At 55.2% G+C, this 70,468-nt stretch overlaps 2 protein-coding genes across 2 annotated transcripts; both read right to left on the reverse strand.

Moving 5' to 3' along the window:
- Positions 1-1,670: 1,670 nt before the first annotated feature.
- FGF4 (fibroblast growth factor 4) lies at positions 1,671-3,576 on the reverse strand (the record flags this gene model as incomplete). Its single annotated transcript, XM_081240782.1, has 3 exons — positions 1,671-1,992; positions 2,536-2,639; positions 3,237-3,576. 3 exons carry the CDS (start codon positions 3,574-3,576, stop codon positions 1,816-1,818), a joined length of 621 nt encoding a protein of 206 aa, XP_081096908.1. The 3' UTR covers positions 1,671-1,815.
- Positions 3,577-33,793: 30,217 nt separating this feature from the next.
- FGF3 (fibroblast growth factor 3) lies at positions 33,794-41,129 on the reverse strand (the record flags this gene model as incomplete). The annotated part of the gene is made up of 3 exons (XM_081239370.1): positions 33,794-34,114; positions 38,525-38,628; positions 40,910-41,129. The coding sequence occupies 3 exons, from the start codon at positions 41,127-41,129 to the stop codon at positions 33,794-33,796; spliced, it is 645 nt and encodes a 214-aa protein (XP_081095496.1).
- Positions 41,130-70,468: the final 29,339 nt, after the last annotated feature.

The following is a 70,468-nucleotide window of genomic DNA, read 5'->3' on the forward strand; positions in this document are numbered from 1 at the left end:
CGAGATCTCTGAGCATGGCTCAGTACTCCTGGAGTCTAGGGCGCGGTTTAAAATTTTTAAAAAACATTTTTACGGCCTGGCCTGAACAACAGTTTGAGAAGTGAGGTCCTGTCTTAAGTGGCTTCTTTCTTCTAGGCCTCAGTTTAAGAATAGTATTTTAAGTAGATGATTTGCATTCGAACAAAGAGTTTTAAAAAGGAATGTGAAAGACAAAAACTCCAATCAGATTTTTCCAGTCTTGCTGTCTGTAGACTCCCATAAAGTTAATTCGGGAGACAGTTCAGAAACATCTTAGGAGAGTATTAAAAGTCTTGAGGAAACATTCGGAGCATTTCTGGTAGCAAGCTAAGGTCATTTTGTATAAACTCGAAAAAGTCATTCATTAAAATTAAATGTTTGCCATCACCTCGGAACTTTTTTTAAACCTCACCGACCCTGCCTCTTCCATCTTTGCTTCCACGACAGGGGTTACATTTGTAAAATATATAAAGAAAAATATAAGGTTACTTGGTGACCATATAGTGTACTCTAACAGCTGTCTGCAAATATTTTCACCATGATTATGCTTACTAAAAGTAAATCACGGGGTAAAGATAGCTCAAACGTGACAAGGTTCGAATGGGGCACACCAACACTATCTGCAATCCTTTTTGGCTACATATGGAAAAAAAAGCCACTTGGGATGGCAAACTCCTACACCCGGTCTGAGCTGTCTTCAGATTTTGCCAGATGAGTGGTTTAAGGGCTTTTGAGGTAGATGTTAAATCCACTTAATCAGGAATGCAACGGAGAGAAGCAGTGACTTCCTCCACGCAAACTGCCTTAAGTGTTTTTGTACAATGACAAGGACATTTCACCTAAAATGAACAGCTAGTTCTAGCCCGAAGCTTCCCAAACACAGGGAAGTGTGTGTGGTTTTTGGTTTTTGAGTTTTTAAAAAATATATACACGCATACGCTATTACTTATCAGAAGTCTCCACTACCGCAAACTGTCTTTCACCCCTCGGGTTTTGGCAGTGGTTGTAAATCCACCCAATCTCGTCCCTTTCCAGCCTTCCAGTGCAGCATCGATTCCTCTCCGACGGATTTTACAAAATTGCTTTGTTTTTGCCTTTGCCCCAGTGGCCACAGAGAAACACGGGCTGTGGTTGATCCAAAAAAAGGAAAACAGGAGTTTATAAAGTTGCCCACGGGTCTCCCCCATCTGGTAGGTCGAGGAAGATTGACTGCAGCAAAGTTCAAAGGTCATTCCTGGCAGATCTAAAAACAGAGTGGCAGTGGTGGCCTCGACAGTGCGCTTTCTGCACCCGAAGTAAACCGATATGTCCTGAGGAATATCTTCAGGACACAAAGGGAGTGGGGCGCTGCAGGATGCTAGGAATGAAGCCAAGACTGGGAGCTTCCTTAACTGGCTTCTAAAGCCCCAGGAAACCTTTCCAGACACAGAGATGCTCACCACCAAACCACAGGGGACAGTGCAAAGCAGGGTTGATGTCACAGACTGATGTCACCGGTTTTTAATACACGGAATAGCAGCAGTCACTTGTGACAACTTTTTGACAAGTTAAATGAACCCAGTGGAAGGGTCTCTACTGTTTTACCAGAAAAGTCAGGGTTTGGTGGGTCTTTTTGTTTGTTTGCTTTTTCCAGAAAAAATACAAAACATCCACAGAGCCATAAATAATCTGGTGGCAATATATACACATTTAAATAATTAATTTAAATATCTTACACCTACTCTTGAGTTAAACTGTCCATCCGAAGAAAGTGCACCAAGGTGGCCCTTGGCACTCCCCTCCTGGGGGCTCTGAGGGTCACAGCCTGGGGAGGAAATGGGTGACCTTCATGGTGGGTGACACCCGGTTCCCCTTCTTGGTCTTCCCGTTCTTACTCAGGGCGATGAACATGCCGGGGTACCTGTAGCACTCGTAGGCGTTGTAGTTGTTGGGTAGGAGTATCTCCTTGAACTTGCACTCATCGGTGAAGAAAGGCTGGCGGGGAAGGAGAAGCGGTGTCAGGTGGAGCCATCTCTGGGCCAAGGGACCCCTGTGGGCGGTGGTCAGGGAGTCCTTTCTCTCCCCGCCTCACCCTGGCTGCGAGGCCTCTCCTGGGAAGTCAGGGTGCCAAGACCTTCACAGGGTGATTAGAGGGACCTGGCCAGCCCGCAGCAGCTGCTGCTCCAGGCACCTGCCTGGCACTTGGCAGCCAGAAAATTTCATCACCACTGTGTCCACCCTGAAGACTGCAGTCCTGCCCACCGGGACCACCCCCCTCAAGGGGCTACAGTGAGGGGCTCCCAATGACACCCTTTGACCGACTGGCAAGGGCCCACTCAAGGATGGCAGGAACGCTGTCCCTGTCTTGGGACTGTGCCTCTCGTTTGGGCTGGCCCCGGGTCAGCCACACCGCCTCAGGGCCTTGGAGGGGGTTGTCTCCAATCCTGTGACCCCACCGCAACTCCACATCCCGGCGTCGGGTGGCCTGGAAGCGTCGCGATCCTGCCCGGCTGCTCGGCCGGGCCCCGCGGTACTCACCGAGCCGTAGAGCTTGCCTCTGCTGCTCATGGCCACGAAGAAGCGGCCGGCCACGCCGAAGATGCTCACCACTCCCCGCTCCACGGGCGAGAGCTCCAGCAGGCCTGGGGGCGGGGCGCGGGTCATTCCCGGGCACGGGACCCTCGGCCCTCGCCGCCCGACCTGGCCCCCTCCTCTGCCTGCGCGCCTCCGGGACGTCCACTTCTGGGGTGGAGGTGAGTGTAAAGGACCCAGGTCCCCGGCGCAGGTCGCCCCCGAAGGGCCCCCGGAGCCCAGCGGGCTCGCCCCCAGGGGCCGACCCAGCGGCGGCCGCGCCCAGTCCGGGACGGCAGGAGAGCGGCGGCCCCGGCGGCCCCCGAGTCCGGCCCCAACACGGGCGCGCGTCCCGGGCCCCCGCAGGTGCCGGCGGCTGCGCCGCGCTCCCAGTGCCCACGGGCGAAGGCGTTGGAATGCGTCACCCGGAGCCCGGACTTCTGAAGGCGGGGAGGCGGGGCTCGGCCGCCCGGTTGCGCAAAGCCGGTCGCTGCTGCGACTCCAGGAGCCGAGCGCGTTTGCGTCCCCGGCGTCCCCACGCCAGAGGGACCGGAACCCGGTTCCCAGAGCCCGCGGGCAGGTGTCAGCCGAGACCTTCGGGTGCGAGTTGGAAGGGGCGGCCGCTGCCCCGGGGCCCCGACCCTTCCCGCCCGCCCCGTCCCACTCACTGTCACTCGTGTCCGCGTGCACGCCGCCGATGCGGCCGTCTGGGAGCACCTGGAGGTGGAAGCCGATGCCCACGTTGCAGTAGAGCCTCCGCAGCCTCTTGATGCCCAGCAGGTAGTCCCCGGCGCCGCTCTGGACGGCAGCCTCCTTGGGCTGCGCGGCCACCGGCAGGCGCGCCAGCGAGCGTGCCACCAGGCTCTCCCAGCGACGCTCCAGCTCGGCCTCCAGCGTGCCGTTGGGTGCGGTGGGCGCGGCGGCGCCCCCTCGGCCGGCCCAGGGCGCCAGCACGGCCAGCAGCACCGCCGCGAGCAGCGCTGCCGCGGCCGCCCCGGGCCCCGCCATCCCCGCCCTCGGGCCGTGCGTCCGTGGGTGGGTCGGTGCGCCCGGGAAGCCGGGGGCCGAGCTGCGCCGGTGGGGGCTTGCGGGAGTGCACGGCCTGGGCCGGGGCAGGGAGTGCACGGCCGGGGAAGAAGCCGGAGGCGAGCGACGGAGCCCCCAGGCGCCGGGAGCTACCCGGGCTGCATGGAGAGGCTGGCAGTGGCGGAAGGACGCACGGCCGGGGCTGGGACCCTGCGGAGCGGTGCGCGCCTCCCTGCGCGCTGGGCCGGCCCGGGCCGAGCCGCTATATATAGCAGATCGCCCCCCCCCCAACTCCCGCAGGGGGCCGTTTGCGTTCGCCTGGGCGCCCGGGGCGCTGTGGCGCTCGCGGCTGGTCGCAGGCCGCCTGCCAATCAGGGCTGGGGGAGGGGAGGAGGCCGGGGACCAGCGCCGCGAGTGCCACCTGGAGGGTCCCCGGCCCCCACCCCTGGCTTCGCTGGGCCCGTGGACCTGTTGGTCCCGACCCTCGCGTCTCCTCCACTCTCGTCTTGCAGCCAAAGTTTTGCTTCTTGCCCTTTGTCCCTGCCTGTCCCGTCTCTGTGGGGCCCCTTCTCCGCCTCTGTTCCAGCGGCCTGGGTGCCGCCCTCACCTGGTACCCTCAGCTCAGAGAAGTCACTCCTTGCGCTTTGCCTTTCAGGGACTCCCCGGAACCTGTTCCTTCGCTGGGACCCTGTGGACACACCTGAGAATGAGGGGCGGGTAAGGGCAGTAAAGCACCAGGAGCGCCTGAGCCTGGAAGGAAGAACCCAGCGCTACAGGGTGGAGGGAGGCAAGCGCCTGGGTTTGGCCACCTGCGGTCTGGCTGATTCAGGGATCGAGCTGTGTATACCAGGTGGAGGCATCACCTGAGCAGGGGGCCTGAGTGGACGGTGCTAAGAGAAGACAGGGGGTGAGCCGGTGCACCCCGGGAGGCCACAGCACTGCACCCCCTACGCACACACCCAGCGAGGACAGGGGCCAGGGCCATGGGGACACCCTTTGTCCCCCTCCCCTTTAATTCTGCAGCAAGAATATTCAAGTGCCATAGTCAGAAGCCAACCTAGCAGGGACCCAGGCCAGGCTTCTGGAAGGCTCCCTTCCCCCACCTGCTGTCCCCACCCCTCTCTGTGCCCATTATGGCCTGATGGGGGCGGGGTCCAGCTAGATGCTGGCTCACCTAGGTGTGAAAATCCCTGTTCTCAGTGGTACCTGAGGAGCCCTTGGACCGACCTCTGAACCCTGCTGGGTCTCATTCAGACCACAGAGGGGACCTAGGAGGTTGGAGGTCTCTGGCTTGAGGCCAGAAAGGGGGCCCCCAGGGCTCAGTGAGTGGCCTTGGCCGGATGAGCACCCGGTCTCCAGACTTCTCGGTGAGAGCCTTTGCTCCCTCTGGGCCTGCAGCCTGACCAAGCAGTGGCCGTCCAGGCCGAGCCTTCCTGGGAGGCCAGGTACCGGCTCAGGGCTGCCAGTCACGGCTATAAGGTCAGCTCTGCAGCTGCTTGGACCCCGGGCCCCCTCACCCCCATGGGGCACAGGAGACCAGAGCCTGCCCCAGCCCTGTGCCTCACTCTCCGTGTGGCCTGGGCAAGTCCTGCCACCTCTGGGCCCCTAAACCCCCATTTGCAAAACTGCTTGGAAGGCGGGCTCCCCTCCTTCAGTCCACGTCCACGTGGGCACCTCCTCTGGGGCGGTGGGACCCAGTCCCTCTGAGGTCTCCCCCCAGCTGCTGGCAGGGTGTGGCCCCTCTCTTCCCAGCAACCCCACAGGGAGCTCCCTTTCCATGTCTCCTGTTTGCTGGCAAGTTCAGTGAAGGACCCTGTGCTGGTTCATCTCCCAGAACTGCCGTCCCACCCTCAGGGCAGGTGTTCTCAGTGACTGTCCTTTGAAGGGCTGGCAGCCAGCAGGGGTGTTAGGAGCTGAGCCCTGGTTCCCCCTTCACCCCGCCTCACGGTGGGTCCCTGAGCCCATCAGGCCTTGGCTTCCTCAACTGTCCAAAGCAGCCAGCAGAAGCCATGAGGGTTAATCCGCCAGGATTGCAGGTGGAGGATGTAACAAGATGGTTATTTTCACCCGACTCCTGCCCTGGCCCCCTCCTCGCCTCCCCCGCATCTCCCAGATGCTCCCCATCGGCCACTGTCCTCAGGGTCTTGTTTCCGTCTCTCCAACCTCCGCACTGGAAGAGATGACTGCTCCCCACTCAGGGTTCCCCTCAAATATCAGCCACTCGGGAGACCAGCCGTGACCCCCACCCCCAAGGCGGTCTCCTCTGCCCAGTCCATCTGGTTGTTGCTTCTTCTCAGCCCTTAAGGAATCTTCCTTTACTTGCTGACCCTCCCTTCCACTAGAAATAGTCCCTGCTGCACCTGAAGAGCCTAGTTTACCAAGAACCTGGGGTGCAGGGGAGCCTGCGGAGCGGAGGTTCTGGGCCCTGTGGTCCCTGCTTCAGCATCACACTGTGGGTCCCTCTCTGTTGGTCATATGATTTTAGCCTTTAGCTTCTGATCATGCTCAGTTTCTCCATCTGTAAAATGGGCACGACAGTTACCCCTTTCAGGGGGCGCCAACCTCAACAACAGGACGTGGGCCGTAGGAAAAGGCTGAATATGGTCAGCCCTTCAGACCCCAGTCTCCTTGCCCCCGGCTAACAGTCCATACCCAGAGTGTGTGAAATAAGCAACCCACATTTTTATCCTACGGGAGGCCCTACATCACAACACCAGCCGTGACTGGAGGGGTAAAGTGTCAGACGGGAACAAAGGCTCAGAACTGAAACCGGCCAGTCCCCGCCTACAACCTTCTTGTGACCTTTTTTAACCTACAGAAAAATTGCAATGTCGTTATCTTCTTGGTTTCTTCTCCTTTGAAGCAGTGACAGAGCTTCTCAAAACAACCAGCCCAGCTGTTAAGAACTTACTTGGCTTCATAGGAATAATAATAATAATAAAAAGTGCGGCATAAAGATTCAGTTCTAGTTCTTAGGGTGGAGCGACAGGGCTCAGCCTGGGGCAGGGCTCCCAGGCTGCAAACTTTGCAAATGGCTCAACTGTTTTCTTGTTGAACTTCCTTTTCTTGGCCTTGGTGAGAAGACCCTCACAGTGGCCTCAAGGAGAAGGGTAAGGCCGGTGGTAGAGACATGTCTACACGGGCTGCAGCAACCCAAGAAACACAATTTCTTTTAGAACCTCCAAAAGAAAGGAGAGATTAAGACAATTTTTTAAAGCTTTTAAAAATTGTGGTTAGGACTTCCCTGGTGGCACAGTGATTAAGAATCCACCTGCCAATGCAGGGGACACGGGTTCGAGCCCTGGTCCGGGAAGATCCCACATGCTGCGGAGCAACTAAGCTTGGGCGCCACAACTACTGAGCCTGCGCTCTAGAGCCCATGCCACAACTCCTGAAGCCCGCGAGCCACAACTACTGAGCCCATGTTCCACAACTACTGAAGCCCTCACTCTTAGAGCCCGTGCTCCGCAACAAGAGAAGCCACTGCAATGAAAAGCCCACGCACCACAACAAAGAGTAGCCCCCGCTCGCCGCCACTAGAGAAAAGCCCGCGCGCAGCAACGAAGACCCAACGCAGTCAAAAATAAATTAATTAATTAAAAAAAAAAGAAGAAGAACCACACGCGTGTGACCACCACCACCATCCATCTCCAGAACTTTTTCTTCTTCCCAAACTGAAACTCTGCTCATCAAACAGTAATTCACCATTCTCCTGTCTCCATGAATTTGCTTCCTCTAGGGCCCTCCCATAAGTAGAGTTGCACAGTATTTGTCCTTTTGTGTCTGGCTTATTTCACTGAGCATAATGTCCTCAGGTTTTATCCACGTTGTCACCTGTGTCAGGATTGCCTTCCTTTTGAAAGCCGAACACTATTCCATTGTATGAATGTAGCACATTTAGTTGATCCATTCTTCTGTTGATGGACACGTGGGTTGTTTCAACCTTCTGGCTACCGTCAGTCATGCAGCTCAGAACACAGGTATGCAAATACCTGCTCAAGATCTTGTTTTCACTTCTTTTGGGTGTAGACCCAGAAGTGGAATTGCTGGATCACATGGTGACTCTAAGTCTAATTGTTTGAAGGTCCTCCATACTGTTTTCCACAGCTTTTCGTTTTGTTGTGTTTGTTTGTTTCTGGCCATGCCGCACAGCTTGAGGGGATCTTAGTTCCCCGACCAGGGATCAAACCTGGGCAATGGCAGTGAAAGCACCGAGTCCTAACCACTGGACTGCCAAGGAATTCCCTGTTATGTTTTTTTTTTTTTTTGGATAGGGTTTATAAAACTTTTATTTTATTGAAGTCTAGTTGACTTACAGTGTTGTGTTAATTTCTGCGGTAGAGCAAAGTGATTCAGTTATACACATATACATTCTCATAGCTTTTTTTTTTTTTTTTGGTCACCTTGATCACGGGGCATCAAGGGAATGGGCTTCGGAGGTGGCTCTGTGCCCACTTGATCCCCCCTCTTTGTTTCTCTTCTGTCTCCTCTTCAACCCTGGGCTAGCCCAGCCAGGTCTGAGTGACAGGCACAGGGCCAGTTTTTACGGCTGGAACTCAACAGAGCAATTCACCAGGCAGACACGTGCGTGTGCAGGTCTCTGCACATATTAGATACTTGAGCCTGGGGAAGTGGGCTTCTGGGGGGATTAAATGAGGTGAAAGGTGTCGAGCACGTAGAACGGGCTGACGCACGCCAACCGAGCATCACACCAAGTCTGAGTGGGTTGATAGGAGCGCGGGGCAGGGTGCCAGGTGCCTGGAGCACAGCCCAGCCCTGCCCTCACCCGAGTCCCCTGGGCAGTTTGCTTAGCTCCTTAGCATCCAGTGTCCACCTTCACATGGTCGTGGAGAGAACCGGAGGAATCAGACTTGTGAAGTGCTGGGCGTGCTGTCCCCAGTGTGAGCCACTGGGGACTGGCAGCATCTCTCCAGATAATGTCATGGTTGGGATGTGTCCCCGGCACTGGGCGCTCCAGGAATCCGGCATGGCTCTGGCGGGCTTTGCACACCCGATGACCTTTTCTCTTCACCCAGACCTGGAAGGTGGGGGCTGGGCTTACGGTCACCATTTCACAGAAGAATCATCCGAAGCTCAGAGCCTTTGAGCGACGCACTTAAGGTCACCAAGGTGGCAAATAGCAGAGGCAGAACGCACACTTGGGCGCTGGACACCGAACCAGGCTCAGTTTCCTCATCTGTAAAACAGAGCTCGTGTCCCCAGCCTTGTCAGCCTCATGGGGTGTTAGAGGTCCAAACCATGCAGGTGAAAACCTTTTGTCAACTCCAGGGTGGAGATCCAGCTCCGCATGCTGGTACCATGACCCCAATAGATTTGTTCACTCAGAAAATCACAGAGGGAATTCCCAAGCAGTCCAGTGGTTAGGACTCGGTGCTTTCACTGCCGGGGGCCCAGGTTCAGTTCCCGGTGGGGGAACTAAGATACTGTGAACTGCTCAGTGCTGCCAAAAAAAGAAAAAGAAAATCATAGAACACATAGTCAAGTGCCCAGCTCCCCACCTGTTCCTTTTAATATTTCAGATCAAAAACAGCTACAGAGACCCACCCAGGGGCATTGAATCCGACCCTCTGGTTTCACGGCAGTCAGCAGAAGACCAAAGAAGGAAAGGGCCACCCAGGGTTATCCCGACGCCCAGCCCCCTGGCTCAGGTCCATCCACTTGGCATTCTAGGTCCCAAGGCTGCGTCCCTGCCTGAGTCACACAGATGCTGATCTCCCAGAATTTACATCTTGGGGAGGGAGAGATCCCAAACCAGCAAACCAGCAAGAGGCTGCAGCGTGGAGACCATGGGAAACGCTCCAAAGACACACACAAAGGGTCATTGGAGAGGATGGTACAGCTGAGACCTACAGGATGAGAAGGAGCCTCCATGGAAAGGTGGGGTGCCCCCAGTAGAGGGGTCAAGGGGGCAGGAGCCACAGGTGAAGATATCTGGCTGTTCAAGAAGAAAGAGGGAGCCTGTGCTGGGAGAGGTGGACAGGACTGTGGACCTGGGGGGGCTTTGGATCCCCTTTCAGGCCAAGCCTGAGTTCACCCTGCAGGGCGTGGCCGGTGGGCCTGGCGGGCTGAGCACCGGAAAGGCTGGGATGCGGGCATCAGTGGTGTGGTGAGGGCGTGGCTCCCCCACCCCCAGGCTCAGGGTCCCCCAGCAGCCCTGACAGTGGGGTGCACCCTCTTCCCCACAGCCCCCGGGGTCAGTTGCAGCAGTACGCACGGGACTGAGCCAGTCTCAGTGTGAGAAGGTGGACAAAGCCCCTCCTCCTCCCTGCTCCCCAACCCACGAGGGGCCCTCAGCGGCCCTCAGAAGAATCACCATGGGGGCGCTGGGGGTGGAAGAAAGGCCCTTTGAAAGGCCAGCTCAGGCCACTCCACTCCTCCCTTCCACTCTCCCGCCTCCTATGCCTCTCACTCCAGCACCCTGGACGGACTCTCTGGGCCCAGGGAAGGCTCTGGACCTCATGCTCAGGCTGTGTGTGGCATCTGTGCCCCAAACGGGTCTCTTTTCTTTCCCTTTCTGCCCCTCCAGGACAGCAAAGCCAGGAAAATCCTCAAAATATCACCTGCCCCTACTCGCCTATCCTGCAGGGCAATAATCAATCACAGGCCCCAAATCAAGGAGCAGTGACTTCCCAAAGGCTGCTCAGGTGATGGGACGTGTGGGCCAAGCTGGTTCCAGCAGCTGGCCCCTCCTCTGAGGGGCTGTGTGGCCTCCGGCAAGTCACTTACCCTCTCTGAGCCTCTGCTGATTTTTCTGTCAAGTTGAGCCTATAATGGTGCTCACCTGGGAGGGTTTCTGGGTAGATTGAATGAAATGAATGGAGGTGGTGTGGGGAGATGGGGGAGTGAAGCAGGGGGATTGCGTTCTCCGAGAAGGTGGGTTTCCACCGCCAGACCTCTACTTCTCAGGGCCAAAATGGAACAAGCCGTGACCTGGCGTTTTAAGAACCCCTGGTGTCACTTTCCACGGCCCACCTGGTCTTCGGAGGCCGTGGGACATGAGGCTGATGGTGAGGCTGGCGGTACTCTCCCTTCTACTTCCATCCTGCTCCCTGGGAGAGGGGCATCCAGGGACCAGATTGGGGGGAAATCTAGGAAAGCTGTCTACAGTGATACCTGGTCAGAGCATCCTGCTTAGTGTAGACACTTTTGCCCTGGGGGTGGGGGACAGGCTCATGTGGTCTTAGGGCAGAAACGAGACTTCAGCTTTGGGGCCAATACCTCCCTGGATCCCTCCCTCAGGTCTCCTCTGCCCCCGGGCACTTCTGAACTTGGTGTGTCACCTGCCTAAGATGCTTCCGGCTGTTTAAGGCCTGCGGAGTGTACCCTGAAGGCCTGGATAAGTCTGCCCTCCCGCAAAACGGATTTCGATTGACCTCAGTCTGGAAATGATTATTTTTTCTTGGGAGACATGTGTGTTTCTTTGTCCCCAGGGATAGGCAATCAGGGGTGAGGACCTCAGTGGGGAAGAGGGCCAGCGTGTCTGGGCCTCACCCCTCAAGCCGGGCAGCCTGCCCAGAGCAGCTTCGCTCAGCCCAGGTTTCTTTCCTTCAGGGAGGCAGGTGTTCACTGGGAACCCCGGCTCCTTTTCTTTTCTGGCCCACTGTCCTCAGTGTCAGTTTCACCCTCATGTGCGGGAATGAGCCGGCTCCCTTGTACTTTTCCAAGTTGAAATCCAAAATCTGTTGTAATTACTTGCAAAGAATGTACTCTCTAGTATGTTTTAAATATTGACGTTTTAAAATAAAATTCTTCTGTTACTCTTTTTAGTGTGTCCAACGGAGCCTAAAAAACCAAACGATTTATCTTCCATTTTTTCCATCCTTTATTTAAAAAAAATATTAATGAGCTTTACACTAGCAGCCAAAAATCATCATTCCTGGCCTTTTTTCTTTGCATCTATATTTCCCCCACCAGTGTTATCCAAATTTAAGGTAATTTTAACCTTGAAAATCTTTTTTAATCGTCCTGTCATGATTCTCTGGAACCAAAATATTTCTGTGAATTGAAATATTTTAAAAATGAGTTTCTTGTGACTTTTATTCTTTATTTTTATTTATTTGTTTGTTTGTTTGTTTATTTGGTTATTTATGGCTGTGTTGGGTCCTCGTTGCTGCCTGCGGGCTTTCGCTAGTTTTGGTGAGCAGGGGCTACCCTTCGTTGCAGTGCACGGGCTTCTCATTGCAGAGGCTTCTCATTGCAGGGGCTTCTCTTGTTTCCGAGCGCGGGCTCTAGGTGTGCAGGCTTCAGTAGTTGTGGCGCACGGGCTTAGTCGCTCCGCGGCATGTGGGAATCTTCCTGGACCAGGGCTCGAACCTGTGTCCCCTGCATTGGCAGGCAGGTTCTTAACCACTGTGCCACCGGGGAAGTCCCTCTTGTGACTTTTAGCATTAAACATTCTTGTTTAGGATTTTGTTTTCATCACAGTTATTATCATACATGATCGATCAAAATACCATGTGTATGATATCAAATAATGGACAAGTAAAAAGCACAAATAAAATTCGTTGGAAATGAATCTTTTAATTTGATAGAAGACAGACTTTGGGTTTTTTTTTTCAATTATTTCATATGATCGTTATTACGTATTGCTGGAATAACATGGAATTTGACCTCAATTTCATTCTCATTTTCCATTTCTGTTGATGTAAAAGCCAAGAAGCCTTATTTACAGAAATGACTAGATGGAATGGAAGATCTGTTACGGTGATGTCACCCGGGGATTTGAACACCTGCCAAACAAAGTATATGTTCAAAATCACATGCTATTTTATCATCAAAAACGTTTTTTCTTGCCCTGTCTGCTGACACGTCCAGTAGATCCTAGTCAAATTTGTTGACAGCAAAGACTCAGAAGCTGCCTGAATCAGCAAAGGGTGTATCATCAGTCGTTGGAGTCACACTTCTTCAGCTTCTGGGAAGTGTATCCAGAGGTCTTTTCACCAAGACCTGTGAAAGGGCGATTAATTCTGCCAGTTATTCTTTTACTCAGAAGTACACTGTTAAACCCATTATCACGGAAGGAAAGAAAAAAAGAGCGGAAGTGGGACCATTGCTGATTTCAATATGGCTTGGCCAACACTGGTGATAAAAAGCTTCCAACGTATCATATGTTTACATATATTTCTTTCCACACCCAGAAGCTACGGGCTTCATTCATCCAACATATAGGAAATTTCCACCATATAACAACATAACCAGTAAGGTCAGTCCCTTACTGACCTTACTGATGATCAGAGGAGAGATCAGATTATCATCAGAAGACATCTAACTGCATTTTTTCAGTTCAAACAAGTGAGTTAATATGCGTCTCTATAGCAAACCTCCTACTTGGGACTTTTAACTCTGAGAAAGGCCATAGGTGGACACATCTGTAAATAGAGAGAAAGGGCCAGATCTCTGCCTTGAGCTGGGAGCCTGCTGGTCTCAGGGACCTCTCTGTCAGAAGAAGTGCACCTTTGTCAACGTGGGATTAGGGAGACAGGGTCATCGAATGGAATCGTCCTGCCTCTGGCCCTCTGCCCCCCAGGGCAGGCCAAACTGCCTTTCTCCAGCCATCCTTGACCCTAGCAGGAGGCTGCTTCCAGGTCAGGGAGAGCAGGAAGGAGTATCAGCTGGTACTTCACCATGTGCCTTTGTTTGCTGCCCTGAGGCTTCTGCGCCAGAAGAGAGCTCCCAGAGCTATAGCTACCTGGAGAGGTTTGGCGCAGAAAGCTGAGCCTTTCTTTTGCAAAGTGGGAGGAAGACCCAGTGAACAGAGATGGGAGGGGTCCATCCTAGGAGAGCACACGCTTCGCAATGGGTCTTCTGGTCCTATTCACCAGGCCAGAGGTGATGGGGGCTTGGGCTGCAGGGGTGGCCCGGGATGGAGCGGAGGAGAAGTTCTGGAAAGGCATTCCTTCCCTTTCTGGCCTGGTTATCCCCTACTCACCTTTCAGACCTCAGTTCGACCTTGACCTTTCAGGGAAGCCTTGCCTGACCTCTCAAGTCCAGCCCCCATCACAGGGTGGCCATAAGAAAGTCCATCCTGGGGCTTTTAGAAAAACGAGGTGGTCTTGACTCTGGCACTGGGACGAAAGGGGCACACCTGGGCCGTTCTGGGCAGACGGGGACTCACACGGACACCTTGCCTGTGTCCCATCTTCCACCCACTGAGTCCCCGAGAGTGGCCCATGTCACTGGCTTGTGCTCACGCTGCCTCCAGGCGGGGACCCTGGTGCTCCTGGGGAGGGCGCAGTGCACTCGGCCCCCCTGGTGGCTGGCTCCGCCTTGGCCGGTTGGGATGCTGGCTACAAGACACCAGTATAAAGGGCTGTACTTGGCCCTGTGAAGGGGACGCAGGGGACGGAGGCCAAATCTGGGCAGGATCCAGCAACAAGCCTGGGAGCAAGGATGCTTGAGAAAGGCGGCCTGGCCACGGTTGGGCTGGTCCGGACCCTGACCTCTGTCTCACTTGAGGCTACAGTTGGTGCGGCCAGAGCACAGCCTCACTGAGTCAAAAGTGTCCAGAAGTCAGCGCTTGTACAACCCCTAGAGGCAGCTTTTCCTCCAGCTTCGGCCTCACTGGCTGTGTCCTTGGTACCCACACTGGGCTGCTCACCAGTCCCTACTCGGGGCACACGGGGACACGGAGCCCAGCCCCCAGGTGCAGGGACGAGGGAATCCCTCCCCCATCCCCTGCCTCTTCCAGGCTCAGTAAACAGCAGAAAGCATCGCCCGCCTGCAGTAGGTAAACTAACGTTTCCCCATCACCGTTGTTACATTACTGCTGCCACTGATGGGGGAGGCCACACAGCCTCCTGTGGTCCATTCCTGGGGGCTGTAAGGACCGTCTGACTCTATCCATTACTCTGGCTGTGAGACCTTGGGAACATTCTTACCCTCAGCCTTCCCATCTGCAAAATGGGTAACAATGGGGAGGAAGGTTTAAGTTAATGCCTAAAGGAACAGGCACTCTGTTTGCCTGTGCTCTCCTGAGCCAGTCCTGCTACTGAGTCACCCCACGGGGCCTTCCCGCAGCTCCAGGCCTGGGATGCTAACCCTCCAGGGCAGCCCAAAGGCCTTCCCGGGCCCCCGGTCTCGATGACAAGAGGCCTTTTTCTGCCTCTGCCGCCTGCTCCTTGACATCCCACGCGCCTGCCTCTAAGCCTGAGATGCGCTTCTAAGCCGGGGCAGACCCAGCCTGCTATTCTGGGGTCTTCTTTCAACTATTTTGGCAAAGACCAAATGGCAGCCTTCTTTAAAATAGATGCTCCCAGCCCGGAGGTCATTCCCTGAGAACCAGGTCAGATCAGGCCCGGACTTCTTCCCAGCAGCTCATTCAAGTTAAACCCAGACCCTGGCATGTCGTAGCTAGGACGAGGGCCCGACTGAAATACCGGCAGCAAACGTGGAGCAGAAGCCAAAATAAAATCTGGCAGACCCCCCAAGATGCCTCTGGCTTCTCAGTTTCACAGACGCTCTGCTTTTCTTTGTGAAATCGCAGGGGCCAGGCAAGGAGGCGGCCAGGAGGCCGGAGCGAATTTGAATCCAACAGCCATGGCAGCCCAGCCCACTCCAGTTCGGGGTCACCCCATGAGCACGCATCTGGAGAGAAAAGTCTCCTGCGCCTTGAGTCCCAGGAAGCCCACATGGCAGCTGAGTTTCTGAACAGAGAAGCTCTGATCAGTGAGCCCCACTTCCCCTCCATGTCCTTTGCCAGAGGAACGAGTTTGCTCACCTAAATATACCTAAATATTTTTGGTCCCCTAAGATCATACACATGTAATAGCGGAGGAGATGTAAAAAAATATGGAAAGGAATTCCAACTATAAAGTGATGCTACGTCTAATTTTCCTAAAGTTCTCATGCGGCCGCATCCCAAAGACATCAAACTGCAAAACAGCTCCGGTGCGCATCCTGTCACCTGGTACCTGAAATGCTGGCCATTGACTAAACAGGTTCCACCCCTTCGGCTCGAGTGGTTTTCCTAAGGATTTCCCCAGTCTCGGCCGTGCCCTCCTTCCCATTCTGACCTTGGTAAGATGGTCTTGTGATGGCGTCAGGCCAGCAGGGCAGGGAGTATTTTGCCCAAGGTTGAAGCTCACTAAGTCATTCAACAAACGTTGACTGTGCTCCTGCAGGTGCAGGCTCTGTTCCAGGCACGGGGGCGTGGCAGAGATGCCGTCACCACCCCTGCCTCTCGGAGCTGCCTTTCCACGGGGAGGAGACGCTGAGCAAGGAGTCCCCCACGGGGCGGGAATTTAGAAACAGGATCCAAGTTCCTCCAGGTGGGTAGGATGGGGGCAAGGGGCCCTGACCTGGTCTGGGGGTCAGGGAGGCATCCCTAAAGAAGTGGCAGCTGGTTGTCCGGAAGCTCTGCTCGGGGTGGGGCAGGCGACCTAGGCCAAGTGCAAGGCTTGGAGGTGAGACACGGGGGCCTCTGGCCTGCTGGGGGGGCTGACGTCAAGGGGCTGTAGGGACTAGCAGGGCTTTGAAAAGGCCCCAGGGCAGAGACCTCTGGCCTCTGTGAGCCCTCGTGGGGGGGTGGCGGGACTTTTGGAGGGGGCTCAAAGGAGTCTGGCTTAGGGGCAGCAGAAAAGGCTTTACCTTTCATCCACGTTAAACCAAATCCCCAGCAGCTTCTGACACTCTGAGGGCTGTCAGCCCATCTCCTCCCTGCAGTGTCTGGGCGGCCCCAAGGGTCCAAGCTGGGCCTTGGAATCTGTGTTTGACCTGCTCACCCGTGGCCAGCCTGGACTGCCCTTTACCCCATGGCTGAAGGAGCGCATGTAGGAAACAGGGGCTCAGGGCACACAGTGGGATGGAGACATGGGAGGTGGGTCGCGGGGGTGTCCTGAGCCCCGGAGAGGCATTTTTATCTTGACCACAGAGTGAAGCGGTTGGAGCACTGAAGCTGGAGTATGGCTCCATCCCGTCTGTCTTTCTGAGAGCTTGCTGCCACGGTGCAGGGCAGGGCAGGCACACAGCTTCAGAAGGAGCCAGGCAGGAAGTATTAGGAGCCTTATGGATACACGGCCTCTATCCTTGCTGCTCAGCTCTGCCACATGTAAGTTAGCCACAGGAGCTTAGGGCAAACCCAGACATCTGATGCTGGGATTTTCCGTCATCGTTTCCCAAGGCCCCGCCCACGCCTGATCTGACCGCGTTACTTTGTAGTAAGTCATCTCCACTGAGTCTTTCCAAAGCCAAGCCTTCGTGGGCCATCAGCTCTCTTCTTGCCTTTGTGTTCCATCCATGTGTTTTACACTCCTTTAATTTCCCAGTTGCCCGGACAAGGACAGTGGGCCCAGGCGACTCGGGAACAAACCCAGCAACTGTTACTGGAGAGGATGGGAACATACTGATGGGAGACCTGTATGGGGTTCCACTCTGCTAACCACTTGCTGTGTGACCCCGGGCAAGTCACTCACCATCTCTGAGCCTCAGTCCCCTCCTACCCTCCTGGTAGGGATTCAGCAAGAATGAGGAAGGTAAGAGCCCTGATCTTTCTTCATGGGCGCCTTTGAGAGCAGCGAGGGCCTTTGTGGGCAGAAGGATCCTGCACTGCAGTGCAGCGGAGGGGCCCGGAGCTTCCTCTTTAACACAGATGCTCCGGGCCAGGGTGAAACGGGCTTCTTGCCGACCTCGGTCACAGCCCAGGCCCCCGTGTGACTCTGCTTCCCAGGACCCAAGCTTCGGTGAGACTGGGCATCAAGTCAGCCCGGGATGTTTGGTTTCTCATGAGCCATTGTGGTCCCAGGGGGCAGGGGATGTGGACATGCCAGAAGCAGTGACCGTGCACTCAGAAGGGGCCCGGCCTCCGTCCATCCTGATCACCCAGGCCGGGAATGCAGCAGCAGAAAGGCCCCATGAGATGGAGGCTCTGATAGGTTCTGAGGGGAAGGGCCGTTTCCTCTGACCGAGGACGCAGGTCACGGTGGATGGGCTGCCACAATGCGAGAGGGGCGGCCAGGGGCCAGAGCCCAGGCGGTGGCTCCGGAAGCAATTTGATCTGGTCACTGCCTCTTTTAGTTTTTTTAATTCAAAAAAAAATTTTTTTTGAACTATAGTTGATTTACAATGTTTCAGGTGTACAGCAAAGGGATTCAGTTATATATATAGAGAGAGAGAGTCTTTTTCAGATTCTTTCCCGTGACATGTTATTACAAGATATTGAATATAGTTCCCTGTGCTATGTAGTAGGTCCTTGTTGTTTATTTATTTTATATAAAAGAGTGTGTGTCTGTTAATCCCAAGTTCCAAATTTCTCTCTCCCCCCATTTCCCCTTTGGTAATCATAAGTTTGCTTTCTATGTCTGTGAGTCTGTTTCTGTTTTGTAAATAATTTCATTTGTATCATTTTTTAAGATTCCACATATAAGTGATATCGATGGTAGTTGTCTTTGTCTGACTTACTTCACTTAGTATGACAATCTCTAAGTCCATTCATGTTGCTGCAAATGGCATTATTTCATTCTTCTTTATGGCTGAGTAGTATTCCATTGTGTATATGCACCACATCTTCTTTATCATTTGTCTGTCGATGGAGTGGTCACTGCACCTTTACCCTCCGTGTCTCCCCTTGCCAGACGGAAAAGATCCGAAGGCCTTGCCTGTGCCTTTAGGTCTTGTCTTCCTGCACAGTCCCCACCAGATGGGACTCCATCCGCTCCACATTCTCCCTGGAAAGCCCATCCCCACCTTCTCAGGAGGCAATTGACTCAACATCGGAAAGTCCCTCCCCCACCCCAGGGTCCAGCATGGTCACATCCATTGACACCCTTACCCCAGGGGCCGATAACCGCTGGATCCCTGGTCCCCTCCTCCTAAGCGTAGGGGCAGCCTGGCACACCTAAGGCCTCAATAAATATTTATTTGCTGAATAAACAGATGAATGTGCGAACCACCCTGCAAATACAATTTTTGTTTTCACTTAATAAATATACCCTGTCATTGTCCCACATCATTGCGTGGCCTTTGTAAACTTCCTGACTTCTGTAGAGAGGATGGATGTACCATGGTTTACTTAACCACTCTGCTCTGTTAGGTAGTTTCTGAGGTGGTTTTTTTTTTTGATTTTTGCTTTTCTATTATCAACAATGCTGTGATGACCATCGTGGATAAACTTTTTTTTCCTGCATTTGGGGTGTGATCTTCAGAAGCGGAATCTCTGGATCCAGGCCAAGAATTTTGGGCTTGAAGTTTACGGTCCTCGAAAGCACCCATGTACGCTGACGGCACCACGTCGGAGGCTGTCCCACATCTCAGCAGCTCTGGGTTAAGTCGGTTTTGTCCTTGTTTTTTTCCTGATAGTCTTTACTAATTTGACAGGCAAGCAATGATACTGGATTTTTAATTTTATTTGTTAATAACTTTTTAATTTATAGTAGTTTTAGATTTATAGGAAAGTTACAGAGATAGGACAGAGAGTTCCTTTATATCCCGCACCCAGGCTTCCCATTACAGAATTAACATCTTGCATGAGTGTGTTATACTTTTTACAATTAATGAACCAATACTGACACATCGTTATTAACTAATGTCCAAGCTTTAAGCAGATTTCAGTAGTTTCTCCCTAATGTCCTTTTCTGCCCCAGGAGCCCACATCACATCTGGTGGACCCCTCTCCTTAGGCTCCTCTTGGCTGTGACAATTTTTCAGACCTGCCTTGTTTTGATGACCTTGACGGTTTTGAGATGGCTTTTGATTTTCATTACTGTCTTTGACAGTGGCCAGGGCTGACGCTGATTCCATGAGTTGCTTTGCTGTGGGTGTCCCCTCCTCGAGGCCCCTTTATCTCTTGGGGTCTCGATGTTTCCCCCAGAAGTCTGAGTGACCCTGAGATGGTGGACACGAACCCTCGCCAAGCATGCTGAGTCCCCCACTCTATAGGCACCTGTTTTCCTCTTTCTTTTTTTTTTTTTTTTTGCGGTACGTGGGCCTCTCACTGTTGTGGCCTCTCCCATTGCGGAGCACAGGCTCCGGACGCGCAGGCTCAGCGGCCATGGCTCACGGGCCCAGCTGCTTCGCGGCACGTGGGATCTTCCCGGACCGGGGCACGAACCCGTGTCCCCTGCATCGGCAGGCGGACTCTCAACCACTGCGTCACCAGGGAAGTCCTGTTTTCCTCTTTTAAAAAATTTTATTTATTTATTTATTTATTTTTGGCTGTGTTTGCGTCTTCGTTGCTGCACGTGGGCTTTCTCTAGTTGCAGTGAGCAGGGTCTACTCTTCGTTGTGGTGCGCGGGCTTCTCACTGCGGTGGCTTCTCTTGTCGTGGAGCACGGGCTCTACGAGTGCGGGCTTCAGTAGTTGTGGCACGCGGGCTCAGTAGTTGTGGCTCGTGGCCTCAGTAGTTGTGGCTCGTGGGCTCTAGAGCACAGGCTCAGTAGTTGTGGCGCACGGGCTTAGTTGCTCCAGGCATGTGGGATCTTCCTGGCCCAGGGCTCGAAGCCGTGTCCCCTGCATTGGCAGGCGGATTCTTAACCGCTGCGCCACCAGGGAAGTCCCAACACCTGTTTTCTTCTTCAAGTGGGTCTGTTACTTGGCAGAACTTGGGGATGGGCTTTCAGGTAGATGGTGCTTGGGGAGTCGAGGAGCAGAGCCAATACTGACATTGATTCCCTCAGCTCTGGAGGAGAGCAAAGGAAGACCTGATCAGGGGGCTGGTGGGAGGTTAGCAGCTACAGGAGTGGCACCAGTTGCCTTTAAGGAGCAGTGGGGGTCTCTTTCCCAGGGCAGGCCAAGGCGAGGTCCCCCAACCTCTGCCTCTGCCCTCAGAGCCACAGCCCCAGACCCGGTTCCTGACCACACACAGGACAAAATGCAGAGTCCCCAGCATGGCCCTGCACGGGCTGTCCTCCCTGTCTCCCCTCGTGCCCCTCTGCCCATGCTCTGGGTAGCCCCTCAGCTGGCCTGGCTGCCTGGGGCCTGGGCCAGGACTCTGCCGACCACAGGGCCTTTGCACTTGCTGCCCCCCCACCATCATCACTCAGGTCTCAGCTTGGATGTCTCTTCCCCAGACAGATCTTCTTGGTCAAAGTATTACCTATCCCCCTATCACAGCACTCTCCGAGCTATACTTTATGACATGGCAGACCTGAAAGTAGCTATTTGTCCCTTGTATACCTTATGGGGGCCTCCATAGCATTGGCTGCACAGGTTGGGGAGCTGGCCTGGCCCGCTGTCCTCTCTCTGCTGGGAAGGCGCCAGGCTGGTATGAACAGGAGGTTAGTGAATAGCTGTGAAGGGAGCGAGAGTGGGCAGCGGGCAGGGAGTGTAGATGGCACCAAGCAGGCCTTCCCCACTGTCAGGGATACAGCACCACCTGCTGCTGGGGGAGGCCTCAGCGATGGCCGCCGCAGAGCGCCAGCCCTCGGGACAGAACTCCATCCTTGTGATGGGGACACTGGGGTGGGTTCGGGGGTGGGCACAGTGAGGGGGGCCCAGCACTGGACAGGGGTGAGTTTTTCCCAGTGACGAGGGGTTGCCTCCTCTTTGACCAGGACTGCAGTTCCAGCCTCATCCTCCTCAACAGCATCTCCTACAGGACCCCAGACTCTTAGGGTGGGCCAGCTCTCCAGAAACCCACCTGGGCCCCTTGTGGACATCACACAGGGACTGGAACCAGTGACCTCTGGGTCCGCCTGCCTTGGGGACACAATGACCTTCTCACCCGAGTGTCTCACACTGCCTGGTTTACAAGATTGTCTAAGGGGGTTGGGGCATTTTTTTTTTTTTTTTTTTTTTCCTGTACGCGGGCCTCTCACTGCTGTGGCCTCTCCCGTTGCGGAGCACAGGCTCCGGACGCACAGGCTCAGCGGCCATGGCTCACGGGTCCAGCTGCTCCACGGCATGTGGGATCTTCCAGGACCAGGGCACAAACCCGTGTCCCCTGCATCGGCAGGCGGACTCTCAACCACTGCGCCACCAGGGAGGCCCGGGGGTGGGGCATTTTACAGGGAGAAACAGGCTCAGGGGCAAAGCAACTGTCCCATCCACACAGCAGTGAGTAAGAGGTGGAAAGATCGGAATTCACGCCCGTGCTCTGACCATTAAGAGCCAGTGCTGTGTGACCTTGGGTAGATGGCTTTACCTCTCTGAACTGTTCCTCACTGGAAAAACAAGGATGATAATAACAGCACATACTTCTTAGGATAATCCTGAGGCCCAAACGAGAGACCATGTGCCCAGGGCTCAGTGAGGCCAGCATCTCATGTGGCTGGTAGCCAAGCTGGCAGGACAAGAAGCCCCGCTCCTGGGCCAGTGCCCTCCTCCCCCTAGCCCTCCGCCCTCCAGCCCTCTTGAATCGTGGTGCATTCTGTTCACGGGGAATGGAGCTGCCTGGTTCTCTCTGCCAGGGAGACACTACTGAGCTGGAGCCAAAGTCCAGCTGTGTGCCCACTGCAGGCCCCAGCTGAGCCCCCATGACCACTGCCCCACGGAGGGCTGTCCAGAGATCACACACCGCCATTACTCTGCACCCGCCTTGCCAGCATCACCTGGGGGTGCTGAGAGCCAGGCCCAGGAGGAGCCAGACCAGGGGCTGAGACCTAACACCTGTCCCCCGCAGGAGGTGGCCGGAGGTAAGAACTTCCAGCACCCACGGGGGGTGGGGGTCAGCTCCTGGGCCCTGCACGTGGCCTCCCTCAAGGGCTGGCAGCCCCTCCCTGCCCTTCCCCTGCTCTGCCCCCTGCCACTTCCTTGGGTTGTGATTCTAAGGAAGGTGTTGGTCTGGCTGGTGGCCCTCTAAATGGTCCCACCGGGCGGGGGAGGGTGGGAATGACAGGTGAGGGCACCAGCCCCTGCCCCTGTCCAGGGAGGGGCCTCTGATGACAGCCGCTCAGTGTCCTGTTGGAAAAGCCTCTATGCATCCCTTGGGCCCTGGGTAGGGAAGCTCCATGGCCAGGCTCGGGGTGGGACCGGCAGGGGCTCTGACCTCCAGCAGGTGGCCTCGGGCTGGGCTGGCAATAAATCTTAACTCCACTCTTGCAGCAGGGAGGACACCCAATGGGCCACGCATTCTTCTCCCGTGCTCCTGACATTTGAAGAAGCCGCCAGGGAGGAAGGACTTGACGGCTCCAGGAGGCAAACAGGTGGAGGAGGTATCATGGTGTCCACCCTAAGGAAGCAGAGACCCCCGATATCCTTTCTCTCTTTTCTCCTTGGTAATAGAAACTCAGAGTTTTGCCTGCTGTAATACTGTCTGGAGTAAAGACTACATTTCCCAGTCTCCCCTGCAGCTTGGAGCAGCCATGTGACTAAAGCCTCACCAATGGAAAGTAAGCAACACTAGTGGGTATTCTGGCCAATGGGAGGTAAGCAACACTAGTGGGTGTGGCTTCTGGGAGATGTCCTCTGAGGTTGGGAACATGCCTGTCTTCTTTGTTGCTGTTTCAGGGAATGTGGTTGGGATGGCTGGAGCCTGAGCAGCCATTTTGTACCATGAAGTCAAACCCAGATGATTACTATTAAGGAAAAAGATGGGAGGAAGCTGAGTCCCTGATGAATGTGACATAGCCTTGTCACCCTGGACCTCCTTTACATGAGAGATAAATGGTTTTATCTTCTTTAAAGTACATTTATCTTGAATTTTCTGGCCTTTGTAGCTGAGCTAAATTCTAACTCCAGAGGGAAAACAGGTACTCTGGGAAGTTTAACTGGGGCCAAGATGAGCTATGAATCCGAATCCATTTGGTTCCAAAAGCAGCCTCAAGGTGGGGACACAAAGTGAGCATTGGAAGGACCCAATCTGATGCTGCTGGAGCTGGGGATGCCCCAGACTAGGTGTTGGTGAGCTATAGGGGAACTGTTATCCCCACTCCCACTCCAGCCTGTCTCCTTCCAGCAGAAGGCCCGAGGTAGCCCCGGACAATGAGGCCCATATTTCAGTGGCAATGACTTTCTCAAGACCCACGTACCTGGGTGAAGGTAGCACTTTTTTCCCAGCTCTCCACCTGCCCTCTAGCCCACAGAGAGAGAGAGAGTATGCATAATGGGGGGGGGCAGCCACGTACCCCAGGGCCATCGTGTGTCCAAAGGGCAGCAGGCACAGCAACCTCTCAGACCCAGCTTTGTCTAAACTCTCAGACCCATGCCTCACCACTAGGGACTTGGGGCTTTACCCCTGAGCCTCAGTTTCTCCACCTGTAAAATGGGGATCATAACCACCAGCCTTGCAGAGTGACTGGGACAATTCAGTGTGGTGATGGGTGGAAAGCACCCAGCTCATAGCAGTATTTTATATGCTAAGTTAATACATGTGAGCAACCCATGGAGATGTCCCTCTAACTCAAGTGTTCCCAAACGCTAGCACACCACCTGGAGGGCTGGTTAACACAGACTGCTGGGTGCTTCCCCTGGGAATGCATTTCCAGCCAAATCCCAGGTCAGGATACCACATTTTGAGAACCACTGGTTTAATCAAGGACCCTAAGACAAAAATCTGAAATCGAGGCCCTTTTAAAGACCACCTGAGCCCAAGCGAGGTTCTGGAACCAGGTGGCTGGGTTTGAATGCAGGCGCCAACCCTTGGAAGCTGTGAAGCTGTGTGACCTTAGGCAAGTAGCCTTCCTTCACTGAGTCTTGGCTCCTCACCTATCACATGGAGAGAATTAGAACCCAACTCAGAGCCAAAATTCAGATCAAAGTGATGTGGGAGGTGCCCGATATGCGCTTCTCTTCTTCCTCTTCCTCCTCCCACCCCTCATGTTTGTCATCACCATCACCATCAGCATTTTGTACAGGTAAACACCTTCTCGGCAGGGGGAGCAGCTCTCTGTCTCCCGTCCAGTCAGCAATAGTAGGCGCCTGCTGCATACCTTACCCAGGACCCACGTCCACTGCCTGCTCCTTGCTTTGTGGCTGGGGAAGGGGCCCTTTGCCCTCCAAGCATCATCCTAGGCGGGCAGGTTGGGATGGCCTGGCATAGTCCAGTTCTCCCAGGTCCTGTCAGTCCTGAACTGATGACCGACTCCTTCCCGACTGCCTGACCCAGGGTGTGACCCAGCAGGTGCTGCGGGCACGTCACCAAGCAGAGGCATCACCTTCGCCCACCAGGCTTGGGCAGACCCTGTGGTCCTCAGTCAGCTGGGCCCACCTAGGGCTTGTCTCTGAGGTCACTGCCACCTGCTGGTGGGCAGTGGTACTACAGACAGGGGTGCCCTCCAAGACCACTTGGGACAACCCAGTCCCCACTTGCTGCCAAAGCATAGGAGGGCGCGATCAGCCCCACTCTCCTAGAAAGACTTGCAGCCCCTGGCTGTGACGATCAAACTTACTTACTTACTTACTTACTTACTTACTTATTTATTTGTTTGTTTGCGGTACGCGGGCCTCTCACTGTTGGGGCCTCTCCCATTGCGGAGCACAGGCTCCGGACGCGCAGGCTCAGCGGCCATGGCTGTGGGATCTTCCTGGACCGGGGCACGAACCCGTGTCCCCTGCATCGGCAGGCGGACTCTCAACCACTGCGCCACCAGGGAAGCCCCTGACTTATTGATTCACCCATTTGAGGTGTCAGTGGGCTTGTATTGTGTTGTGCGGCCATCACCACGTCAGTGTTAAAACATTCTCATCACTCCCCAAAAGAAACCCCCATACCCATCATCAGTGTCCCTCCAGCCCCTGGCAACCAACAATCTACTTTCTGTCTCTATGGATTTGCCAATTCTGGACTTTTCATATAAACGGAATCATAAGTATGGGGCCTTTTGTGTCTCGCTTCCTTTGCTTAGCATAATGTCTTCAGGCTTCATTCATGCTGTAGTATGTACCAGAACATCATTCCTTTTTATGGCCAAATACTATTTCATTGTATGACTACAGTATTTTGTTTCTCCACTCCTCAGCTGGACATTTGGGTTATTTCCATTCTTTGACTCCTGTGTGTGCAGGCTTTCAAGTGGGCATATGTTTTCAATTCCTTTGGGTACCTACCTAGGAGTGGAATTGCTGGGTTATAGGTAACTCTGTGTTAACATTGTAAAGAATGGCCCTACTGTTTTCCATAGCGGTTGCACCACTGTGCCCACCCCTTGATGTCCTGCCTGTCCTTGGGGACCATGCGGGGTAGTAGTACAAGCACTGGGGCCCAAGAGACCTTGGGACCAGCCCAGACCTGCTTTTCACTGGCTGTGTGACCTCAAGGAAATTGCTTACTCTCTCTGAGCCTCAGTTTTCTCATCTGCAGAAGTGATGACAGGATGTAGCAGATGCTGTTGGTGTTCCGTCCATATCCACTTGGCCCTCACTGTCCTATGCACTTGGACCCCAGGGCTTCCTATCACAAGCCCTTGGGTTTCTTTGTCTGAGGAGAGTGGGCCAGAAGTTCAGGGAGTGACTGTCTCTGTGTTGGCGGATAAATAGGCCAAGTGCCTCACCCCTCAGGTGGGTGATAGGTGGGGGGCCAGCAGTGAGTATACAATTACTTACAGACTGCGTCTGGTTCTATGAACGAAAATAACATGTCACTGTGAGAAAAAGTAAGAGGGGACCCCGATTTTGGGTAGAATAGTCACAGAAGGTCTCTCTGAGAAGGTGACACCCTGAGAAGTGAAAATCAAGGAACCAGTGAGGTGAAGAGTGGAGAGAAGAATAGTCCCAGATGGCAGCATGTGCAAAGGTCCTGTGGTGGGGAAGAGCCTGGTACAGACCAGCAGTGGGTCTGGAGTTAGGAAAGGGAGAAAGAACAGAGGAAGTGGGAGGCAGGCAGGGGCTAGAAGAGCATCCTGGTGAAGAGATGACCCGTTTGAAAAAAACATTAATGCTTGCTGCATGCTTCGAGGTTCAGTCTGCTCTCCTGAGACAAGAATTTGAGCTTGCGTGGGAAGATTCATGGAGACAGGAGGTCAAGGAGGAACGTCTTGTAAAGAAAAAGGAACCCAGACCTAAGAATCAAACGGGGTAGGGCAGGTTTCCCCTGACTGTCTCCTTCCCTTCACGTATTCAGCCAGCATTCCCCAGGGGCTCCAGGGATGGCCCCATCCTCCTTGGAGAACTGGGAGGTGTGCCTGGCAAGTAGTTCTCTGTGGGGGAAGGGGCACGCTCTGGAGCCTTCTGTCTGGCAGGAACCCCAAGTCCCATCCGTCCAGCCTTGCCATCTTGCCCTCGTTCTGCATCCACTCTGAGTGTCAGTTTCCTCACCGACGGGTGGAGACACAACCCTTGTCCCCTAGGGTTGTTTGCAGATGGCCTGAGTCATTAGATGGAGGGAGTTTGGAAAACACGTGAATTGCTTGGACTGGGCCGGCCTTGAGTTAGTGCTCAGTGAAGGGGATTTTTTTTTGTGCAGTTCGCGGGCCTCTCACTGCTGTGGCCTCTCCCGTTGCGGAGCACAGGCTCCGGACGCGCAGGCTCAGCGGCCATGGCTCACGGGCCCAGCCGCTCCGCGGCATGTGGGATCTTCCCGGACCGGGGCACGAACCCGTGTCCCCTGCATCGGCAGGCAGACTCTCAACCACTGCGCCACCAGGGAAGCCCAAGGGGAGATTTTAATCATACTCACCACGACGGTCTCCGACCCACACCACAGCCAGGTGGTGACATCACAGCTGACATAAGAGCCCTGCCACCTGTGTGCCAGGCACCAGCCTCCACTCCTAAGCTGTACTGAATCTTCAAGACAGCCCTGTGACGTTGGTGTCATTATTGTCCCCATTTCACAGAGGAGGAGACTGAGGCTTGGACAGGGTAGAGCACCTTATCCGGCTCCACAGCCTATGAATGGGGTTTCAAGACTGGGTGGGCCTCGATGGAGACCCAGGTTGGCCCAACTCCAAGGCCTAAGGTCCTAAACAGCCCTCGCGCCATGAAGCCAGTTCTTATGCCCTATCTCCCACTTCCATGCCCCCAGCCCAGTCTTGACCTTTCCCTGTACCAGGGTGGCTCCCAAGGGGGATGGGGATGTTGTCAGGTTATCACCTAGCTGGTGGCTGGTTGGTCACAAGGCACTGGCTCTCGAGAAAGGGGTCCTGAATGATGGTGTCCCGTTGTCCTGACTGGAGCTGCTCTAGTTTTCCTGAATTTCTCCAGGTCACTGCTCCCAACCCACTACTTTAGAGAGGTGGCTCTGTCCACCACAAGGCTGCAAGCTCCTGCTGGACAAGGTTAGGCTGTTTTACCTGTGTCGCTGCTCTGCTTAGCAAAGGGTCTGGCATTTGGTTGGTGTATGCTCAATGGATGGATGGTGGATGGTGGATGGATGGATGGATGGGTAGATAAATGGATGGATGGATGTGCGAATGGACGAATATATGTATGTATGTATGTATGTATGTATGTATGTATGGATGGATTGATGGATGGATGTTTGGAGAGATGGAGAGATGGATGGATGGATGAATGGATGAATAGCCTGCCCAAGGCATAGAGTTTCCCAGGAATTCCCGCATTGCCATCAACACTCACTGTGTGTTGCCCCACGAAACCTTCCCTTCACTCCTCACCTTTGAGCCCGTCAGAGGAGAGCACCGCATAGCAGGGACCTTGGGGAGGCTCGCTCCGTTCTTGGTGGGTCTCCCAGATCTTGCTGGAAAGCTCCATGCCTGGCCTTCTCCTCCACCCGCTCATGGCTGTGCAGCTATTTTTAGAGACCAGTCACCTTTTGTGTCTCCTCAGTGGATCTGGACGATCACTGTGGGAGCCCATTTGACAGATGAGGAGATCGAGGCTGGAATGGGGAGACAGAGCAGATCCTGGGCTCCCACAGCCAATCATGAGACAACAGAAGTGGCCGAGGCCGTGTTTGAATTGGTGCGTCTGAACCCAACACCTGTGCTGCCTCTCTCCCCACTCAGTAGCCCGTCTCCCAAATCCCATTCCAAGGGATGGACGTGCCGCCCGACCCGGGCATTCAGGCACAAGTGTGGCCGCCCGGGCATTCCAGCTATTGCAGCTGAGAGGGGCTGGGGGGTCAGCTCCAGGGCTATATCTGGCTCTCCCTGGAATGTGGCCCAGGCAGGGTCGCCCTCCAATGGGTGGGCGCTAATTATAGACCCGCTTCTTCACCTTTCAGAGTCCTTCAACCCCCTTTGAACCCGCCGTGGGGTTCAAAGGCCTGCTCCCAGCAGCTGAAGCTTGGTTACCCAGGGCCCGTCCTGCCTTGCCCATTAGAGGCGGAGAGGGACAACAGGGCCGTCCAGGGCCGGGGCTCAGGGGCCAGCAGTGGGTCCCTGGTCTGTTGGCTTCACGCAGGCAGCGGGTGGACAAGGCCTGGGCAAGCAGAGTGGCTCACAGCCCCCAAGGCCAGTGGCTGCCTCTCCCATCAGCTCTGTGCAGGCAGGGGTGACCGACTGGCCACAACCTAAAGATTCTTTTTTTTTCCCAATTTATTCCGCACTGTTTATTGAATGCCTCTGAGGCTCTTCCTGACTTTTGGTGGAGAGGACAGTAAGGCCAATACCACGGGTCCTGCAATCAAGGTGCTGCAGCTACTTCTGATGTTCTTTTACCGTTTTATCCAGTTTTCTTTTTCTTCAGCTAAGACAGCAAAAGAGATGATTTATTGTACACATTTTACATTCAGCCACAACTGAGAACAGAACTAGTCCAGAATGTCACAGCTTCAGGGCAAAGGATCCCAAGGGACCGTTTTGATACAAGCAAGGTGGGTCTCTCAAAGGTGGTTGAGGTGATCAGAATGGCCATAGATGTTCTAGATCCACTGAGACAAGTCTAGACAGTGGGCATGCAGTCCAACAATTTGTATGAGTGTTCCTGGCCTCTGGCGTCCCGCGTTTCTGCTCCTGTGGCTTCCACGGGTGAACAAGTTTACCTGGACCTCTGCCTCATCTTTCTATTTTGCACTTCAGCCTGTGCATTCACTTCTTCCCCCGCTTCACTCTTATGGCACGGACGTTTCTCAGAAGGCGGCTCTGAGGCCAAGAGCCATTTGACCCACTTTTAAGCATACGGTTTTGTGGCGCACATTCACGAGCTTGTGTCACCGTCATCACTATCTGTTTTCAGTACTTTTTCATCATCCCAGATCGGGACTCTGTCCCCATGAACCGCTCACTCGCCCTCCCCGTCCCCCAGCCCCTGGCCCCCACCATCCTACTTCCTGTGTCTATGCGTTTAACTCCACTAGGGACTTCAGTAAATGGCATCATGCAGGATTTGTCCCTTTGTGTCTGGCTTCTTTCTCTGAGCATGGTGTCCTCCAGGCTCACCCACATTGTAGCCTGTGTCAATTTCCATCTTCTTCAAGGCTGAGTAGTATTCCATTGTACAGATGGATGACGTTTTGCTCATTCATTCCTCTTTCTACAGACACCTTCCGATACCTGTGATTCAGCCTGCCATGCACTAGGGTGAGCAAATACCCATCGCCGTCCTGCGTTTGCTCCGTCTGAGCCCGTAGCCCCAGAGGTGGGGCTGCTGGACCACATGCTTATTCTGTGCTTCACTTTTCAAGGAACTGCTGTCCTGTCTTCCACAGCATCCGCCCCATGTTAGGTTCCCACTCGTGCGGGTTCTGACCCAAAGGCCCAGAGACCCCTGAGGACCCCAGACATGCCCCATGCCCTCCAGTCTCTCCCCCTGGCCCAGCTCTTTCCCCGTTGGCTGGGCAGTTGTGGGGGAGGGAGTGAGGCTGTTGTTCCTGGAGCCTCTGGGACGCCCTGTCCTGGCTCAGGTGGCATCACGTCTTGGAGCTCAGGGACCCGGTCTGCAGCCTCTGCCACTCCAGGCATAAGCAGGAGAATCCAGGGTGCTGGGCTCACCGGGCTGCACCCTCATCCTGATTTCTGTTTCCGGGGACCTTGCCTGCTCCCACCCCCTCCTGCACGCAGCCCCCAGCCCCTCCCCCATGAGGTCCCTTTGGGGACTTGATGTCTCATGAAGGAGAGAAGGCAGCGATTAACACAGGACCAGAAGGTGGGCTTGGAGGGTCCGGGGCCTCCTCAGTGGAAGGAGATGGGAGGAGGAATAAAATGCTGGGTATGGCCAAAGACGTCCCTTGGGGGTGCCTGGCCAGAGGGTCGCCCAGGGCAGACCCCTACCAGCTTCGGTGTCCTGCAAACATGCCAACCGGACAGAGGGAAGCCAGGGCGGCCAGTGGCTCTGGGGTGGGTGGGCCTCGCTCCCTGGGTGGGGGGAAGCAGTGTCTCCCCTGGCAGGGCCCCTGGGGCCCCCTGGGGGCCAGGTGAGGCAGGAGGGGAGGTAGAGTGGAGCAGGGCAGAGGCAAAGCCACCTTTCCCATGAGCCCGACTTGGGTCCAGGAGCCCTGGCAGCTGGTAGACACACACTCCGTGGGCACCGCACCTGGCCAGCCCTCAGCCTCCCTCCCAGCATCGGGCAAATCACACTTCAGTGTCCCCTTCTGTGAGACGGGCGTAGCTGTGGCATTGCCACATGGGTGAGCCCCCTCCCCCAACCTGCCAAAGTGCTCTCAGGTACAAGGCCGTCCGCCCAAAGTCCCGGGGACGCAGCAGCTCTTAGTGACTTGGGGGCCAGAGCCTGGGTCCCACTATATTTACTTAAGTGCTTGTAAACTGACACGAAATGCTTTTTCCCTTTGGGGTTCATTTGCATTGCTTAAAAAACAAAAAGCTGGTTTCAGGGGAGTGTCTGTCGTTCAAGAACAGAAAGGGATGGGACCACTTTGTGAAGGCTCCTCTTTGGAAATCCTCCGAGGCCCCATCCTGAGCACCCCAAGGCCCCCCAAAGCCCATGTAAGATGGGCCTGGTGTTGGCCGCTTGGCGGACACCACAGGTTAAGCTTGGGGGCCTACCCTGCTTTCTCCTCATTCAATAAAAGCAGGGTCCCTCTCCCTTTGGGAGGGGTCACCTGAGTGGATAGGCAGCTGGGCCCCTTGTCCCCTGTATGAGTTTGCTCAGGCAGCTGTAACAAAGTACCACAGAGCTGGAAGCTTAAACAACAGAAATTTATTGTCTCCCAGTTCTGGGGGCTGGAAGTCCAAGATCAGGGTGTGGGCAGGGTGCGCCCTTTCTGAGTGTTGTGTGGCGGGGAATCTGGTCCAGGCCTCTTCCCTAACTTCTGGTGAGATCTGCAGTGATCTCTGCCGTTCCTCGGTGGTGGAAGCATCACCCCAATCTCTGCCCTCATCTTCACACGGCGTTGACCTTGTGCTCAAGTCTGCCCTCATATTTCCCTTCTTACAGGGACACGGAGCAGGGCACACCCAGCTCCAGCACGGCCTCATCCTAACTTGGCTACATCTGCAACAACCCTATTTCCAAATAAGACCCCGTTCTGAGGCATCGATTAGGTACTAGGCAGGACTTCAGCATATGAATTTTGGGGGTGGGGGGTGATTCAACACGTAACTCTCTCCTGACCCACACCCGAAATGAAGCTGCTTGGCCTGCAGAGGGCTCCGGACTGACCCAAGCACAGCCTGTTAACTACGGAAAACACACGTTCTCTTGTCTAACTCGTTTTCAATATTAACCAAGACCCCAAATGTCTCCCTCTGCCTTGTTGAGGGCCTGTCGGTTAATGGTGTAGCAATGAGTGCTGGGGTGGATGCCACTGCATCCTCCTAAGGACGCGCGGGGACCAGTTCACCTGCTGAGCCTCAGTTTCCTCATCTGCAAAATGGAAGCAAAGGTAGCACCTGCTGCATCCTATTCTAGATAAATGACAAAACTCAAGGGTGACAGCCCAGCATGAACTCATGATTGTAGCTGTGAATGTTCATTCCTGCAGGTGAGGTGGGGGGGACAATTCCTCGGAATCTGACTTGCCGAGGGGGCGGTGGTGGGGAGCAGCGTCCTTGTCTTTATGCCCAGCAGCTCTTTGCCAGGATTTTCACATGTTGCACAGGTGTCAGTGCTGAGCCGGCCTTCCTGTGTGTCTGGCTCGTGTGGGTGACCCCAGCAGGGGAGCAGTGCTGAGGTCCTCTGTGGGCACAGGCTCAGGCCATACCCCTCACCTGAGCCCCGGCCGTCAGGGAGGGCTGCCCCCTCTAGGGTCCAGGAAGAGTGAATGCACTATCCACGCCATTTGGCTCTCACCTGGGCCTGCACCAGGTGACCCCCGCCCACCAGCACTGTTGGGGAAGCAGGGTGTTGGGGGGCGGGTAGGGATGGCAGCTAGTCGGGCCACCTACTGGCTGCGGACTCCAGCAAATCGCATCACCTCTCTGAGCCTCGACTTCTAAGGCAAAGGCAGGAATGCTCAAGGCCCTGGTGGTAGGTTGCGAGGATGAAGGAGATGGGGGATGGCCATACCTGGCCTGCAGCCCAAGTGCTCAAAATAGTCCACGGAGAAGCACACAGCTTCAGGAGAGACGGAGTTTTGGGGATTTCTAAACAAAGTAGATCTCTCTCTTTCTCCACACATGTGCACATCTATGCACAGCCAGGAACACATGAACACACAAACACACATAGACTCATGCACACACACACAGGCACAGGAACGCATCCACACACACGCAAGCACCCAGGGGAATTCACACACACACACACACACACACACACACACACACAGAGACACACACACGCGCGCATTAGCTTCTTCTTTCCATCCACACAAACCATCTATCAGTTTCAAAACAATACTGCCTTTCATACCCAGGGGATTAAAATGCATCTTTCTCCCAGTTTCTCAGAATACAATCTTACATCTGAAAACATCGATTTGGCATGGACTCTGCCATCATCATAAGCAAATATGTGCAAGTAAAACCTGCAAGCGTTTCCTCAGGCTGCATCATTATCTGTTAAATAACAAAGTAGAATAAAATACTTTAATGTTTTGATCACACACATCCCTCGCCCCCATTGTCCCACGGCTGCCCTGCAGGGAGATGCCTCGGTCGGCCTGACGTGGGTGGTTGGGGTCCTCCTGGCCGACGTAAACCCACAGGTGTCCTGGTTTAAAGTGGCCCCCTCCGAGCCACGACACGGGGACACTACCTCTGACGTGACCCTTGTTTGAGAGAAGCAGGCAGAGTTGGGAACGTGTTCTTTGGGCCCTGCAAGCAGCAGCCAGCTCTGATGCAGCCAGGGGCAGGCCAGAGGAGAGTCTGAGACGGATCCCTGCACACACTGGGTCAGCTTTGACCGTGGACACTAGGCGTCCGTCGGCTGGTCTGCACCCTCCAACCAGGCGGCCTGAGCTCGGAGCCCAGCCGTGGGGCAGGGATGCTCAAAGCCTCCGCTCCCCAGGCCGGGGCTAAGCTCGGCCTCCCCGGACCCGCAGCCTCCTCCGCTGTCGCCGCCGCCGCTGCCGTCAGGGCTGGGTGGCCCTGCCTGGAGGCCTGGACTGGCTGCCGCGGAGCCCGGCTGCGCCTTGGAGCAGCCTCACCATCTCGTGGTCCTTGTGGTCCAGCACCCGAGGCAGGAACAGCGAGGACTTCTGTGTGCGGCGCGTCTTGAAGCCCCTGCGGGGCCGGCCCTTGCCATTCACAGACACGTACCACAGTCTCTCAGCGCTGGGCTGGCGCCGGGCCCCACGCCCGCCGGGCACCGTGCGGTAGAGCCGGGAGGCGTACGTGTTGTAGCCCAGCTCGTGGATGCGCTCCACGAATTCGCACTCGGCGTTGTAGCTCTCCTGTGGGGCGGGCAGGGGCCAAGGTCAGCGGCACAGAGGCCACAAGGATGTGGGCAGGGAGGGATGCCCTTAGCAGGGGTCTGTGCCAGTCCGGGGCAGGGTGGGGAAGGCAGGTCCCTGCCCTCTTGGAGGCGGGTGTCTGGAGGGACAAAGGTGCAAACCCAGAATGTAAGGAGCTTTCACCAGTGTCCCCGCAGGTGGCTGTGGGGTCTCTCCAGTCAGGGGCTAGAGGAGGGGTGGGTATGCCTTATGCCAGCTCAGCCGTGGATGGACGGGCATGCCAAGGGCCATCCCCCAAAGTGCTTCCCTCCCTGCGCTGTTTCAAAGGGCAGGGCTGGGGGCACAGGGAAAGCTGCACAGAAAGACTGGCCTTCCCTCCTGGGACTGACCGCGGGGCAGGAGACCCTCGGGGCCTGTGCCCACCTGCAGAGGGGGAGGGGAGCAGCTACTGAGCGCAGGTGGCCCAGCGGCCTGCAGCTCCATTCTCAGGGGTCACAGGCTGTTCGGGGCCAGCTCCACGCATTGGGCAGCTTGGGACCCCAAAAGACCTCAGGAAGCAAGATGTTAAACACCGAACACCTCTTCCCAATGACACGAGAGCCCAGAGCTAAGGCCGGAGAGCTTTGGTTGAAGCGGAGGGGTGGTGCCTCCCCCATAACTCCAACCCCTCCTCTCTGCTCTCCAGACCCTCGGTAGATGCCCAGAGCTCCTTGGGTCTGAGTACGGACTCCATTGCCCGAGACCAACTTCCAGACTTTACAGATGGGGAAACTGAGGCCCAGGGGTGGTGCCAGACCCCAGATCACAGAGGGGTCTGATGCCCTGCCCTCTGGGGTGGGTGGGCTCAGGGCAGACCGGCCCCACCCCCACGCCGGGCATGCTGCATTAGCATCTTATCCTCCACCCCCCACCCCCCCCACACCCCGCATTGAGTTTCCGTGAAAAACTCAGCGGCCGAACCAACTCTCCTCCCAGGCCCCTCTGTCCTGGAGAAGGTACGTCCTCCAGGGCTGAGGCCCATCGCCCAGGGGGCCTGGCGGGCTTGCTCTTTGCTGGGACACTTGGGGGGCCACCAGAGGGGTACAGTCCTGTGAGCCTCAAAGGGCAAGGGGCTCAGGTCCTATGGAGGGGTTCTCGGGGGCAGGGCATTTGTTTGCATCTTGTAGGGGATCCTGGCTTGCGGGGGGGTCTAAGATCACCTGGAAAAAGGCATCACAGACTCACCGTGACAACATTTCCCAATGCCAGTCCCCTCCCTGCGGTCCCACCTCAGACTCTGCTCCACACGTGCCGCCCCCAGAGTCCCCCAGCCCTGGGCTCCACCAGCTCTAATTCTATTTGTTGCTGCCAGACTCTGCCCCCCGGGGGTGCTGCTCTTCCAGCTGGGCCTCAGCCTTGCCAGCACCTGGAGCTGTTCCAGGAGAGCCGGCGGGCAGGGCGGAGGCGGGGACCAGGCAGGGGTGCACAGAGTGGCCAGATACCTTCCCAGTGGGGTGACACTTGGAGGGGAGGGCATTTTCTGGTGGGCATTTGGGAGCAGGGACACTGCAGGCAGTGAGAGTACAGGCAAAGGCGTGGGCAGCGGGTGGCGAGCGGCAGTGCTTGCCCTGGAGGGCCAAAGGGGTCCAGAGCCTGGAGTGGGGGCACGAGCTGTGCAGTGATGGTGGGGCATGGGGGCAGAAGGTGCCCTGGGTGGTTCCTCCGTGAGCTGAGCTGAGGAATCCGGGTGATAATCTGTGGGTAATGGGGAGTTCCCAGAGGCCATCACATGAGTGGATTTTCATTTTAGGAAGATCCCTGAGCAGGTACCTAGCATAGAGTATGACATATGGTAAGTGCCTAGGACAGTGAGGAATGAAGGAATGAATATCAGATGGATGGATGGATGAATGGATGGATGGATGGAAGGGTAAGTGGATGGATGGATGGGTGGATGGATGCTGATGGATGGAAGGAAGGAGAGGTGGATGGTTGGATGGATGGATGGATGTTGATAGATGGATGGATGGATGGATGGGTGGAAGGAGGGGGAAGGGAGGGAGGGTGGACTGGAAGAGGGAGACCCTGGCGTCCAGTAGCTGGGTCCCAAGGCTGTTGTGATGGTCCAGCTGGGAAATGATGAGGGCCTGAGTTATAAGGGCACTGGCCACAGGAATAAGGAAGAGGGAGACAGAAATTGAAGAGAGAGATTCAGGAAGTATATTCGAGGACTTGGAGATGGACTGAATGTGGGGCTGAGAAGGAGGTGCCCACCAGGACTCCTAGCTGACCTTGGGCTTGAGTGAGTGGCCGGTGGGGTGACAATTACGGCAGAGGAGTCAGGGGAGTTGCTGAGTTCTGTTGGCGGCGCGCTGCCCTCTGCCAGGGTGGTCTCTGTCCTCTGCTGTCAGGACATTTCGGGGGCACCTATAACTCAGAAGGGAGATCAGGGCTGGAATTGGGGGCTGTGAGGGTGCAAGGGCCACTGACTCACACAGTGCATGAGCTAGCCTGGAGGGTGGGAAGCAGGGTGATGGCAAAGACTAGGGAACTCAGACAGCCAAGAGGCAGGGCAGTGGGAGCAGCGCTTGCAGGCAGATTGGTGGTGGCAGGATGGGGATGGGAGGGCAGGTGGCAGGGATGGCACCCAGGCTGCCTCACCTCCCAGGTTATCTGCAAAGCCGTGAGGCCTTCCCTGCCAGGTGCTCTGAAAAGTCCCACCCCATCCAGCTAGACCTCCTGGCTATCCCGGGTGGGGCCAAGAACCTCTTCTCCATCTCCAAAGCCACTGCCATCAGCTCTCAGGGACAGAAGCCACAGGGAGGTTCTGACCCACTGGGATCCCCCAGGGCATGCCTTGTTCTGTCCCTCAAAGCCCTGGGCCTGGGTCTTCCATGGAAGAGACGGCAGAGACCTGAAGCTTCCCTCCTGATTCAGCCCTACCTGCCCCACTCTGTGAACTTTCCCAGCGTGAACAAAGGTCCTCTCTGGTCCGTAAGACCTGCACGAGGACTGCAGGCCAGCAAGGTGTGCCCTCTCCATAAGGGATGGGAGCAACTGTGGGTGGTCTGAGACCATTTCAGGGAAGAGAAAGTCAGTTCTGCTCACTTGACACCAGGGCCGCAGGGCCGGAGGGGTCTGGAGAGCCACCGTCCACCTCAAGAAAAGTCAGACCAGACCCCAGGCTAAGGGCGTGTCCTTATAAACCACGAGTGGTGTCTGCAGACTCTAGAAGCACATACAGAAAAGGCTGGGCATCCAAGGGTCCCTCCTCTCAGACACAGCTTCTGTCAAGGGGCCTCGGGGTCAGAGAAAACAAATGGGTACATTCCAACTTCTGCATTTCCTTTAGCAAAGCCGTGAAAAATCTGTGATGAAATAATCTGCTTCAAGGAGGATTCCCCTGCAATTCTTGATCGCGCTTTGCCTGACTTCAGAGGGGCTGGGAAATGTTGGTGTGTTTCCCCTGCAAACACGACTGAATGGAGAAAGGTAATTGCAGGGAGGTGGTCCTCGGCTGTGTCGTCTAGGTGATGTGTGGATGGAAAACCTCTCATTGCTCAGGGAATATCAGCCAAATTGCATGTAATGACGAGTTGGAGGCAGCAAATTTCCCAGTACATGTATTTTACTCCATGTATTCCCCGCCCTTGGGGGAGGGACACTGCCAATGGCCACAGAGTTACAGGACACTTTTTGTTGCAGAGACCCAGGCGGTGCATGGACTGGGCTCCAAAACTGTGCGTCTGGGACCTGGGTCCTGTCTCCCTTCCTCTTGGTTCCCTTTTATGAACTCACAGCTCTTGCCTTTCCACCCTTGGGAAGACCTGGCTGTGCCATGCCCTGCTTCCTCCCCTCCTCACCCCCAGGAGAGCTCTGGGGGAGCCCACAGGCTCCGGACGCGCAGGCTCAGCGGCCATAGCTCATGGGCCCAGCTGCTCCGCGGCATGTGGGATCTTCCCGGACTGGGGCACGAACCCGCGTCCCCTGCATCGGCAGGCGGACTCTCAACCACTGCGCCACCACGGAAGCCCCACAGAAGAGCTTTTGCCCAACGCACATCCCTGCTTCATCCCAAGGCCTGCTAGAGTCCATTTATCTTGGTAGAAATTTGGGGGACAATCTCTCCCCTACTCTCAGCTACCTTGAAGGTGACCACAGAATGGCTGGAGGAACATTTTCTAACCGGACAGCACTGGAGAACATAGGACGTGTCTACCCCCCAGCCAAGAGCTGCCTCTAAACAGAAGCAGCCATAAGAGCATTGGTCGAGGGGCCACGGGACCTGGGGTTCTGGTCCCAGCTCGGTCCTGCATATCCCCGGACAAAGCATTCTACTGCCCATGTCCCCTTATGTCCTCTGATGTGATGCTCAAGGGAGATGGCTGCTCCATCTGTGCCCACCCTCACCACATGAACAATTGGACTCACCGAAGCATAGAGCCGTCCCTTCTTGTTCATGGCCAGGTACCGCCCGGAGAAGAGCCCCTTGATGGCCACAATGCCCACCTCTACCGCTGTTATCTCCAGGATACCTGGGAAGAGTCAGGAAGGCCCATCACGCCCTCCACCTCCCACAGAGCCCAGAGGTGAGGGCTGAGCCCCTGATGGCCCTGCCCAAAGCCAAGCCCAGCTCCGGGAGGGGGAGGGGAGGGCAGCACACGCCCAAAGTGGGCGACTTTGGAAGGTCAGGGGAGGGAGAAACGCCTGGGTGCGAGGTGCAGGAGAAGAATTCAAACCTGGGAGGGAAATAATAAAACTAGTATTTCTCCATGCTGACTCTCTGCAGGACATGGAGCCCCTTGGAGCCTCTCCGCTACTCAGTGAGCTAGTTTCATGATGGGCCAGACAAGCAAGCTGAGACTGCGGGGCTGTGTGACTTGCCCAAGGCCGCGCACAGGTGTTTGAACTGGGATTCAAAGCCCTGCTGCAGATGGCGGGGTCTGGACGCCCCTGCTCACGGGCAGCACTGGGGTGCTAGGAGAGGCCCCGGAGAGGGAGCTGGGCCCTTGCTGAGGTGAGTTGATAATGGAATCCACTGGTGCATTTTGGGTGCCACCCAAACCCGCTGGCAATGTACGTGGGCGTGAGATCATTGTCTCGGGCCTGTATGCAGGTTACAGGATGTTGGCGGGAGGCCGGATTAGACCCCGGAGCTCACAAAGGGAAGCCACCTGCGCTCACCGCTCTCCACTGAGTGTAAGAAAGGTGAAATCTCCCCCAACGCCTCCCTTTTGGACCCGAAAGCACTTTTTTCCGGGGACCTGCAACGAAGCCCCAGGTGGGGCCATTGTCCCCCGAGAATGGCTCCGAGGAAGGGCGGCTGGGGCAACAGCTGGTGCCCTCTCCAGGGGGCGCATCTCTGGCAGTGCGTCTGGCCCCGAACACATCAGCCATCCTAGGGCCCAGACGCGGGCCGCCGGAGGCTTGTGCGGAGCGTACGGGGGTGCAGGATGCGGGCCTCTCGCGTCCCCGGGACGCAGGCTGGGCGGATTCCGCGGCACCGGCCCGAAAACCAGAGAAGGGCGCATCTGGATGCGGGACAGGGGCGGCTGCAGGCGCGCGGCCTCCTCCCTCAGCCTATGGGCTGCCCGCCTTGGATGCCTCAAGGGGGAGGCTGGATTTGGAGAGAAACGAGGTATCGCTACTAGGCGAGCGCAGGCGCTCCCGTAACCCCGTCCTGAGCGCAAGGACGTCCTGGCAACATTTGGCTCCCACCGCGCGGCTCCGGAGGCGTCTGCCGAAGACGCCCTCGCACGACTGCCGCTTTCTTGGAGGAAGTAGAGTTTTCCGGCCGCCGCCTTGAATCCACCGCACCACTTCCTGCGCCCGGGGAGGGAGCAGAGCGCGGGTCGCACGGAGGACCCCCGAGACCCTCGCCACACTCCCACGCTCCCCACTGAGTTCCTGCCTCGGGCCTCCAGCTCCCCAGCGAGCGGAGCTGCTTCGAGTCCCCCTGGCCTTGCGCTCCTGCAAGGAGGGCTCAGCATGAGCCCGGGTCCCCTGGCCGAAGGAACCAAACCCTGGAGCCTCGCGGGACTCCGGCTCCAGCGCAGTCCGAGCGCGGGTCCTGGCTGCTGGGCGCGGTGAAAGTGGATCTGCGCCCCCAGACCCAGGCAGACGCCCGTGCGTGCTCCTAAGCCGCAACCCGCGCCCCCCCCCCCACCCGGCGGCCGGGGCGCGCACCCGGCCTGTCTCTCTGCGGCCAAAGGTAGAGGCGGGAAGGCTGGGGATTCCGGTCTGGGGACACGATTCTCTATCCTTGCGGCCGCCTTCCCAGAGCCCCGCTCTGTCCGGGCGAGTGTCCTCCGCGCAGAGGCGGCGCGGGGCGGCCGCGAGCCGCGAGGGCGGCGGGGATGACGGGGCGCCCCGGGGCGGGCAGCAGGAGGAGAAATCGTCAAAATAATAAAGAGGATGAGAAATGCCTTGCCCAGGGCCTTTTCTCCGAAAAACTCCAAGGGCTCAAACTTGGCAGGACCTCCGAACCCAGCCGAGCAGGGAGCCCCCGGGCGGCCTACCTCGCACCCCCTCGGACGAACGGGCGGGGTTGGGGGCAGGCTGGGCCAGGCCAGCCGGCCCGACAGCGGGCAGCCACCGCCCCGAGCCCTCTTCGGACGTGTCCCGCGCCCCACCCCTCCCCAGCTCCACTCTCGCTCTCCTCCCGGACGCTGAGGGAGGCCCGGGGACCCCGGCGGCCTCCCTCTGGCAGCAGGGCTGGTCTGCGTCCCTGGGCACCCTTCGCGCACCAACCCCGTCCTGGGCCCCGCTCCTCCCCGGGGATGCCCCGCGCGGCGCCGCGGGGCCGCGCACACTCACTGTAGGCGCTGTTCTCCAGGCTGCCGTTGACGCGGCCGCTCGGGTGAAGCTGGAGGTGGTACTTGGTGGCGCAGTAGAGCTTGCGGCGCCGGGGCGCCCCGCCGAGGTGCTCGTAGACCCCGCCGCGGCCGCCCGCATCGCGCCGCAGCCGCCCCCCGGGGCCCGCGGCCGGCCAGCCGGGCTCCAGCAGGCCGAGCAGCAGAAGCCAGATCAGGCCCATCGCGGCATCGCGCCCGCCCCGCGGCGGCGGCGGCTGCAGCAGAGCGCGGCGCCCATGGAAGGGACGGCGGCGGAGCCGGGGCGAGGCGCTCGGAGCCGGCTCCGCGGGGTGGGGGGAGGGGAGCGAAGAGGAGGGGCGGGGGCGGGGGGGAGAGAGAAAGAGAGATCCTTTAATTTTCACCCAGGATCGGGTGAAATTTCCGTTGCTGCGCAAAGAGCTGAAAGAAAAGACGGTTGGGCAACAAAAGGCCGACGTGGTCCCCAGGCGGAGGCGCGGGAGGGGCGGGCGGCCGGGCGGGTGGGGAGCCCGGCGGGGCGCGGGGTTCGGGCCGGGCGCCGCCAGCGCACACTCGACCCCCGCGGCCAGCCGTCGAGCCGCGGCTCCGCTCCGCCGCGCGGCCCGCGCCGCCGTGCGCCCTCCCGGCTCTGAAAGGTCCCTTCCCCGCCCCTCCCCCGCCCCCTCCCTCAGACCAATTATGCCTCCGAAAATTATAGACCGAGGCCTCGAGGCGGCCGCCCCAGGCCCTGTCACCCCCTCCCGCCCCCCATCAATCCCAGGGCACAATGGGGACGCCGCCGGTGACTGATGTCCGCGAAAACAACTTGCGGGGAAGTCGCGCTGACAAACGCCCATTAAAGGCGGCGCATAATGAAGGGGGCTGAAGAGCACGGCGGAGGGGAGGGCCCTGGGCGCGGGCGCGCGTGGGGGACCCCAAGGTTCTGACTGCGCCCAGGGCTCCCCGTTGGAGCCAGGACACTGTTCTCGGCGGCCCGATGCTTGGCGGGACCTGTCGGGAGGTGCCGTATCCCGTCGCGCGTCCCCACCGGGCAGATCGGGAAGGGTGAGGTTTGCGCTTGGAGGGTCCTGTCCCAACAGCAGGCCGGCCAGAGAGTGGGCTGGGGAGGTAGGAGGGGGACAGGAGAGCCAGAGAAAGGGGCACAGAGTCAGAGAGCCCTAAAGCAAGAGAAACAGACACAGAAAGACAGGGAGAAAGATCTCAGAGAACGGGAGAGAGTATGACAGAAAGGAAAGAGAGACTGAGAAACAGAGATGCAGACCAAGAGAGCAGGGGAGTGATGCCCAGAGAAAAACACGGGAAGCCTGGTGGCCACAGAGAAGGGAGATGGGAGGAAAGTGGCAAAGGTGGGTGGATATCCCGGCCTTGGTGGGTTTCAAGTAGCAGTGTAGATGCCCCTGGAGACTGCATGGGGGCCCCTCCCCTAGGGACCCCAGTGAAAGGGGGCTGAGCATGGAGTGTTGGGAAAAGCCACATCCCCACTCTCTCTCTTGTTCCCGCAGCCTCTTTGCCCCAGCAGCCCCCTGGCCAGCAGCCAGCCTGATACTGACACCCATGCTCAAGCAAGGGCACTTGCGAGGTCGGGGGGTGGGGGGGGGTTGGGGCTGTAGGGTCCAGTAGTCTAGGCTACAGCCTGGCTCCCAGTCCAGGAGCTCAGGGGTGAGCCAGGTGGGCTGGCATCTCCCATCCCTTCTACGTACATCAGGATTTGGAACCTTGGTCCTTCCCAGGTGAGGGGCATGTGTGGAGGGCACCAGGGACTCTCTTGAGCTGCAGGGGGTAGCACAGCCCATTGGGATATGTCTCACCACCCTGGCCTAACACAGACAGGGCAGCATGTCCTCAGTGAGCCCTCCCCAGCACACTCAGTGCCTGAGTGGCTGCGAGGCATCACTTGGTACCCCAGTCCCAGAGGAGGTGGCTTCTGGCTTGGGTCTGTCTTTAGACTTAAAGACCAGGCCACTGATTGCTAGAGCCCCTTAATGGTGGAGCCTGTTTCACAAGGGACAGAGGACAGCCCCCAGGCAGCCCCCGAGGTTGGAGCCAAGGGGAGCCCATTGGAGCTGTACCCACAGGTCTGGCCTGGGGCTGCTGGTCACTTGAACTTCCAATGAGAACACAGGAGAGACACAATGAAGGCCGTAGGTGCCCTAAACGCCATTTGCTCTGCTTCTGGGGGTCAGGTACCTCGGGAAGATGGGAGGAGCCAGAAAACTCCAATTGGGGAAGCTCTGGGTTTGCAGCCTCCTTCCTGCCCCATGCCTGGGGCCCCAACAGTGCCCTGGGACCAGTTTCAAACCTCATGGTGGGTCACCCTGCACCCACCCCAGTCTGCCTCCACCCTAGAATTGGTGGGGAGAGGGGGCTCCACAGAGCAGGGGTCCAAGGGTGGTGAGAGGTCAGGCGGGCAGGAGGTTCTGCTGGGTTTGTTCATTGTTGTACCCTCAGCTCCTAGACTGTGCCTGGCCCACAGAAGCCTCTCAGAACCTATTCCTTGAATGAATGAATAAATGAGTGAATGGCTTGGCTGCTTTCTAGCGCTGTGACCCTGGCCATTTGGCATCACCCCTCTGAGATGCTGCCTTCTCGTATATAAAATGCCTCAGATAGGGACTTCCCTGGCGGTGCAGTGGTTAAGACTCCATGCTTCCATTGCCGGGGGCACGGGTTCAATCCCTGGTCGGGGAACTAAGATACCACGTACCACGTAGCGAGGCCAATAAATAAAATGCCTCAAATATAGTGAGAGAAACTCAATAGAAGTACCCCTGCAAGGGTCCTACCACCATGTCAGCACAGATCTGGCCCCATCAATAGGGAGCCACAGTTTATTATGCAAACCAGGATGCCTCCAAGGGTGAAACAGGGCACTGTGAACAGACAAGCTTGGACAGCTGGCCCCTCTTCCCCAGGTCCCTTCCAGTGGGCCCGGCTCACCACAGCTTAGGGGGATTTCTCCAAGGCAGCTAAGCTCCCTGGGCCCTGGCCGTAGCCTCCAGGCTGAAGTCAGAGGTAGTGTCTAAAACCCAAAGCTTCCATCTGCGCCGCACCCCGCCTTGCCCCGCACCAGGCCCTGCGGCAGCCCCATCCTCCGCTAGTGTTGCGGGGCACTCGCCCACCTGCCTGCACCCCCAGCCCACTACCTGCGGCCTCTCCCTCCTGGCCCCATGCCTTTGCTTCCCCACCCGCTGAGGCTCCTCTTCCTCAAAATCTCCCTGGCCCCCCTCTTTCCTGCCCCCTGGACACTCCCACACACTTGGATTTGGCTCTGGATGTCGCTGGGCTGCCAGGCTCTCGGACACTGGGGCCCAGCTGAGGGAAGGGTGCCTGATTTCATGGAAACTTCCGGGCAGGGCAGAGATGTCATTCGCAGCTTCGTGCTGGGCTGGGTGGTGCACTCACACATCCCCACCACGGCGACCTCCCGTTCCATACGGAACCAGCTTGGGGGGTAATGCAGTAATAGCCATCCTGTTAATTGCTTCCAAATGGTCTCTGCATCCATTTGACTAATTGGTCTCTTCCAGACCCCAGCCTGGACACCCTCAGGCTTGGCCCCTGCCAGCCTCACCACTGTTCTGGGACTTCTGCTCTGGGTGTCCTCACCCCCAGATCCCCTCCCAACCCTATCTCGTACCTGGGTGACTTTCTGTGACCCCACTTAGGTCCAGGCCGACACCTCCAGCCCTTCCCCTGGAGAGGGAGCAGGGGAGGGGAAGGGACAAAGAACAGTGTTCTGTGACGTGGTCCCAGCCTGCCCACCGGGGTGACTATCAGATGTGGTGCTGGCTTCAGGCCCCAAACTCACTCTAATTACCCGCCCTCCCCAAGAGCAGGGGAGAGAGGCCTGGCCTGCACAGGACCTGCTCAGAGCCAGGGGCCCCTGAAACCCGACGGACAGCCCTGTTCAACCCCACCTTAGAGGTGAGAAACGGAGGCTCAGAGACATGAAGAGACTTGCCTGAGGTCACACAGCTGGGAGGTGAGGTGAGGTGACAGGAACCTCCACCTGCCTCAGTGTGGGCACCTGGCCATTTGACCCCCCCAGTAGGCTGCGGGGTCCAGGGATGAGCAGGGGAATCTTTATTCTCAGGCCCCATCTTTCCTTCCAGCAAAGTCAGAAGCCAAGGAGCAACGGGGATGGTCCTTGAGGGCAGACTCTCCAAGCCCAACCGGGGCCAGTTTTTGCCAATAGACACTGCCTCTGGGTAGACCATTTGGCTGCCCTCCCCAGCCAAGGCCGCCCCACTCCTAAGGGCAGGGCCTGGTCCCAGCGCCAGGCAGGAGCCCCCAACTGGGGGTCACAGCTCCCTCTTGAGGGTCCTCCTGGATGCACCTGGCTGGGGGCCCCCTTCTCACCAAATGTCCCAGGACCACTGGGCTGCAGGGGTGGTGAGTCTGCTGGCACCCAAGGGGCCTTGAGCACTGCTTGTGTCCAGAGAGAGTGAGGGCTGCTGGGTGCGGAGAGGAGGGGACCTGCCCCTTTCCTATAAGCCGGCAGGACCTTGGGGTAGGTCAGCCCCAGTACTGGCTCATGGGTCAGGAGCACCCCAAGTGCACAGCGGCTCACCAGTGGAGGGGAAGGAGACCCCAGAAGGGTAACGTGAAGTCTGGGGCCTAGGGGGTATGACCGCCCAAGCTGAGTCTTTTAAAAAATTTACTTTTATTTTTTTAATTTTAAAGAGCTTTACTGAGATATAAATCCACATACCCTACAATTCACCCCTTTAAAGTGTACAATTCAATGACTTTTAATCATTGTTGCTGTGCAGTCATCACCAGGTCGACTTTATAATCTTTTCATCACCCCAGAAGAAACCCTGAACTTTTAGCTGTCGTCTACCTATTCCTCCCTCCCTGCTCAGCCTTAAGCAACACACATCTACTCTCTGTCTCTATGGATTTCCCTATTCTGGACATTTTATAGAAATGGACTCGTCCGTTATCTGTCTCTCTGTGTCTGCTTTCTTTCACTTGGCATACTGTTTCGAGGTTCATCCACGTGGTAGCGAGTGTCAGTGCCTCCATCCTTTTCATGGCTGAGTTATAGTCGCTTGTATGGATGGACCCCACTTTGTTCATCCTTTCTTCTGTCAATGGACCTTTGGCTTGTTTCCTGGCTCTTATGAAGCTCCAAGCTGAGTCTGAAAGGAGGAGGAAGAGGAATTGTTTCAGGATTGAGGGGTGGAGGGGAGACACACTGTGAGCTGGCCCCACTCCTGCCCGCGCCAGACTGAGGGCAGCCTCCGGCGCCTGTGCCCCCTCAGTGCCTGGCATGGGGCCGCACACGGGGCAGCTGGAACAACCAGGACCGTGGCCTCTGGAGACGTGGCCTGTGGCCTTGCCCTCCGGTGCCTGGACAGACCTCTGCATGCCCCAGTCTCCCCCTCTGTAGCAGGAATGACCGTCCCTCCCCCTGCACACACTGGGTGTGAGAGTTCAGTGAGGGAGCGCTCAGATCAGTGCCCACTGCAAGCCATCAACACCCCCCTGGCGACCAGAAGGGACCAGTGCCTCTGAAGCTCACCTTGAAAGGTGACTCAGGGTAAAGGGAAGGATGATAACCATGCAGCGAAGGCCATATCAGTTAGCTCAGGCCATCATAACAAAGTCCCGCAGCCCGGGGGGCTCACACACAGACAGTCCCTGTCTCCAGTCCTGAGGCTGGAATCTGAGATCCAGGTGTGGGCAGGGCTGGTCCTCCTGAGGCCTCTCTCCTCGGCGTGTAGACGGCCGTCTCCTCCCTGTGTCCTCACAGGGTCGTCCCTCTGTGTGTGTCCGTGTCCTGACCTCCTCTTCTTATAAGGACACCAGTCCTATGGGATCAGGGCCCCAACCTGGTGACCTCGTTTTACCTTAATTACCTCTTTAAAGATCATATCTCCAAATACAGCCACATTTTGAAGTAGTAGGGGTTAATGACTTGAACATATGAATTTGAGGGTACACAATAGCCCATGATAAGTGCCAGCAATGAGGTGTGCCTCCAGGTCTGTGGATGGGGAGAGGTGGAGTCAGGGGCTTGGCCTGTGATTTCTACCTGCTGCCCACCACCCCCATCACGGCCTGGCAGAGCTTGGTAAGAGCTATGGAAGCAAACCCACACCCACAAGATCACCCCTGCCCCACCCTCACCAGGGTCTTTACACATGCTGGTCCCTCCACCACCCGGGGAACCCATTAGCCTTTTCCTTCTAGAAACTCCTGCAAGACCCAGTGCACGGCACTTGGAAGCTCCCAGCTCCCCAGGCATAGTGAGTCTCCCTCACCTCCCACGTGCCATCCTGACTCCGAGGCCCGTGCCTCCCGGATGGGAGGGCAGGGAGGCCCTGTCTGTCTCTGTCCTAGTGCCATCCTGTGTCCCATGGCCAGGATGGTGGAGATGGCCACCAGGAGTTGTAGGGCGCTGGCCAGTGGAGGGCATGGCGTGAAAGGTGCTCTCAGGGCGCTGGCAGGGAGGAGTGCCCTGGCCCCGCCCTCAGGGACTGGCACGCTACTCGTGTGCGTCTTCACTTCCCACAGGACCTCTGGGCACTGCTGCCTGACCCCCAAGTCTGCAGAGAGAAGGGGCTGTGTTCTGGGCCTTCACTGGCTGGCCACCCCCCACCAGCAGACTGCCTGCCAGGGGGCAGGCTGCCAGATGGCATCAGTGGACCGGTGGGTTCTGAATCACAGTCTCTCCTCACTGTGGGACCAAATCCTGGATCAGGCAAAGATGCGAGGGAGTCAGGTCAGGAAGGGGCTGGTTGGGCGCACGCTTACTTTTGTTGTTAGGAAACGTTTCTTACTTCCCAGCTTCAAGAGGCCGGGGAAGGACACTCCCCTCCCCTCTCCCTACTGGGTGGGCTTCCTTCCACAGAGCGAGACAGCCTCCCAGGGCTCCCCTGACATCTCCATCCTGGCCAGCTGCCAGTGTTGCCTGCAAGCCCGCTGTGCCTGCCACGCATAGCCGGTGCCATAACTCCTCACCTCCAGGGTTAGGACCGTGACCTCAGGCATGGTCCAGCCCCTGCCCATCGGTCTTGACTAGTCACTGCTCCCAGCGCCCCCCTGGGAGCACGGGCTCTGCCGGACCTTGGGATCTCTGCGCTGGCTGTTCCCACCACCTACAGCGCCCGATCCCCTCTCTGTTCCCATTGTTGGCTTGCCTAGATTCTTCCTGTTCTTGGCGATCCAGCTCAGAAGGTCCCTCCTCAGAGGGGGTGTCCCTGCATCCTCCTCCCCACACTCCCTGGCTGGATCAGGAGTCCCTCCTCCCCACTCCCCGAGTGCATCTCACCCACGGGGCTGTGAGGTTCTAAGGTGGCCAGGAGTGGTCTGCTGTTATCTGCTTCCTCGATGTCTCCACCTGGGGCTTGGCCTGAATCAATCCCCCTGGAGATGATGAATGAATAAATGAATGAATGAATGAAATCCCCACAGCATCCTTTGATCTGCTAACATTGGTCATTTGAGTGAAAAAGTGCAGAAAAGAAGTTGGAAATATAGGTCCTGACAATGCTGGCATTTAAGGCGGGCGGGAGGGAACAAAACAGCGTCATCTCATCTCACTGCCTGGCAGGGTGGGCAGCCCATTTGGAGTCACTGTTTCCAATAGGGATAGAGGGGTTTTTCTAGAACATCGGGTCTGGCAAAACTCCAGAAAATTTGTAGACTAGAAAATGACCCGTCATATGGAACTACTCATCAGAGGCGTGGAGCTGATTCTGAGGCAGTTTTCAAACGGGAGGGAGTCTGTCCAGCAGACAGAACTGTCCGGGTAGCTGCAAAGAAAAGAGTTGCACTCAGGCGTGTCCTGCAGAGCTGGAAGGCATGCAAGCCAGGGCCGCCTCCAGGAAAGACATCGGGCAGGATCTGTGACAATGGTCACCGGAATGCCCCTTGCTCTAGGAATCCCACAGGTGGCACTTCATCTCACAGAGTCCATAAAGAAATATGCCTAGGAACGTCCACTGCAGCCTCATTCACCAGGATATCAACCCAGATACAATGCAAACCACCCCCACGTGGAGACTGTGGCGTGCAGCCGTCACCATGACAGAGAGCTCCCTGGACGGAAGGCTCTTGGGGTGGCCTGTACGGGAACCACACAGTAGCATCACAGAGTGGGGACTGCAATCCCATTTATGACTTGCCGGGTTCAAATCCAAATTCTGCCACTTACTATGTGTGTGGGTTTGGGCAAGTGAACCTCTCCAAGCCTTAGTTTCCTCATCTGCAAAATGGGATGATTACCGTGAGGCTGAGATACGTTAGCACAGGCAAAGTACTCGGGGCAGTGTCTGGCATGCCTGGGTACTGGACCTGTGCTTACTGCGTTATTAGTGTTTGCGCACACTCGTGGATATGCAGAATGTTTCTGAAAGATACAGGAAGCTGTAGGAGCGGTTAGTTACCTCTGGGAAGGAGGATGCCAGGAAGGGATGAGTGGGAAGAGGATGGTTCACTATCACCCTTTGGTGTTGATTTCACCGTTGTTTTGATTTTTACTGCGAGCAGGTATTGCTTTGGTGATACATAAGGGAGTTGGTACTCGAGACATGCTTAGCCGAAGCCATTTGGCTGGGGCAGAGGGGACACTGAGGGATCAGGATTAACGCCTGCAAAGACGAGAAGGAAGGAAGCAGACGGTGGGAGGGGGGGCAGCGGGGTCCTGCCCTGTGCCCTGTACACGTGCATTTTCCTCTGACAGCAGCTCCGCCCAGGAAGGATGCTGCAACTGGTGGGAGCCCAGGCAGCAGGAGCTCGGGGCGTGTGCACGGCGGGGCTGGACTCACACTCCACAGCCTTGCTCTCTTCCACTCATCAACCGGACCTGCGAGCAGAAAATCAGACCCACCAAGGGCCCCCTTGCAGATTATTTTGGGTGAATGTCTCAGCACAAACAGGAACCTTCCCGCCGCCCACCTCCACACTGTAAGTAATGAACTACAGTGTAGACCTGGGCAGGGCTCCTTGGAGACCCCAGGCCCTAGACCCACTCTCCCAATTCACACACAAAACCCTGACACAGGGAGATGAAAGTAGGTCCAACTCGGGGACTGACGGACGGCGGCATTTAAGCAAAGACCCCACTTGACTTAAGAGGGGCCTTGGGGCCCAATAGATGTGGCCACAGCCGGCTTGAGGCCCACACAATGTAGCTAATTGGCCTCCACATTTCTCTCTCTTGAATTTTAAATCCTTTTAGCCACAGATTATGGGACAATGGGCTGAATTCTCGGGGCTGTCATTAGGCTGGGGGGGACAGCGCGGGCTCGCTGTCCCTGGGCCAGCCTCGTTACCGGGTGGTTGAGAGGTGTGGGTGTCTCTCCTGGGGACGTGCACACAAACGTAAAGAACGTCTCAGAGCCACAATGCCAATTTCATCCTGACAAAGGAGCCTTTCCCCGCGGCTCAGGACCTGAAATCCAGAAGGCCAGCCTGCTCTTTGGTACTCTTGCTCTGAGTGAAAAGCGGGCACCAGAATCCAAGTCAAACCCCGACCTCTGTCCTGTACAGGCACTTGTTCCCGGGGCGGGGGATCCTTTGGAGTGTGGGCCCGAAGCCGGGCTGGGCTGCATCGCTCCCCAGAGCGCCCTGCCTTTGCTGGACAATCACCTCGGCCCCTTTCGTTCCTGCGGCTTTTGATCTCACCTGCCTGCAAACTGGCAGCCATTGCCCCCACCCCGTGCCCTGCACCCTCTTACCTGACCCTCCCTGACCCGCAGGGTCCCACCAATGCCATCTCCAGGGCGCCGGGCCCTAGCATGGGGTGGAGGCTTTGACCCAGTCACACCTGGACTAGTGAAGATGCCAGAGCCCTAGGCTCCTTCCCACTGTCCCCCCGCCCGGCTACGAATGTGGGATCACGGGAGTTTGGGGAGTGTAGGCCCCTAAAACAGAGCTCCTGGTAAAGGCGGAAGACAAGCACTTTGCCCCATGGTGGGCACACGGCTGCTGTAGCCTCCCTTATAAATCACCAGTGATGAGCTTTTTTTTTTTTTTTTTTTTTTTTTTTTTTTTTGCTGTATGCGGGCCTCTCACTGCTGTGGCCTCTCCCGTTGCGGAGCACAGGCTCCGGACGCGCAGGCCCAACGGCCATGGCTCACGGGCCCAACCGCTCCGCGGCATGTGGGATCCTCCCAGACCGGGGCACGAACCCGTGTCCCCTGCATCGGCAGGCGGACTCTCAACCACTGCGCCACCAGGGAAGCCCCGAGCTTTTTTTTTTTTTTAAATTACATTTTATTTTTGGCTGTGTTGGGTCTCTGTTGCTGTGCGCGGGCTTTCTCTGGTTGCGGCGAGCTGGGGCTACTCTTCATTGCAGTGCACGGGCTTCTCATTGCGGTGGCTTCTCTTGCTGCGGAGCACGGGCTCTAGGCGCGCGGGCCTCAGTAGTTGTGGCACGTGGGCTCAGTAGCTCGCAGGCTCTAGAGCGCAGGCTCAGTAGTTGTGGCTCGCAGGCTCTAGAGCTCAGGCTCAATAGTTGTGGTGCACAGGCTTAGTTGCTCCGCGGCATGTGGGATCTTCCCGGACCAGGACTCGAAACCGCGTCCCCTGCATTGGCAGGCAGATTCTTAACCGCTGCGGCACCAGGGAAGTCCTGATGAGCTTTTAAACAGAGTCTTTCTTGTACCTAGATGAGGCCACATTTTGACAACTTGACTCCGCAGCAAAGAGAGATCCAGTGTCCTAAGTGCCTTGTCTGGCACCCGGGGACAACCTGGCCGGGATACCCACTGTCCCAGCCCTGCTGAGGCTGCCATGGGACTTTGCCACAGGCTGAGACCTGGGCTCTTTCTTCAGTGCCAACTCACAAAGCTATTTGTTTTTATAGAGATTTATTGAGATATAACTCATATGTCACACAATTCACCCACTTAAGGTTTTTTAGTGGGTTCAGCGGGTCTTAGAGTTTTCAGACGCTCAGCCATCACCACTATCAACTTTAGAACATGTTACTCACCCCTCAGAAAGCCTTCCCCCATAAGAATCGCTCGCTTTTCTCCCGCCCCCCAGCCGCTGACCAGTACTCACCTGATTTCTGTTTGTATAAACAAGCCCATTCTGGAAATGTCACATAAATGGACTATACAATAGGTAGTCTTTTGTGATGGGCCACACCTATTTTTTTCTTTCTTTTTTTTTAACTGAAGTATAGTTTATTTACAATGTTGTGTTCGTTTCAGGTGTACAGCATAGTGATTCAGTTATTCTTTTTCAGATTCTTTTCCCTTATAGGTTATTATAAAATATTGAGTAGAGTTCCCTGTGCTAAACAGTCGGTCCTTGTTGGTTTTCTCAAAGTTTTTCCCAAACTCCTAATTTATCCCTCCCCCCTTTCCCTTTTGGTAACTGTAAGTTTGTTTTCTATGCCTATGGGTCTATTTGTTTTGTAAATAAGTTCATTTCTGTCTTTTTTTTTTTTTTTTTAGATTTCACATATAAGCAATATCATACGATATTTGTCTTTCTCTGCCTGGCTTACTTCACTTAGTATGACAATCTCTAGGTCCATCCACGTTGCTGAAAATGGCATTATTTCATTCTTTTCTATGGCTGAGTAATATTCCATTGTATATATGTACCACATCTGCTTTATCCATTCATCTGTCGATGGACATTTAGGTTGTTTCCATGTCTTGGCTCTTGTGAATAGGGCTGCTATGAACACTGGGGTGCATGTACCTTTTCAGTTTAGAGTTTTCTCTAGATATATGCCCAAGTGGGATTGCAGGATCATATGGCAACCTTGTTTTTAGTTTTTTAAGGAACCTCCATACTGTGCCCCATAACACCAATTTACATTCCTACCAGCAGTGTAGGAGGGTTCCCTTTTCTCCGCACCTTCTCCAGCATTTATTATTTGTACCATTTTTGATGATGGTCATTCTGAGTGGAGTGAGGTAATGCCTCACTGTAGTTTTGAGTTGAATGTCTCTGATAATTAGCGATGTTGAGCATCTTTTCATGTGCCCGTTCGCCATCCGGATGACTCCTTTGGAGAAATGTCTTTTTGAAGCAAAGCAAAGGTACCCTCCTCTCTCGAGCGACCCCCTCTAGCACCCGCTAACCACCCACACATAGTATATTGTGAGAGGTAGGGCCCCAGCTCCCACCTGGTGTGGAGACAGCAGGTTTTTCAGCCATTTCTTTCAAGCTAGACTCTGAAAATCGGAGGGCGAGACCCATAGGGAGGCTCGTAGGAGCTGCCCGGTTCAGATCAGGCTGGCTGAATTCCAAAGGAAATAGCAGTGATAGACCTAACAGTGAGTGTAATTACAGCCCCTGTGTGCAGGGCCAGGAGTGCCATTGGACGTAAATATTTTTTTGCAGTCTTCACCGGTTCAGGCCCTGCAGTCACTCTGCTAGATGTGCCAGGGCCAGCAATTAGTCCAGAACCTTCTTCCCAGCTCTCTGTCCTGCGATGTAACCCCATCACTGGCCCTGGGATGGGGAAAGGACAGGAAAGCTCCAGAAGCCAGAGGCAGTACCGGCTCTGGGGACCTGCCCCGGGAGCCCTGATGGCGCCAGGTCAGTTTGGGAGACAACCCGTGAAGGAACCTGCTTTCCCATCGCAAACCTCTTGTAAAAGTATTCGTAAAACATCAGGCCTTAATTCCTTCCCAAAAGAAGTTTGTCGCGAGCCCGTCCGTCAGCATCTGTGTCTCTGTGCATCTTCCGCTGGGATGACTCTGCACCGTACCACCCATCAAGGTGGCCTTGGGAGTATTCGTTCAAACCACTGGTGGCTCATCCGTGACTGATTGAAATCAGACAAATCAGACCTCGAGGCCACTGACATCCACCTGGAGACCACTGACATCCACCTGGAGGACACATGCCTACCTGGAGACCCCTGACAGCCGCTTGGCATGTGTCATGAGCACTAAGGAGACATGGCCATCTTCACCATAAGCCCCGCCCAGGCTTCAGTTGCTTCCAAATGTCCAACAAGGCAAATCTGACATCCACCAGCTGTGGAAACTGCTGTCTTAGACCATCTGTGAGATCAAATACAGTCTGAGAACTCCTCTATAAACATTTTGTCACTCTCTCATTCATTCATTCATTCTCTCATTCATTCATTCAACCATTCAACAGCATTGTGAATTCCTGCTTCGTGCCAGGCCATGAGCTGAGGATGCAGTTGGAAGAGGACACGTTCCTTTCCTGGTGGAGGCCGGTGGCGGGGGGGGGCGGTGGGGAGGGCCAGGAGACACCTACCACCAGGGAGCAGGTGGGTGACAAAAGTGAGTGACCACAACACATTCAGGCCCTTTGGGCACGAGCTGGGGGCCCCTTACTGAGCCTGGGTAGGTCAGGAAGCAGCCTCTCCCTGCCTCATGCTGGTAGCTTTGGACCCTAACTAACCACTCAGTAAGCATCATGGGTCCCTCCTACACTCCAAATCTCTCTCATTTTATTTTCCCCAAAGAGTTCCACCTTTGGGCATGTCTTCCCTTTCACCCCACACCCTCTTTGCCTGGAACCCAAGTTCTGTGCAACAGGCAGGGTAGAGACAACTGGCTCCATTTCACAGGTGAGGAAACTGAGGCACAGAACGTAACCAGTTTCCTCCAGAGCACACGGGTGGAGTGGATGAGCTGGGTTTTGAATCCAGGACCCAAGCCCACACACTGCTCTCCCTTTAGTAACCATCAACGAGAAAGAGAAAGCCAAGCAGGCAATGCTATTCTTCTGGATGTAATTTGTAGCCCGCAGGGGGTGGTCACACCCAGAGTTTGACAAAAACAGAAAATCTATTTGCTAGACACTGATATAGTACTTGCTTATAGACAACGTGCTCTTTGAAGCATTTTATAAATATTAACTCCTTTAAGCCGCATAACAACCCTAGTGGGTTTTCTCAGAGATGAGAAAACAGAGGCACAGAGAGGTCAAGCAACTTGCCTGTAGGTGCTCAGCGGCCTAGGGACAGAGCCAGGATTCATAGGCAGGGACCCGGGCTTTGGAATTTGTCTGAACCACCAGGTGATGCTGCCTAACTCAGGACACCTTGAAGGATAATTACGGCGATTATGTGCTGAGTGGGGAGAAGCTCGCGATAAAATATTAAGTGAAAAAGCAGCGTTCAATATTGTATGTGTATTTTGTTTGCAAATAGGAGAAAAAATATAGGCATCCTTTTATATGGAAAACCTGATAGCCATGTATTACCTGGGGCCTGGTCCTGGCAGGGGGCAGACATAAAACACAGGACACAAGAGTGATTAGCGTGGAGGAATGGGGGTGAGGAGGGACCTTTTTTCCTCCCATGTTGATCCACCCCATTGTCTTTACAACAAAAATAGCTCGTTTCCCCATGAGTGGGTTTCTTTAAAGTGTCACTTTAAAGAAAATTCCTTTCGGATTCTCCAGGCTCATTCAGGTGCCTGGAGTGAGAGGAAGGGGGCCCATTATCCCGGGGCTCGGGACACAGGGACAGGAGTCCCATCTCTGCTGGGCTTTGATCTCAGAATGCATCACCTGAAAGAAAAATGGCCTTTCTCTGGGATGCTAGGACATCCGGATGTAACCAGACCCCACGTGCAGAAATGCGTGTGAGGCCGGGAACTCAGGACTCCCACGGACCCCAGCTCCCCAGCAGTGCTTCCACGCAGGCATCTCCCCCGAGCCCATCGTAGGGACCCTCGGAGGGTCCTGGACCAGCGAGGCAGTCGACCTCGCCCGAGATGCCCCAGCTGCAAACCCACCAGCAAAAGTGTGCTACACACGACCACATCCTGAGTTGTCAGGGGTGGAGGGTCGGGGAGGACTGGGGGCTGCGGCCATCAGTGCTGTTCACACAGGGCGGAAGAGCTTGGGGACACTTCTGCCGTAGCCGCCGGTGCATGGCCGGGGTCGCACACTGAAGCTGCCTCGCTGCCACGATGAGCACCACAGGCCATGTGGTCCTGGGTGTGGCAGCACACGTAGTGGCTCAGAAATCAGACTCTGGCCTCAGACCTAGCAGCTCTGTGCCTCCATTTCCTCATCTGTAAAATGGAGACATAACAGCACCTACTTCATAGGGTCTTTGTGACGATGACCCCCCAAGTGCAGTGAGCATTGGAGCGACGTCTGCAGCCTTCACTCTCTAGTCCTTGCTGCAGTCCTGTGGGCTGCCTTCTGTGACCCACGCTTTGCAGGGAGGCATTGACATACAGAGAGCATAAGTGACTGGCCCGGGGTCCCCGGGGGTGGCTTCCTTTCTGGGCCTTTCATGGGGTCATGCCATCTCCCGGGTCATCACTGGACCCCCCAGTTCCTGGGACGCGGCAGGGTCTCCCCCATAGAACTCCAGCAGCTGAGAAACATCCACCGACGATCTCTCAGACAAAAAGATCTGACAAGAACAAATGGATTCGTTTTTATTTTTACTTACATTTATTTCAAAGGAAAATCCACACCTTTGTCAAGAATAGAGACCAGCATCCTTTGCCCTGATTACAATGTAACTATAAAACATTACTATGTAACTATTAAAATAACTGCAAAAAACGGTATTCTTAAGTTCTCACCAAGTCGCAGGTTCAGACGCAGGCACTTGCTCTTCCTTTGTAAAAGGGGAGGGGGGTGGTATAAAGGCCAACTGCGATTAAGAAAACTTGAAAGAGGGGCTTCCCTGGTGGCGCAGTGGTTGAGAATCCGCCTGCCAATGCAGGGGACACGGGTTCGAGCCCTGGGCTGGGAGGATCCCACATGCCGCGGAGCAACTAGGCCCGTGAGCCACAACTACTGAGCCTGCGCGTCTGGAGCCTGTGCTCCGCAACAAGAGAGGCCGCGATAGTGAGAGGCCCGCGCACCGCGATGAAGAGTGGCCCCCGCTTGCCACAACTAGAGAAAACCCTCGCACAGAAACGAAGACCCAACACAGCAAAAATAAATAAATTAATTAATAAACTCCTACCCCCAACATCTTAAAAAAAAAAAAAAAAAAGAAAACTTGAAAGAGAAGGAAGAGAGCTTTCTCACCATTTTATGCTATTTCAGCTACACCATCCCTCCTCGGTCCACTGGAGTCCCTGTCCCACAGCCAGCATCTTCCTCATGCCAGCGATGTCCCAAGCCCTGGACCTATGGGCTGGGCTGGGATGACGGGAAAGTGGTACAAGCATCCAAGTGTCTGCCCCGAGGTCCCCCCAGTGGGCCTGGGTCTCGTGCCCCCGCAGGCTGCCTTCTACAAGGCCAGGCGGGCCTCCTACTGCCCCTCTTGCCTCCCTCCTCAGAGGTTTTCTCCTTTACCACCTCCACTAGCTTCCTTATTTACAGTTGGAGCCAGAGGCCCAGAGAGGGCAAGAGGCTTCTGAAGGTCACACAGTGGGCTAGGGGCCCCAAGGGGCTGGATTCTTTATTTATTGATGATGGCTGCAGCGACCTTAGCTACACAGTGATGGTATCTAATCCCCCCTCACCCTGTGCAGAGGTGGAGACCAGCTCAGAGGGTTGAGTGATGGGTGCAGGGTTTGAATCCAGGCCTGCCGCCCTGGCCCCCATCCTCCCTTGGCCCCGCCCTCTCTGAGCCGCCCTGCTGGCTGCTCATCGCCCACCCACAGCCTTTTCCTGGCGTTCTGTTGGGATCAGCGGAGCCCAGCACACTCTCTCTTCAGAGCATCCTGGACTCCAACCATCTCCGCCCCCCAATTTGTCTGAATTCTGTGGTCTTTAAAAATCATCCATCTTCAAAGCCGGGAAGAGAAAAGGCTCCAGAGGGGCCAAGTGGGCATTGTGAGTGGCTGGGAGAACTTGGCTTAAGTCCTTGAAATGATGACTAATTGGAACCCGGTGGGTGGGATGGGGTTGGGGTGGGTGGTGCTCTCACTGTGAGCACTGCACCTGGAGGAGCCTTCGAGTGGGCAGGCGGGCGTGTCCCCTTCCCAAGCTGGTCCAGCCGCGAGTCGAGGGCACCACAGCCCAGCTAAGTGGTGTCCACAGCCCCGAGTCAGACATTCCAGCTTTGGTTTGGGAAACCACAGGCGCCCTGAGTGAGCCCCACTGGACTTGGGCTCCTGGGTGGGAGGCCCTGCAGTCGCGGGTACCGGCTGGGATGGGGGGTTGTAATAACAGCTTTTTGTCTTGGTTTTCCAGGACTGCTGTAACAAAGCACCACAAATTGGGCAGCTTTAAATAACAGACATTTATTCTCTTGCGGTTCTGGAGGGCAGAAGTCTGAAATCAAGGTGTTGGCAGGAACGAGCTCCTTCCAAAGGCTCTGGGGGAGGAGACTTCCTTGTCTCTCCTGGCATCTGGGGGCGCCAGGTGTCCCTTGGCTTGTGGCTGCATCCTTCCAATCTCTGCCTCCGTCTTTATATGGCCTGCTCTATGTGTCTGTATTTTTTCTTCTTACAAGGACCTCTGTCATTGGATCAGGGTCCACCCTACGCCAGCACGACTTCATCTTAACGTGGCCACCTCTGCAAAGACCCTACTTCTCAATAAGGTCCCCTGCACAGGTTCCAGGAGTCGGGACTTGGAGGTATCTTTTGTGGGGACACAATTCTACTTCTACGCTCTCACGGTGGCAAATCCCTTTGCGGGCATCACCGTAGAGAATCTTTCCCAAGCAGCCTGAGAGGGAGGTGTGTTAGTGGTTACCAGTGGGGAGAGGGAAAGGAGGAAGGGAAAGCTAGGCGTAGGGGATTAAGAGGTACGAACTACTGGGTAAAAAATAATCTACAAGGATATGTTGTACAACACGGGGAATATAGCCAATATTTTATAGTAACTATAAATGGAGTACAACCTTTAAAAAGTGTGAATCACTCTATTATACACCTGTAATTTATATAATATTATACCTCAACTATACTTCAATTCAAAGAATTAGTTTACTGTGCTGAGTCTGTAATGCCTAGAAAAGATAGCTTAAGCCAACTTGGTGTTTTGTTAGTGAAGAGTGTTGCTTTAAGCGTGGTTAAATGCGATGTGTGGAGTACTCACACAGCATCCAGGCAAACGGGATTCTAGGCTGATCTTTCACTATTCATTGGGTAAAAGCATTTAATCTCTTTGGGCTTAAGCCTCTTCATCTTGGACCATAAATACTTATTAGAATAAATATTTCCTAAAATTCTCCTATTATACAATGCTACAAAATAAAAGTCATTTATTAATGACGGGAAAAAAAAGCCATAGTCCTGAGCAGATTCAGGGGGCGGGGAAATAGCCTCTACCTCCTGTGGGAGGAGCTTCAAAGCCACATGGCAAAGGGTTGTGGCTACAGGAACGGGCCAATCAGGTGTGGAGATGCTGCTTCTTTGTATACCATGTATGCCACGCAGCATCTTAAGACTCTGAAGGATGTTGTGGATCTGCCCTCATCCCAACACCCCCGTGTGTGTACACACAGCATTTTGTGTACAGTTTTAGGGTGTTCATGCACCCTTGTTTCTGGTCCATCCGTGGAACTCCCCTGTGTGCCAGCAGGCTCCTCCAGGGTGAATCAGCCCTGGGCATCAGGGCTGAAGCCATCGGGGGCCATTGGGAGGCCCTGATGAGTGCTGGTGGCTAACCCTCTTCTCCCCAGTGGAAGACAGTCCCAGTTCCCGTTGCTGTGTTACAGACAATCCGACACTCAGGGGCACACACCCATTGTCCCACGATGCTCTCAGGTCCTGTGGGTCAGGCCCGGGTGCCACAGAGTATAGGCAGCTTGTCTCCCCAGGCTTCAGCTGGGGAGACATATAATTGTGTACGCTTAAAGCGCACATGATGACGTGACATACACACACATGGCGGAATGATTTCCAAGATGGACATAATCAGCACATGCATCTCACACACTGAACTCTTCTTCTGTGTGGAGTGAGAACGCTTAAGATCTACTCTGAGCAAAGTTCAGTCTATGACACCGAGTTATCAGCTGTGGTCTCCATGCCGTGCGTTAGAGCCTCAGCAATTACTCTTCTTGTGACTGAAATACGTGCCCTCCAATGCAGCTCCTTTCCCCCCAACCATCACCCAGCATCACACCCACCACTTTCTTCTGGTGAGCACGAGTCCACCCAGACTCAAGGGGAGGGGACATAGAGCCCTCCTCTCATTGGAAGGCTTCTCAATCACCTTGAAGCAATTTCTAAAGCCTGGCAATGACTCTCCGAGGGCAAGCTGCAGGCAGAGGCACCCACTCAGCATCTCCCACTGAGGGTGATGGGAGCTGACGGAGAGCGCTTCCCAGACCCCCAGAGATACGGGCCACCACCACAGGCTTGGCTCCCAGGGCACCCTGAGCCTCCCTGACCCCCGCCATTCCCGGGGATGGGGTCTCCGTTTTGCCAGTCCTGGGGTGCTCCCTTGCTCAACCTAGCAAATGGTGAGCCCTGCCTTCCTGTTTTAAGTAGGCAGCCAGGACAGACTGCCTGGTGCCACGGTCCTTCCCAGCTAAGCAGAGACTCCAGGTCCCTCTGCTGGGTTCTAAGCCCAGCCTTGCCATTCACGGCTCTCCCCCAAGTCACTCAGTCCAGAGCCTCAGGGGTCTCGGGGTAAAATGGAGATAATGACAGTTCTTCCCTCTGGGGATGATTAAGCGTGAACTGCTTAGCACATGGCCTGGGACACAGCAAGTGCCAGACGTCAGCTGTTATTATCATCAGAAAGGTCAAAGTTTTGAAGTTTCCCCGGACCCTTTCCCACGATCCCCCATCTGTCCTAAATCCATAACCTTCTCTGGAGCAAGGTATCTGCCTCGAAGAGGCTCCTAACAGAAGGACCTTTGCTTTGGGGGCGGTTCACCCAGGACTCCTTCGATCCCACACCCCCTGGTTTTGAGACCCTTGGGGCACCTGGTTCCTGTCATATCGAGGCGCTGGCGGCGTCAGTGCCCCCATTTTACAGAGGAGGAAACTGAGCTCAGAGTGTGAAGTGCGTTACCCAAGGTCGCTTTGCCACGGAAAGGAGGCCCTGGGATCAGAAACCGACGGTGTGATCCCAGAGTCCGCACACGTAGCCCCTGGCTGCTGTGTCTCTGGCCAATCACAGGTCAGCCACATCCAAAAACGGTCACAGAAGCAGTGTGTGGGTCGAGTGCCCTCGACGGGCCAGGAGGGCACCAAGCCCTCTGTGCAGACCATCTCATTTCATCCTTCAACAAACCCATGGGGTCTATTTGATCATGACGCCCTCTTAGCAGAGAAGGAGCCCGAAGCAGAGACAGGCTAAATAGCCCCAGGTCCTGCCACGGTTCGAACCTAGGTGGCCTGAGCTCACGCGTGATTCATCTCGGGACCATCCTGCACCAACATCCAGCATGCAAATGAAGGGAAGATTTAAAAACACAAAGTAACCATATTCTAAAACTAGTTCACATGTGTCGTGGCCGCATCGTGTGCTTTGCTAAGAGCTGATGAGCATCAGTCCTGACCCTCACGGCGCCCTGCAAAAATGAGCAGACCCAGGATCTCATTCTACAGATGAGGAAACTGAGGCTCAGAGGATCTAGAGAGTTGATTTCAGGTCCTGTCTATGTTAATTTCCAGGCGGCCCCGCACTGCTGACTGCCAAGCAAAGGGGAAGAGCCGTCTTCTCGCATCTTGTCTGCACGTGGAGTCTCTGCGTCCAGGCTGGCAGAGCCCCTGCAGGTTTCTGCCTCCTCAGGCTCCTTCAGCTGCTGGGGGCCCAGAGCTCCGGCCCCTCCAGGCTAGCTCACCTGGGCCCTGGCTGGAGGCCCCGCCAAGCACCTCCCTGCCTGGAAACACCTGGCTGCCACCTCCCCGTGGGAAGCTGCAGACACTAAGGGCAGGTGAGAAGCCAGGGGCTGACTGCCCCCATCCCGAACCCCGAGACGGCTGCCCTGCTCAGTGTCGTCCTTAAGAGGCTGGGGCCACAGGCCAGTCCTCCCGGCGAAATGCAATCGTCCTCCTGGGAGAGGGGCCTCCTCTTGGCGGGCAAGGACGGGAGGCCGTCCCACGAAGGGCCCTCTCAGGAGCATCACCTTCCCGCGGCCCTGGCCTCCCCTTTGTTGAGATTCCCACTTAGAATATCAAAGCTTCGGGGCCACAATGCCCCACTGAAAGCTGAGTCACCCAGGTTCTGTGACACCACCAAGCCCTCCTGCCGTCTCGCTCTGAGCAGGGTTCCTAGCGCCAAATGAAAAGGAAATCCCCGGCCAAGGGTGGGACTGGGCGGCGGGGCCTGGTGAGGCCGGCGCTGCATAAAGGGGCCTTGTTCGCAAATCAAAAGGGCCTGAACACAAAAGGGAGAGAAGAAAGGGCCGGGTGGAGGGGCCAGCTGCAGTCTGGCGCACCTTGAAGGGCACGGAGTGCCAGGCCCACAGCGCCCGCTGGCAGGGGCGGCCCCTCCTCCACCGCTCCCCTGGCAGCACTGGGCTTTTCCAGAAGCCCGGCAGTGGGAGGCAGACAAGCATGGGGTGGGGTCTCACATGGAGCCAAACAGCAGCACCCTCGAGACCCTGGCACCGGGTGTGAGTGGGGTGTGCCCACGGGGGCAGCTGGCACCAGCTTCCCGCCAGCACCAGCGATGCCAGCACCATCAATGGCACCCTCACCACCAGCAATACCAACAAAGGAAACACCAGGAGCACCAACAATGCCAAGAGCATCACCAGCTCCAGTCCCGCATGTGGTAAAATAAGGACGATGCCATGGTACCCACCTTGCAGAGCTGCTGTCAGGATTAAATGAGTGCATCCAGAGAAGGTCCTTAGAATCGTGTGGGCAGAGGGCAAGCGACATTTAGGAGGCATTTGCCCTGGGGCAGACTCCACTCTAAATGCCTCACGTGAGGCATTTCCTCCAGAGGGTGACACTCTTGTCATAATTCCCACTTTACAGATGAGGACGCTGAGGCCTGGAGAGGTTCGGGAGATTGCCTTCAGCTGGGATGTCGGGCCCCCGGAATCTGAACACAGGCAATCTGATTCCAGAGCCTGTGCCCAAAGCAGGCTGCCAGGCTGCCTCTCAAGTGGATGAGCTGGGAGGGCCCAGGGTACGAAGAAGGTCGAGGCCACCAGCAGAGCTGACCCCGAGCCCCTGCCCGGGGCAGGCCCAGCGCTGCACCTCCAGGGCCCACAGGAAATATCTGCCCAGGGGCTGGACTCAGAGCAGTGCTCCAACGTGATCTCAAGGCAGCAACAATCCATAGCCTCCAGCTGCCGGCCTGCCCTGTGAATTTCCGACTTGCTGGTACCACAGTCCCAGGAGCCAATTCCTGGATAAATCAAGGAGATGTACTATGTATCCTGACATGACTCAGCCTGGCTCCTGGGTCAGTGGCACGATCATTTTTCTCCGTGATCAACACACAGCCGCCAAACTGATGGGTTCCTAGAGTCTAGGCTGTAGCTCCCAGCCTAGGTGACTAATGCATGCTTTTGCCACTTTGTGGCATTTCTCACCAAGAAGCAGTCCCCATAAGACCCCAGGAACCTGACTGAGGTCCATGTGTCCTCAACCAGGTGCTAAGTCTCTGATGCTCAGGACAGCACGCCCTTTGCCCTTTCAGGATGAGAGAGGATGATTCCGCAGATGCCTCCGTGTTCTTGAGTCCAACTTTCCACCCAGAGTCAAGTTTGCCATGACGTCCCGAGGGGCCAGCCCCGCCTTAGGCTGACTCCAAAACCCAGAGAGCACATGTTTGCAGTCGGACAGACCTGAGTCCCAGTCATGATGCTGCTGAGCGGCCTTGGATAAGTAAGTCACCCTCTCTGGGCCTCAGTCCCTCGTGTACAAAATGAGGATGATGATAATGACACCCATCTCTCGGAGCTGTTATCAATGAGTTAATCCATATAAAGTCCTTAGAATAGGGCTTCCCTGGTGGCGCAGTGGTTGAGAGTCCACCTGCCGATACAGGGGACACGGGTTCGTGCCCCGGTCCATGAAGATCCCACATGCCACGGAGCGGCTGGGCCCGTGAGCCATGGCCGCTGAGCCCGCGCGTCCGGAGCCTGTGCTCCGCAACGGGAGAGGCCACAACAGTGAGAGGCCCACGTACCACAAAAAAAAAAAAAAAAAAAAAGTCCTTAGAATAGTGTTGGCAGAGAGCAAGCCCTATCTTAGCGAATACCAACAACAATAATCATAACAGGATGATGATGAGCCCAATGTTTAACTTAAGTTCTCAGAAAATTATAGTTGTTGGGAGGGCAAGTCGCATTGGGCAACAAGGCAAACTTGCCCTTCAGGGTGGAGGACTTAGCAGCAGCCGGCTCCTCCCTCGGGGGGCCAGGTGGGCTTCAACAGCCCAGCCGTGAGCTCAGAGGAGATGGGGAATTGAGTGGCCGCGGTGTAGCTGCCCGGTGGCAACCACAAAGAGCCTCAGGGCCTCGTCCTGGGACTCCCGGGCCGCCTGCACCCTGAGGGCACTTGCAGACCCCCTTCTGGGTGCCTGAGTAGGTACAGGCTTTGCTCCTTCCTCAGTTCACCTGCTGCCCCAGACCTAGAGCTTCCCATCTCATCTGGGTACCCGAGCCCTGTGTGGGCAGGATCAGCCTCCAGTCCAAGTCCTGGCCTTTGAGGGAGCTGGTTATGCTGGGGAGGTGGAAACGGCTCTGTACCCTCTTACTTGTAGCAGCAAAACCAACTTCTTAGACAACACTTTTTTTTTTTTTTTTTTTTTGCAGTACACGGGCCTCTCACTGTTGTGGCCTCTCCCGTTGCAGAGCACAGGCTTCGGACGTGCAGGCCTCAGCGGCCATGGCTCACGGGCCCAGCCACTCCACGGCATGTGGGATCTTCCCGGACCGGGGCACAAACCCGTGTCCCCTGCATCGGCAGGCGGACTCTCAACCACTGCGCCACCAGGGAAGCCCCTTAGACAACATTTTAAGCAGGCTTCCCCAACCTGGCCCCCACTGCTCCCCACAGCCCAGGTATCTTTTTGGTTTTTGTAAATCGCCATGGCAGCTTTGACGTGGCCCTTTGATGATTTGGGTCATCAACAGGCAGGCCCTGCCCAGGGAAGCTGGCCTAGAAGCAGGGAGCCCTCTCATCCCAATGGCAAGAAAGGAACAGGCTCCTCTCTCAAGCCTTGGGGGGCAAAGAAGTGGTGGTGGAGGGACTGGCTGGCTATGAAGCAATCCCATAGAGGCCCTGCCAGCACTTGGGTGAGGTTAGGGCCTTGAGGTCCCATGGGTCACACGGTAGGTGGCAGCTGAGGATGGAACCTCCCAGAGGGAACCCAGCACGGGGCCTCTGGAGTCAGGAAATCTGATTTGCACTTCAGCTCTGGCACTTTCCAGCCTGTGGCAGGTCACTTACCCTTCGTGAGCCCCAGTTTCCTCATGTTAAAAATGAAGGTGGTGATAGAAAATCAAACCTCCTGACACCATGGCAGTGAGGGCTAAATGAGATGATGCATACGATGCCTGGTATACAGTAGGTGCTCAGCAGGAGCTGTGATGGTGATAGTGGTGATGATGAGGATGACGAAGATATGATGTCAGTGAAGATGAGGATGACAAAGATGATGCTAGTGGTGTGAGGAAGACAATGATGGTGATGGATGATACAATTATATCCATGATGAAGAGGAAGAAAATGATATCAGTGAAGATGGTGAGATGATGATGACGATGAAGATGGTGAAGGAGTTAATAATGATGGTGGTGAAGATGATGATGGAGATCGTGAAGAAATTGATGATGATGGTGAAGATGAAGATGATGATGGATGAGAAGATGATGATGCAGATGGTAAAGAAGTTGATGATGATGGTGAAGATGATAATGGTGATGAAGATGGAGAAGATGATTATGATGATCTTGAAGAGGATTATAATGAAGAGGGTGAAGATTAGGATGTTAATACTGCTGAAGATCTATTCCAATTCTCTGTTTACAGGCACAGAAAAGGGAGGAACTAACCCAAAGTCAAAGCAATTAGTGGTAGAGCCCAACCTGGCATCTTAAGCTCCTAACTCCCATTCCAGTTCTCTTTCCCCTGACCCCACATCCCTTGATACCACCTTGAACTGAAGCAACTGGTCTAATCCTTAAGTGTGTCCCCGAGATTCATGGATACCCAGAATTAGATGCCTTGGGCTTAGATCCCCAGATGTGTGGAGTCTGCCTGTTGCTTCCTCCATTTCCCTCCTCCCTTTCTTTAGAACAGAAGCCCTGTAGGTTGATATGGCCAATGGAATGCAGGCAGAAGTAATCGGATGGGGTTCTTAAGGAACTTTTTTGGCCCTTCCCTCCATCTTCCTCCCTCTGGGATGCCAACAGGGTGGCTGGATCTGGAGCAGCAATCTTGGATCATGAGGTCATGAGAAAGGAAGTTCCATGCTGAAGAGTGAGGAGAAGAAAGGGAAAGGACCAGAGTCCTTGATGACCACAGAACCTCACACCAGTGCCAGAATGCTCACCTGTGCTGCAGAAATGAATCACCTGCCCTGTGGAGCATTCATGCTGGTTGAGGGAGACAGAAAATAAAATAATAAACACGTGAATGTGTTCAAGTCAGGTGGTGATAAAGCCAAAGAAAGGGATGGAGAGTAGCCATGTTGTGCTGCTTTAGAAGGAGTGAAAGTCCTCTAAGTCCTGCGTAAAGTCCATCAGAGTAGAGGAGGGTCTTAGAAATATGCTTCGTGTGGTCAAGGAACAAACAGGGGTCAGGGAGCTGGGGTTGTGTGAACACTGGGGTGTAAATGGAGTTGGATGTGGACCTCCAAAAGACATGTCCATGTCCCAGTCCTGGAACCTGTATTACCTCATATGGCAAAAGGTATAATTAAGCTAAGGCTCTTGAGATGAGGAGTTTATCCTGGACTCTCTGAGTGGGCCCTACGTGCAATCACATTTGTCCCTATAATAGAAACACACAGAGGAGAAAGACGGGGAGCAGGGGGCCATGTGACCACAGAGTCAGACACTGGAGTGAGGCAGCCACAAGCCAAGGGTTGCAGACAGTCACTTGAAGCTGGAAGAGACAGGAGGGATCCTTCCCTAGAGCCTTTGTGGGGAGCACAGCCTTGCCGACACCTTGAATTTGAACTTCTGGCATTCGACTGTGAGAGGATGAATTCTTATTGCTTTAAATCACCACGTTTGAGGTCCTTTGTTACAGCATCCCCAGGAAACTAACATGGGGGTGAGTGGTGGGTGCTGAGATCAGAGACAGAGGTGGGGGCCTATTGCACAGGGCCTCATAAGCCACCTTGAGGACTCCAGTGAGAGGAGCAGCCATTGCAGGATCAGGAGCAGGGTGTGGTGGGATCTGATGTGCATTTTTAAAGGACACTCTGGTTGCCAGGTGGGAGGAAATGGGCTGGGAGACATCTGCAGTCATTCAGATACTAGAAGGTGCCCCTGGCCTCAAGGGCCCTGCCCAGGGCTGCCCCACATGCCATTGGGCAGTTGCTTTCGGTGTTCCAAGTGCTCTGGGAGCAGAGAATAGGGCATGGCTGGGTCCTTCTGATCAGCCAAACAGAAGAGATGTGTTTTTAATGGGGAACAAGAGGCCATGTGCCCTCCGGGCAGAGATGTGGTTGTGTGTAAATATTTAGAAAACTGGGTGTGATGTGTTCATATAAAAAAATTCCCTTCCTTTTCTTTGAATGACACAGTGGAAACACCCAATTGTTTTCATGCCAGCATACAGGTCAGTGACCTTCAGTGGGCTGAGGCAAAGGGGACAGAAGGGGAGAAGGTGGTCCAGTAGACTTCAGCCAGAAGCACCTCCATCAGGTAACAGAAGAACATGGGTTCAGCTGGCCCTTGGGCACCCCCAAGGCACGGTCACCAATGGGAGCTGCGTGGAGACAAAGACCAAGGGCTGAGGCCGAATCCTCAGGTAAATGGTTTTATCAGTCAAGTGGAAACAGAGACCTTTGCAGCTGGGTGAAGAGGCAAAGCTACTGCACCTAAAATTAGTTTGCAGAAGAGATCATTTTTCTCCAAGTGCCTGCACATTCCCCCAATCCACCTTTGCTCACACTACATCACCTCTTCTCTGCTCTTCACCTGTCCAATTCCTGGCTCTAGGTGAGCAGATGCCCAAGGTGGGTGCAGTATTCAGGAGACCCGGGCTGTGAGTGCAAGAGGACTTTCCTTGGGCCACACAAGAGGAGGAGAAAATCAACCCATCAAGACAGGAAAAGTACCTGGGGCATCTAGCTAAGGGGCTGGGTGGAGTTGGAGAGCACAGTGCTGAGCCTGGGGGCCACCCTGTGGTTCAGGGACATGGCTGCTGCACTGCCTACAGTGGGGGAGCTTTTAAGGGCACCGAGGAGCTCCAGCATCTCCCGGACTGCTCTAAGCCATGCCCCAAGCTTGCATGTCCAAGGCCATCACCTCCATGGTGCACCAGCCCAGACTGTCCCACGACTTCCCTCTTCTTGAGCTCCTTTAGCATTCATAAGACAGAAGGAGAGAGCTCATGAACACCTGCTGCATACCAGTCTCTGTTCCAGGGCTTTATATGTTTTGTATCACTCTCATCACATCTTGAAAAACAGGAGCTATTGATATCCTCCTTTTGAGATGAGAAAACAGACTCAGAGAAGTGGAGACTAGTCCTGACTCACACAAGCCTGTTTGTATATCACACTATCTTTCCCAGCTCAGAATTCATCTCATTCTCTAAGTATGCATTGAATGCTGTTTGGCACCTGGCTCTGTTCCAAGCACAGTGGGTATCATAATGAACATAACAGATGCAAACCCCTGCTTTCAGAAGGAGGCTTCTGGTGCTAGAAATGTTCTGATCCTCAAACACAAGTGTGTTCAGTTTGAAAATCATCAAAGTGTACCTCCACCATCTGTGCACTCACTGTACTTAAAGAAGAAAAATTTTTAGATCCCTGCCTTCACTGAGGTTACATCCTGGTAGGCTGAATTAAGGCCCCCAAAGATATGCAGGTCCTAGTAACTTGAACCTGTATGTCACTTTGTGTGGCAAAAGGAACTTTGCAGATGTGATTAAGTTAAAAATATTGAGATGGGGAGAGTATCCTGCATTATCCAGGTGGGCCCTGAATATAACCAAAAATGTCCTTATAAGAGCTAGGCTCAGGGAGATTTGATTACAGCAGAGGAAGTAAGACATGTAATAATGGAGGCAGAGGTTGGAGTGGTGCAATGAAGAAGTTATGAGCCAAGGAGTGCAGGCAGCCTCTAGAACCTGGAAAGAACAAGGAGTGGATTCTCCCTGGAGCCTCCAGAAGGAACCAGCCCGAATGACACCTTGACTTTAGTCTAGTGAAACTAACTTCAAACTTCTGGCCTCCAGAACTTGAAGAGGATAAATTTCTGCTGTTTTAAGCCATCAAGTTTGTGGTGATTTGTTACAGCAGCAACAAGAAGCTAATACACAGAGAACTTTTATTTTCTTGAACCACTTGAGATAATTGCCAGTGTGATACCTCACCACCCGCTGACTGCTCTAGTGTATATTTCTTACAAACAGTGACATTCTTCTGCATTATCACAACAAACAATCAAAATCACGAAATTGATGCTGATGATGTATCACTACACACTCTGGCTTCACCAATTGTCTCAATCGTGTCTTTCTAGCAAAGCATCCAGTTCGGAATCTTAGTCTCCTTCAGTCTGGAACATTCTTCAGTCTTCCCTTGACCTTCACAGTCCTGATGTTTTTGGATACAGGCCAGTTATTTTGAAGAGTGACTCCCAACTTGGGTTTGTCTGACGTGCCCTCAGGATGAGGTTCAGGCAGGTTCTGCATTTTTTGGCAAGAAGTGATGCTGCATCCTTCTCACTGCCTCCTGTCAGGTGATGTGCAATTTCGATCAGCCCACAGCTGGCGCCGTCCACCCTAATTGTTGGAGTCTGCTGGCCTTCTGCGCTGTGATGTTTCTCCACCTTCATAATTAATATGTATTTCAATTTATTTGTTTACTTATTTATGTCATCATGGAGTCATGGTTTCTTATTTTAGTCAATGAATTATAGTACATTTCTATCATTTATTTTGACCCCCAATTTGTTCTACTTTTGACCAGTGAAAGCCCCTTTTGATGTGTCTCATAATTCTTTGAGCGCTTCCCGATTCACTGGAATAAGATGCTCCAGACTCACCTGGTACCTTCCCTTCCCCTGGAATCAGCCATTTCTCCAAGGAGTCCTGTCTCTCCAATGGCATCTGTGTTTCTCAGTAAAGCAGGAAGCAAGACCACCAGCTGAGAGTGAGGACAGGGAAGGTGGTGTTGGAGGTTCGAGCAGAGAGGAGGCCCCAGTTATCTCTAAAAAGAGTGGAGGGGGGAACAGAAGAGAGGGGTTGAGAGTAAAGCCAGTTAGTGGGTGACTGTAGCCTGTTCTGTTTTACAAGCATTCTTCTTCTTTTCTCCCCATCTTGCAAAGTCCTTGGGGCCTATGTCTTAGTCAGCTTAGGCTCTATAACAGAACAGCACAGACTGGGCAACTTAAACAACAAACATTTGTTTCTCCCAATTCTGGTGACTGGAAGTCCAAGATCATGTGCCAGCAGATTCAGTGTCCAGTGAGGACCTGCTTCCTGGTTTGTAGATGGACACTTTCTCATTGTTCCCTCACATGGGGAAAAAAAAAAAAAAAGTATATGTTGGGGAAAGCAAGCTCTCTCATGTGTCTTCTTATAAGGGCACTAATCCCATCATTGGG

This window comes from Mesoplodon bidens (assembly GCF_964165515.1).
Source record: "Mesoplodon bidens genome assembly, chromosome: 7".
Taxonomy (NCBI): Eukaryota; Metazoa; Chordata; class Mammalia; order Artiodactyla; family Ziphiidae; genus Mesoplodon; species Mesoplodon bidens.